At 44.1% G+C, this 72,089-nt stretch overlaps 1 protein-coding gene across 2 annotated transcripts; it reads right to left on the bottom strand.

The window, feature by feature from the left end:
- Positions 1 to 218: 218 nt before the first annotated feature.
- Positions 219 to 41,012, bottom strand: PPM1J (protein phosphatase, Mg2+/Mn2+ dependent 1J). 2 transcript variants are annotated; one of them, XM_069945296.1, is made up of 10 exons: positions 40,406 to 41,012; positions 23,194 to 23,314; positions 21,700 to 22,014; positions 17,174 to 17,286; positions 15,723 to 15,807; positions 12,058 to 12,176; positions 10,855 to 10,918; positions 8,481 to 8,588; positions 2,791 to 2,942; positions 219 to 564 (listed from the first exon to the last, which is right to left on the bottom strand). In XM_069945296.1, exons 1-10 carry the CDS (start codon positions 40,666 to 40,668, stop codon positions 423 to 425), a joined length of 1,482 nt encoding a protein of 493 aa, XP_069801397.1. In that variant the 5' UTR covers positions 40,669 to 41,012; the 3' UTR covers positions 219 to 422. The 2 variants fall into 2 exon arrangements, with proteins under 2 accessions (XP_069801397.1, XP_069801396.1); XM_069945295.1 differs by having other exon boundaries at positions 23,176 to 23,314.
- Between the last annotated feature and the right edge of the window lie 31,077 nt (positions 41,013 to 72,089).

Here is a 72,089-nt window from a genome sequence, read left to right on the forward strand (position 1 = left end):
TTTGCTGCAGTGAAGTATCTGGCTGCATGTCTTCTCTTTGTACTCCATCAGCAAATGTCACCTGTGAGGAACCTTTCTTGAAAGGTTGTGGTCTGGAGGTTCTACAGGTTCTGCTATCTGGTGCGAGGTCTTTGCTAGTTTGGTACTGGACATGATAGATGTTGCACCAGTAAATACCTTACACATAGGATTCATAAACACATATGACTGTCACGACCTTTTCTATTATAGATGCTTTTATTACAGACTGGCTTTAAGCATGGTCATACCTGTAACATATACTTAAATAAAAAATATAATTCAAAACAGTCTTTGAGGAAATTTTTCAAGTTAAAGTGCTTAGCGCTTGCTGTGCCTCCCGTAGTTGAGGTAATGTGCCAAGTTTGTGCTCTTAAACTCTATCCAGCAGTATCTTGGTATCTTCACCTGCCATGTCCAGCCAGTGGAATGACAAACACAGATATATCATCTAGGGAGGCTAGCTTTCCAGTTGGTAACCTCCAGCTGTTCTCCTTGCGAACCCCTCTAGTACGAAGAACAAGCTCTTGAGCAGCAAGGTTATACCTGCAAGAAAACACAGATGTAATTACAGACCTAAAAAAAACGTGAGCCACCCATGTAAGCTCTCCTCTGACTGTCCATTCTCTGATGGCTGTAGAGAGGCCAATGCATAGCAAGCTTGGAAATCCATTGGCAGCCAGTAATGACGACGTTGGGCTGCTGATGGGGTGACGCCTTCACATTCGCTTAGTACTGCGGTCATGATTAGACTGTGACTTATAACCTGTTAAACTGCCAGGATTGGAGGTTTCTCCGGTCCTGGCAGTTAGTACGGGAACCTGGTTGTCATACTGACAGTCGAGCTCCCTCGGTAATTCCCATTTCCAGAATTAAGATGAAATTTGCACCAAAATATTGGTTTACATGAGTTGCACCAAAATTTATTTTTTTATACGCGTTTTTAAACACTTAAAGGGCGTTGAAAAACATGACCACTTTCTTCCAGAGACCGTACAACTCTTGTCTCCAGTTTGGGTGCAGGTTTTGCTACTCGGTTCTATTAAAATGAATGGAGCTTAATCACAAACCGCACCTCATCTAGAGACAAGAGTGGTGCTGTCTCTGAAAGTGGCCATGTTTTTCAACGCTGCATAACCCCTTTAAGCTCTCTGACAAAAGGGATGTGGCTTCCCAGAAACGGATCATATTCTAAATGTACCAAGACTTTGTAAAGTAGACCAATTAATAATCACTCTAATGCTACGTTTACACGGAACGATTATCGGGCGAATTTTCGCGATAACGATCGAATTTGAACGATAATCGTACGTGTAAACGCGGCGAACGATCGAGAAATCGTTCATTTTGATCTTTTAACATGTTCTTAAATCGTCGTTCGCAAAAAATTCGCCGATTGTTCCGTGTAAACAGTCGTTCACTGATTTTACCTATGTGTGAGATAGGCTTAAGCGATGGCAAAACGAATTTTCTGTACGATATTTCGTTCCATCTAAACGCTGATCGTTATAAAAAAAAAAATCGTTACTTCAAAATCGTTAATCGTACGATCGGGCCAATAATCGCCTCGTGTACACTTAGCATAAGGGTCTATTTACACAGAAAGATTATTATCTGACAGATTATCTGCCAAAGATTTGAAGCCAAAGCCAGGAATGGATTTGAAAAGAGGAGAAATCTCAGGCTTTCCTTTATGACCTGATCTCTGTTTAAAGTCTGTTCCTGGTTTTGGCTTCAAATCTTTGGCAGATAATCTGTCAGATAATCTTTCTGTGTGAATGGACCCTAAGCTTACACCACACAGTCCACAGATATACCACATTTATTACACTACCCTATGCACTGTTATTAAATTTGGCACATCTAAAGTCTGTTTGTCTTTAGTTTTCAGTATTATACGGTATAAGAAAATAGTATGTGTGTTGTTAAAAGCGACTCTGTGCCCACAATCTGTGTCCCCCAAAACCACTTGTACCATCAGATAGCTGCTTTTAATCCAAGATCTGTCCTGGGGTCCGTTCAGCAGGTGACGCAGTTATTGTCCTAAAAAACAGCTTTTAAACTTGCAGCCTTTGTGGCCTAGATTGTGTATGCATTAGGCTGGCACAACCTCTCTGTCCCTCCTCCACACCCTCCTCATCATTAGGAATGCTCCAAGCAGATTTCCTCCTATTCCTCACCTGTGTCAGCATGGCACATGGGCTGCATCTTTAAGGCACCTGTGCAGTTTCACTGCAGTGGAATAGGAAAAATCCTGCCAGTAGCATCCCTAATGATGAAGAGGGCGGGGAAGAGGGATGAAGGGGTGGTACAAGATTAGGGCACAGATAACCTAGGCGACGGCCGTTTGGCACAGGGCTGCAAGTTTAAAAGTTGTTTTTTAGGACAATAACTACATCACCTGCTGAACGGACCCCAGGACAGATCTTGGATTAAAAGCAGCTATCCGAAGGTACAAGTGGTTTTGGGGGGCAGATTGTGGGTACAGAATCTAGTACTAGTACTAGTTCCTAGAACCAACAGTTGTAGGGCATCTAGATATCTTAAAGAGCTGAACTGCTTAACGCAACCCCACATACATGTACATGAATTAGGTAAACTGTCACCATGCAAAATTGTGCAGTGACAGCTTAACTTTAACTGCTGGCAACCAGCCTGGCACCTATTGCCGCTAGCCTTGGCTGGGATTAGATGTGATTGGTCATTACAGCAAACAATGAAGTGAACAGGTATCACTTGACATGCGCCTGCAATAACACCACCAATACCTACCTATTTGGTTGGTCAGTGCCGTGAGTTGCAAAGACTCTTTGAACGATTTCTGCCACTTCTCTGTCAGTAATAACATCCCACAGTCCATCAGTGCCCATTACCATGACATCATCCGCATTATGGTCACATCCAGCCAAATCATAAACCTTCACCTGCAGAAATAGAAAGTCCTGAATATGGTATTCCCATCTGGACAAAATATACCCCTATTCACATTATCCAAGGCTTAGGGCATAACTAAGAGATTGCAGGAGGAATGCAACTGATGGGAATGAGAACCGGGACCATGAAATCTGAGTGGTGGGCCGAGTATTTGCACCCCTGCTCCATTCATTCTCTACCAAGTCACTAGAGAGAGCCAAAATCTGCATCAGTTCCATAGTGAATGAATGGAACAGCGACCCCTAAAGGGATGAGGGCTGGAACACCTTCTCGCTTCTCCTCCCATCCCAAGTCCTGTTACCAAATCTCACACCTACATACAATGCTTGAACTGAGCAGGAACGAAATTTGGAAACAAGTCGCAGCTTCCAGCAGGGATGGAAGGGGGAAGGAGGAGGCATTACAGGTCTCAGCACTTCAGGGGAGTGGGAATGTTTCTTTGCTTAGAAAAATAACTTTTTTTTTTACATTATGGAAACACATACAGATATAGGAAAGGTACCATGTGTCTTCTTGCCTCACCAGCATCTAACAGTGTCAGCAGTTTGGAAATTGAATTGCAGCTGACAGATTTACTTCAACGTAGCCCAGGCGAATAGACTATTGTATTGTATTGTATTTGTTAAAGGGGTACTCCAGCAGGGGGAGGGGCACTTTTTTGCTGGGACCGGGGAGGAGGTGGCCGAGGGACACAACGTCCACTCAACTCCCCGGTTCCAGTGGCGGGTCCCGCATTGCGGCGCTCCGGTGCCCGGGTCCCGTCCGCTTCCGGGTGTCTGCCGCGGGCCCGAGACGTGACGTCTCAGGTCCGCTCAACTACTCAGTGAAGGAGGCGGGATCCGTTTCACGTCACGTCTCGGGACCTGGGAACCGGACCTGCCACTGGAACCGGGGAGGTGAGTGGACGTTGTTTCCCTCGGCCACCTCTTCCCCGGTCCCAGCAAAAAAAGTGCCCCCCCCGCTGGAGTACCCCTTTAAAGCTGTTAATAGAAAACTAATAAAAGATTATAATACTAAAACCAGGATTTTTGGTTGACTGATGTCATGTCACGTGTGGACTTGAGTATCAGAGACATGCTTGTGAGAGCAGTTTAATATATTAAATTTATGTTTGCCATTAGAAAGGGAAAGGTGTTGTCCAAGGGTCGGAACTGCGCGTCCTTGTTGGACAGCACTTTGCACCGCTGCACAATACTGTGTGTCTTTATAGTCTATTGTCTACAAAGTATTATATGCTGATTTCTGTCAAAGCTGCTATTCATGTTACATTTTAAGCCGGTTTGGGTGAGTGTATGCCCAACACAATAGCACTAAGCGCTCAAGCTGGTTTTATGTGAACACACTGTGTATTAATGTTTATTAATGTAAGGCGGGTGAAAAGAGAACTGTGTAAGAACCCCCTTTCTGCCTACAGTCACCCTTCTTAAAAGGAGAAGAAAAAGGAATAAAGTTGGATTCTGGTGCAGCCAAAAATGTCTCCAAGGACAAGTAGAAGTAAAAGCAATGGATGATTTATTGTATTTAAAACCAATAGAATACATAAAAATGGCGATAAATAAAACTGACAGCGCCAAAGGTTTGTACCACTAAACAACCGCCTTTCAAGTATGAGTCAGTGTAAGGTTATTGAAACAATACTCAAGAACAAGAATACCACATATATGGGTGCACCCCACAAAAAATCACAAACATATTCGTTTAAGACATATAATACACATCAATTTTATTAGTACACAAAAACAGCACAACAACAAAAATGGATTAAAAACACACACAAAAAAAATCCAAAACAGGGAATACAGAAATAACAGAGTATCCCTGAATAATCAGGGCAATAACCTAACAGGGCGCTAGTTATTGAAGCAAATAACTTCCTCTATCTGTGACTGATCCATGTATTCTAATACAGATGGCAATAAAGCATGAAACAATGGGTACTATTCGATAGGGGCCCGATAACAACTGTAAATGAGCGCCGATCTGCTACATTGGCGCTTGTTTAGTGGGCCTATTACACGGCCCGATAATCATTTAACAAGGGCTGCAAGGACATTGTTACCGATATCCTTGCAGCCCTTGCTTAAACTGTATACATTACCTATCCACGCTCCAGGGCTGCTCCTGCGGTCTGCTTCTCCGCAGGTCCCGCGCTCTAGCTTCAGAGCAGCCTGTCAGCTGACAGGCCACTCAGCCAATCACAGGCCGCGCGCGGTCCGGGAATATGATTGGATGAGCGGCCAGTCAGCTCAGACAGGACGCTCTGAAACTGCAGCGAGCGGGACCCAGGGAGAAGCGGACCGCAGGAGCAGCCCTGGAGCGTGGATAGGTAATGTATATCGTCAGTCGCCGGCCGCGCACCCCATTTTCACGTAGCGGTGTGCGGTCGGCGCCCGACATTTATAGGTTCTAACCTATATCAATGATCAGCCGATGATCATTGTCATCAGGTGATCGTTGTATTTATTACACGGAGCGATAATCAGCTGATTTGTCTGATTATCGTTCCGTTTAATAGTACCCAATGAAAAAGTGAACCACTCCAGGGCGGACTCTGTCTGGTTCATGTTTATCCATACCTTTACATTTACTTTATTGTTGGGTTACTTATTTAATTTTGGCTGGGAGATTATGTATTTATATGCTTTGTTGCACAGATATTTCCAGCACTAGTGCACCTTGATTGAACAGTGATTTGGCACTTTATTATGAAATTGTTCACTTTTGGATTGTTTCATGCTTTATCGCCATGTTTTATTGCCATCTGTATTAGAATACATGGACCAGTCACAGATAGAGGAAGTTATTTGCTTCTCTAACTAGTGCCCTGTTAGATTATTGCCCTGATTATTCTTCAGGGATACCCTGTTATTTCTGTATTCCCTGTTTTAGGGGTTTTTAGTGTTTTTAATCCATTTTTGTTGTTGTCCAGTTTTTGTGAACTAATAAAATTGATGTGTATGTCTTAAACGAATATTTTTGTGATTTTTTTTGTGGGGTGCATCTATATATGTGGTACCTTCTTGTTCTTGAGTATTGTTTCAATTTGGTGTGAAAATTGGTACCGGGCGGCACCCCCTGTTTTTGGACAGTTTAATATCCAGGTAGAGCCCCCTTTGTTTATACTTGCTATAGTCAGTGTAAGATTATGTCTGCATCTATGTGTTATGTCTCCTGCTTAGGCTGGGTTCACACTGCGTCTTCAGCATACGTTTAACGGATCAGTTTTTTTTAACGGACAAAAAAAATAGTGTCAGCAACGTTTTTGTGTCCGTCAAAAAAAATGGATCCGTTTTGATCCGTTTTTTTTTATAATGGAAGTTAATGGAAAAACGGATCAAAACGGATGCACACAAATGCATCAGTTTTTTGCAATCCGTTTTTCATCCGTTTTTTGCAAAAAACGGAGTGCAAAAACGCAGTGTGAACCCAGCCTTATTCAGCTACCTGTTAAATACTGTACATGTTTGGTTATTCGGTCCTGCATGGCCTCTTGTTTATCGTTATATACTTTTTGAAAATTCTTAAAAAACAATAACAAAAAAATTATTTAGTTAAACCGCATAAGTCACTATAATAAATCTAATCAAAAGAATGATGGTTGACCTCAGGGAGATCAACCAAAACCCCACAGAGACACATAGTTACATAGTTAAATAGTTAATAAGACAAGGGTCCATCAAGTTCAACCTACAGAAACCCTGCTGGGCTGAAGGCAAAAACCCTTATGAGGCAGATGCCAATTGCCCCATCACAGGGAGTAAAATTCCTTCACAATCCCAATGGCAATCAGAATAAATCCCTGGATCAGCGTCCTATCACATGAAATCTAGTGCCCATAATTTGTAATATATTTTTCTAGAAAAGCATCCAGGCCTTCCTTGAACTCATTTAATGAATCAGCCATAACAACATTGTGTAGCAGAGCGTTCCACAGTCTTACCGCTGTAAAGAGTCTGCATCTGAGCTGGTGGTAAAACCTTATTTCCTCTAGACCATCACATGTTTCCCAATGTCAGAGAAACACGTAATGGTGTCTCCGCGGTGTTCTAGTTGATCTCCCTGAGGTTACCCATCATTCTTTTGCATGCATTTACTAGCCTTTGCTCCCACTAGCCAGAATCCTACTCCACAATGATGAGGGGCATATACCCTGAAACAGCTGCCTGTGGATGGATACCTTGCTTGGATGGTTTCTTTAATTGGAGATCTTCCATGGCTTGGTTGTTCCCTCCCAGTGGAAGGTCTGGTTAGCTGACTGACATTGAGAAACACATGATTGTGTCTCTGCAGTATTTTTGCATATGTAATAAACCTATGTTACCCTGGTTCCGGGCTTGCCTTGCCTCATGGTGCCAGTATTCGGATAAAAAAATTTATTTTATTCCACCAGTGTTTTGTCAAAGAGCTCGCCTAAAGCATCTGTGCCCTAGTCCTCCAGCTCCTCTCTCTTCTTCCCCACCTTTCTTCTTTGTTGGCACGCCCCTGGGCTGGATATTCATCTTTGGCAGGCCTAGGGCACAGATGCTGTAGGATGCTGTAGGCCCCTCCATCTGACACCACACCACCAGAACAAGAGTTTTTTTTACTTGACAAGACAAGACAAGCCCAGGGCCAGGCATACATTGAGGAAAGCACTGAACGGTAGTGGAGGTTTGGGGGCGGTATCGGGTTGATACAGCTTTAAGGTCCCCATGCACTTTATACTAAAATTGGCCTAACCAAGTCGCCACTGTTTTTAAAGGCATTTAGGCAACTTAAAGCGACTCCGTACCCACAATCTGTCCCCCCCAAACCACTTGTACCTTCGGATAGCTGCTTACATTTGTATATGCATTAGGCTGGCACCACCTCTATGTCCTTCCTCCCCACCCTCCTCATCTTTAGGAATGATCCAGGAACATTTACTGCTGTTTGAGCTTTGCACAGGTGTATTAACGATCCAGCCCATGTGCCGGGCTGCCACAGGTAGGGAATAGGAAGCAATCTGCCTGGAGTATTCCTAATGATGAGGAGGGTGGGGAGGAAGGACAGAGAGGGTGTGCCAGCCTAATGCATGTACTAATGTAAGCCCCGGCCGTTAGACACAGCGCTGCCAGATTAAAAGTTGTTTTTATCACTATAACTACATCACCTGCCGAACTGACCCCCAGACAGATCTTGGATTAAAAGCAGCTATCCGAAGGTACAAGTGGTTTGGGGGGGTCAGATTGAGGGGACAGAGTCGCTTTAAAGGGGTATTCTGGCTAAAATGTACTATGTATGTGATGAGCTATCCACAGAATAGTTGATCGGTTACTGATCGTCAGGGTTTAGCAGGACACCAGCTACAGGTCAACAGTAAAATATAAATGTCACTATAAATAATGTCTTTTTGTTTGTGGTGTTTTTTCTCTATGACGTTCTCCCACAGGCTGCATAGAACATGGAAACAATAGAAAGAACGAAGGTTCAAAACTTTTCAGTGCAGCCGCAAGATAAATGCTTCAGGTTGTGGTTAAAACATATAAAGACACATGCGGTATACGTACCCCTGGCATACAAGACAAGAATGGTTTGATGTAGATATTTGAGTTATATACTTTAAGATCGTGGTCTCCAAATCCCCGAGTCACCCCAATGGTGGCCATAACTCGAGCCTAGTGGAACAACAATAAAACGCACAAAAACAGTTAGCATGTATAACGGATTGCTGTATAATATATTAATAGTCCTTAGTGACGGGCAGCTACAGACAAGCATTTCTTTCTAACTTATCAGTTCATGTTAAAGGGGTACTCCAGCAAAAGCATTTTTCGTTCAAACCAACTGGTTTTGAAAAGTCATATAGATTTGTAATTTACTTCTTATTTAAAATCTCCAGTCTTCCGGTACCTATTAGCTGCTGACACAGTGCTCTCTGCTGCCACCTCTGTCCATGTCAGGAACTGTCCAGAGCAGGGGATTTGCTGCTGCTCTGGACAGTTCCTGACAAGGGCAGAGGTGGCAGCAGAGAGCGCTGTGTCAGACTGGACAGAATATACCACTTCCTGTAGACATACAGCAGCTGATAAGTACTGGAAGACTTGAGATTTCTAAATAGTAAATTACAAAAGTATATTGAGTAAAGCAGTTAATGAGAATCGATCTATGTGTATGTCTAGTGTATGGATAACACCCTAATATACTTGGTCAAAACTACATTAACCCTTTGAGGACCAGGCCCAAAATGACCCAGTGGACCGCGCAAATTTTGATCTTTGCGCTTTTGTTTTTCCCTCCTCCCCCTCTAAGAGCTCTAGCACTTTCAATTTTCTATCTACAAGGCCATGTAAGTGCTTGTTTTTTACAGGAATAGTTGTACTGTGTAATGGCGTCTTTCATTTTACCATAACATGTATGACGGAATCCCAAATATATTATTTATGAAGATATAAATAGGTGAAATCGTAAAAAAGAATGCAATATGGTAACGTTTGGGGGGTTCCTGTGTCTACGTAATGCACTATATGGTAACAGCGACATGATACTATTATTCTATAGGTCAGTCTGAACACAACCATATGCAGGTTACACAGATTCTCTAATGTTAAATATATTTTTTTAATGAAATCCTTTTTTTTGGCAATTAAATATTAATAAAATGGGCCTATTGTGACGCTAATAACGGTTTTATTTTTTATATTCTTTATTTATATAATGGGAAAGGGGGGTGATTTAGACTTTTATTGGGGGAGGGGCTTTGGGGTAGTGTGTTAGTGATTTTAACTTTTTTTTTATACATTTTAAGTCCCTTTGGGGGACTTCTACATACATCACTTTCATTTTACACACTGATGATTGCTATGCCATAGGCATAGCATTGATCAGTGTTATCGGCGATCTGCTCATTGAGCCTGCCTGTGCAGGCTCAGAGAACAGATCGCCGATCGGACCGTGCGGAGGCAGGTGAGAGACCTCCGGCGGTCCGTTTTAACGATCGGAACCCTCGCAGTCACACTGCGGGGGTCCCGATCCGTAAGTGACAGGGGCCTCCCCCTGTCACTTACACCTAAACGTCGCAGGCACGCCGTGATCGCAGCGTTTAAGGAGTTAATGTCACACTGCAGCGCGATCGCTGCAGCGTGTCATTAACGGTGAGGTGCCTGCTGCTGATTGCAGCCGGCCCCCACCTGCTATGAAGCGCGCTCCGCTCCAGAGCGCACTTCATAGCTCAGGACGAATCGGTACGTCCAGGGTCGTCTGGGGACAGACTTCCAGGACGTACCGTTAAGTCTTAGGTCGTCTAGGGGTTACAGAAGAAGTCCGGTGAAAATTTCTATTAAAGTATTGTATTGCCCCCCAAAAGTTATACAAATCACCAATATACACTTATTACCGGAAATGCTGAGAGCTGTGCGGGCTGTGGCTAGTGGAGAGGATGATGGCAGAGGGATGCTCAGTGTCCCTCCAGTGCCCTGTGTCCCTCAGTGTCCCTCTGCCATCATCCTCTCCAGCAGCCACAGCCTGCATAGCTCTGGGAGTCGGGTCGTGACATCACCATTTTATCCAGGAAGTGACATCACCATGTTATCCAGGAAGTGAAATCACCATGTTATCCAGGAAGTGACATCATCATGTTATCCAGGAAGTGACTTCACCATGTTATCCAGGAAGTGACATCACCATTTTATCCAGGAAGTAACATCACCATGTTATCCAGGAAGTGACATCACCATGTTGTCCAGGAAGTGACATCACCATGTTATCCAGGAAGTGAAGCATTGATGCAGTAGTAAGTGCAGGGAAAGCACTTTGTAAGCATTTCCTGTAATAAGTGTATATTGGGGATTTGTATAACTTTTTTAACCGGACTTCTTTAACCTGCTGCATTTCTGACCCATTTTCAAGCATATGGTTTTCCTGGGGTTACTAATATATACAAACCTTTTTGCCTTCACCATAAATGAGTGGGAACTTCATATCATCTTCTTCAATCGATTTATAAGCCCTATAAATAGAGAATAAATATATGCAGTTAAAATGGACATTTCTCGCATAATTTTAAAAACATAACCCAAACTACAGACTCAGCTATGGTTTATTAAAAACAAATATATATACTTGATTGGATTGCTGTTAATTGGATGACCACGTCTTATTATGAGCAGATTACCCTACAGCCTGTCATGGCCTTTCTGAATGCTGGGATATTATTTCCTGTCAATGTATGTTCATGAGAAGAGATGAGTGCAACAAGCTGGAGTCTGATCATTGGGCATTTGAATATTGGTGACTGAAGAAGTTGGATGCAGCCCTAGGGAGTCCAAGGGAATAGGGATACAACCATAGGCCATAAGCTATATCTATATTTTTCAGGACTCCCTAGGGCTGCATCCAACGTCTCCAGTTACCGATATTCAAATGTTGAACGATCAAACTTGAGTCTTCTTTATTTCTATTCTTCAGTAATGCTTTTATTTAGTTTCCTCTTTTTTTATTTTGGCCTGGTGAAGAACACGGCTATAAGCAGTGACCCAACCTACCTTAGCTGCTTTGTCCGTTGGATGCCTGAGTGGCCTGAAATCCACCTCCTGTCTTATCACAGACTCAGACAGCTACCCTATCCCTCATGCTTACAGTTTCTATTGTCCAGAACTTGGTTGTTCTTCACATGTGCCAAAGATTTGTAATTTACTTCTATAAAAAAAAAAAAAAAAGTGCTCTCTGCTGCCACCTCTGTCCATATCAGGAACTGTCCAGAGCAGCAGCAAATCCCCATAGAAAACTTCTCCTGCTCTCCAGACTGGAAAGAATACACCACTTCCTGCAGGGCGTACAGCAACTGATAAGTACTGGAAGTCTTGAGATTTTTTTAATAGAAGTATATTACAAATTTCTGGAACTTTCTGGCACAGTTGATTTGAACGAAAACTTTTTTTTTTGCTGGAAAACCCCCTTAACTACTTGGCAGCTGAAGATTCCCCATCCTTGCTCTATTGGCTAGAAAAGCGAAGAACATTTGAATCTTTTTAGTCTCCATGTTTCTTCTCTCACATGGGACACAGTTACATACACAGTCACATGTTCATGACTAGTATAGAACTATAAAGCCCTTATCACCCTCCTATCAGACACGGGTTATATTACCAGCCTGTCATGGTGTGGTCACGATACAACATTCTTTTCTTCAGCTCTTTCTGCTGAATCCTTCTTGGAAACTCAAGGCAAGTAAATTCGTTACCCAGTAGTTCTGGCTTCAAAGAGGCCTGAAAGATAGTTCACAATTTACAAAATATGAGTTTCTTAAACATGGCCGCTTTCCTCCAAAAACAGCACCCCTCTCGTCACCAAGTCAGGGGTGGTTTTGCTATTCCCTCCCCGTCTCCAGCGCTGGTGGTTGTGTACCGTCTCTCCAGTCCCCGGCTGCTTCCTGGTTAGACATGGCGTTGCAGGCCCACTCAGCTAGTCAGCGGCCATAGCAGGGTCCCACCTCTGCCCTGGACTGGCTGATCAGGTCTGGTAGGCCACCTCCCGGGTCCTCTATCTAACCAGGAAGCGTCCGGGGATTGGGGGACTGGAGAGGCGGTATGCGACCACCAGCGCTGGAGACGAGGCGGTAACATGTTATTTGTTTCATCCTCCACGGGACATGCCTCCATGCCTGGTCTTTTCCTTTGAGCTCCACTCATTTCAAAGGAATTAGTTGCTAAACCCCACCCAATCTGGAGACAAGTGTCCTGCTGTCTCTGGAAGAATATATTACATTGTGCTAAATAATAAGCCCCAAATAATACACAACAGTCTGATCCTGAGATGATCTTTTAAAGCACTGAAGTCACTGAAAAGTAGAGCTGAGCTGGCCGAGCCATCGGCATTTGAATCCCGCTATCTGCCTCCTAAATGGGGAAGGTGGAGACGGCCCGGGACCTGCCTGGAAAACATGGATAGAACATAGATCATAGGCTGTATCCCTGATTTCCAGGTGGGACTCGGGCTTGTCTGCACCTTCCCCGCAGATCAAATCAAATCAGGGGCGGACACAGACTGCAGAGGGCCCCTGTGCAAAAAATGTGTTTGGGTCCCCATAACCTATTTGTTTCTCCACCTTTCTGCCTTAAAGGTGCACACATATTTATGCCTGGGCATCCGATACATGTGTCCTGGTTTCTCGGGAGGGCTTTACAGCACAGATGCCAGGGCCCACTAAAGGACTGTACTGCAGTCTGTGCAGGCCCCAGTGTGGTACTGGGGTACCTGTGGCCCACCAATAGAACTAACCATGGGGGGCACCCAAATAAAGGACCCGTCAGAAGCCACATGCTGACCTTGTCCCATCCTGTACTGATGTATCTGTGACCACAGCTGCCTGAATAACAATAACCACAACTCTCAGAATGCCTTACACTGATGAAGCTCTCAGAGAATGCTGGGAGTTGGAGTTTCAACCCCTTGAGTTGTCTGCTCATTTGTACTTCAAATCCTAGCACATCCTCAGGACTGCAGACTGCAGTACATGCTGGGAGTTGTATTTGCAGCTATTGTACTTGGAGCTGCCTTGGTGCATTGTACACTGGATGCTGTGTGAGGGATGAGAGTATATAGCTCAGAGTGTGGAAGAAACCCCAGAACAGCACTAATAGGGGATAGAACACATGGGCCCTTAATCACTGTTTGGGGCACAGGTGGGATACATGTACTGTGTGTGGCTGCACAGGTGGGATACATGTACTGTATGTGGCTGCACAGGTGGGATACATGTACTGTATGTGGCTGCACAGGTGGGATACATGTACTGTATGTGGCTGCACAGGTGGGATACATGTACTGTATGTGGCTGCACAGGTGGGATACATGTACTGTATGTGGCTGCACAGGTGGGATACATGTACTGTATGTGGCTGCACAGGTGGGAGACATGTACTGTATGTGGCTGCACAGGTGGGAGACATGTACTGTATGTGGCTGCACAGGTGGGGGATGTGCTTTATGTGGCTGCACAGGTGGGATACATGTACTGTATGTGGCTGCACAGGTGGGATACATGTACTGTATGTGGCTGCACAGGTGGGATACATGTACTGTATGTGGCTGCACAGGTGGGATACATGTACTGTATGTGGCTGCACAGGTGGGATACATGCACTGTATGTGGCTGCACAGGTGGGATACATGTACTGTATGTGGCTGCACAGGTGGGATACATGTACTGTATGTGGCTGCACAGGTGGGATACATGTACTGTATGTGGCTGCACACGTGGGATACATGTACTGTATGTGGCTGCACAGGTGGGATACATGTACTGTATGTGGCTGCACAGGTGGGATACATGTACTGTATGTGGCTGCACAGGTGGGATACATGTACCGGCTGTCTTCCCGTTCCAAGGAAAAGGTGGAGACAGCCCGAGTCCCACCTGAAAAAACAGGGATACAGCCTATTACGCAGACTGTAATCCTGTTTTCCAGATGGGACTTGGGCTGTCTCCAACTTCCCCACGGAACGGGAAGACAGCGGGAGTCAAATAAAGATGGTTTGGGTTAATACGAACCAGGACATTGAGCCAGTTCGCTCATCTCTAATAGCAACCCGTCCAGTCTCTGTTTTCCTTTATAAATTGAGACCTGATCGGTATCTATGGGTAACATCACAACTTTATGTTCATTCATTCATACAGCACTACCCACTGTGCTGTAAATCCTCACATGGCCTATTTTGGCCTTGAGGACAGAGCTCCAGTTTAAAAAAATCTTGACATGGTTTGGGTAGTAAACTCCCAGCATGGGCTGTAACGGACGGGGCGATGATCACTATATCGTTCTACTTTAAACGATAATTTTCCTGTGTAACTGCAGGCAACCATTAAGAAAAATAGTCTTTTGTGTCGTTGATCCTTGATTTAGACCCTAAAATCATTGTTCGCTGTAATTCCGCATTTGTTCCTTCAAGTTCCGCATTTGTTCACTAATCGTCCAGTGTAATTGCACATTGTTCATTGTCTTGCTGGGATCAGAAGGAATAAACGATCATAGTAACGATCCTAACTAACGACCATCGTTCTGTGTAATATCGTAAACGAGTTCAGGTTAATGATAAACAATCTTGTTTGCGATCGTTTATCGTTAGTCGTTAATTGTTAAAAATCGCTCCATGTAATAGGACCCTTATGGTGCGTTTACACAGACAGATTTATCTGACAGATTTTTAAAGCCAAAACCAGGAACAGACTATAAACAGAGAGCAGGCCATAAAGGAAAGACTGAGATTTCTCCTCTTTTTAAATCCATTCCTGGCTTTGGCTTCCAAAATTGGTCAGATAAATCTCTCTGTGTAAACGCACCATTACACCTCAGGTGTCAATCTGCACCCCCCTCAGCTGTCACTACGATTCCTATAATGCCTCGGCATACAAAAACAAAGCTTTAGCTGTCCAGGCATGATGGGAATTGTAGTTTTGCAACAACTGGAGGGCCGTAGTCTGACCTAACAGTCCATGTTGGGAGTTTTACTACTCAAACAATGTAAAAGTCACAAGTTTCTGAACCACAGTAACATGCAGTAGGCCCATCTGACTATTACTAGCAGCTGACTTGTCAGGGATGTTGTGGTTTTCTATTTCAGATATGCAGGAACGACGTCTGTAATAGTAAGAAGCACGTCTTGCATAACCATTTCGGGAAACGGCCTCACCATTTTAGTTAAATACATCAGAAAGTGAAATGGGGAGGAACAAAAAAATGTCCACATATTGCAAGTATTCACGTATAGGCAGAACCCTGCTAGCGAGGTAAATGGGAGTGTGGTCTGCTTACTAGCAATTGTAGCCTCTGTCTTTCTGTTTCCGGAGTAAATTCATGTGACATCTCAATGGTTTTCCCTTGTCGAATGATTATCGCTCTGTAAATAGAGGTCAGAATATAAGTAAATATAAGAGGCTCACGTGTAATCTCAATGAGTTGTTTTCACAGTGGATACTGCAGCAAATCGGATGTAAAATCTTATGTTCGGCTACAATCACACGTTCCGGACTTTTATATGGATCCGCAATTACGGACAAAAGTAAGGATCTATTCATTCCTATTGGGCTATTCACACGTCCGTAGTTTTATCAATCCGTGAATAGCTTGAAAGGCCTTATTCACACGTTCCGTAACAATGGGCAAATTTAGGGCACATTTTTTGCTGCCGTTTTCCCCCATAGACTATGTTGAGTACAAATTTCATGTCTATAATGTCTTCTAGTAAGTTACATTAAAATAAGAAGATGCCAAAGTATATACCCCCAGCCCTCAACCAAAAAAAAAACACAAAAAAAAAAACACAAAACCTCCACCAGTGGGGCCAATCGTGGCTGAGTAGCTGATGATGCGCCAGAGGGGGGCCAGCATGAGGGAGGGCTGGAGTGGTCCGGCCGGCCTCCTGAAGATTACGTCATTGTCCCAAGACGGCGGCCGGGGTCGACAGTAATTATGTGAGTATAATGCACCACACTTTCGGGGGTGGGGGGAACACGGGGAAGGGGGCCATTCACTTAAATAACACACATTACAAGGTTGTATAACTTTGTAATGTGTGTTATTTAGTGAATAAATGTGTAGCACTGCACTACCCAAATGTTACAGATAGTAAAGTAACATGTACTGTCGCTGCATTCTAAAATTCACCAACAAATTTCGATCAGTGGTACACACAGGGGCATATGTATTATTGTGTTTGCGCCAATATTTTGGCAAATTTAGCGATTTTGCTTACAACGTAAAGTTGTGCAAATTGTTTTTTAAAGGCTTTTGCGCTATTTTGAGGAGTTTGAGCGGAGACTTTTTTTTTCTATTTTTTACGCTCGGAGGGGGTCCTACAATATCTATCCCATGACTAGATGGCTACAGCACCTTTGCTCTCAGGCTAACACCAGCCTAATATGGATGCATGTTGCATATGTATTACAGACGCAGGTCCCGGACTGACTGCATGACAATTTACGTCATCAAACTGATCTGGTCGTAATACGCGTGAAAAAGCGCATCTGTATTAGACTAGCGTGAACTTTAACTCTAAAGGCGTTGGAAATCTCGTGCCTCTTTCTCCCATGAATACTACCTCTATATCTGGTATTTATCACATGCTTTCTAATGCGTATTGCTCAATAGTACTAAACCATGTGGTCTGGGAAAACTTGCTGAAATCAGGACTGTGTGCAATATGTGATCACAGTGGTGTCTACCATGTGACATACTTATTCATAATAATGCAGAGTTAGTTGTACCTGCTGTCGCCGGCATTGGCTACATACAGCTTGCCCATCAAGTATACAGTCACAAGGGCACAGCAGCCGCCATCAATGCTATGGGACGTTCGCTCTCTTTCAATTCGTTCATCCTGTAACCATACGAAAGTAATGGTGTCAACAAGCAGGAAACGAAGCTTTAATTTTTGGGGTTCTAATAGTGCAAGACTTACAACAGTAGACAAATAAACTGACACGTGCAATTGATCGGAGAAGTCAACTTGTCTACAAAGGTGCAAACATACTAAAGTGCAGCAGATCCAGGGCTATGGAGTCGGTAAGCCACAGCTCTGATTCCGAATCCAACTCCGACTCCTGAATTTTATTAGGCACTGACTCCGACTCCCAACTTCCCAGACACCAGGGGAGTTATTTATCACACTGGCTCAGCAGCTTCTCTCTAATGTCCTACATGATCCTGGGGCGATTTCTGAAGGAATAAGGCAAAGATATAAAGCAGATTCTCCTGTGTGTGCAGTGGATGCAGCCAGTCTCCAGCCTCCATGTCCTGAACAACTCAGAACTAGGCTATGTTCACACCACGTAAAAGTATGGCCGTTGTTGCCATAGGCAACAGCGGCCGTATTTTTAACGCGGTGGAACAATGCCTTATTCACAACGGAATCCTGGCCGGAGCATATACACATCATATGCGCTCCGGCTGGGATCCCGTGCGGGGCCGCAAATAACTGACATAACTGACAATGAATTGCGGCCGTAGGAAACCCTGTCAGTTCACACAGTGAAGCGAGCGGCTCCGGTCACTTGCTTCACTGTGTGCTATGGGAAGCTCTGATGCAGGTGCACGCTGATGCCCCCACATCAGAGCTCTGCGGCCGGAAACATCATCCGGCCGGTACTTAAGTACCGACTGGGATGATCCAGCCAGAGACTGGCCGTTTCGTACTCCAAGCAAAACTAGCTCCAACCCTGGCTCCACAGCCCTGAGCAGATCACCACCAAAATGAACCAAGGAGTCTACCAGTGTCTATAACAATGGTTTAGCGCACAATACTGGGTATTGGGTTCTGGGGCAGATGGTCAGTGCACCTCTACTAATGAAGTTACATTGGCAAAAAAGGCTTAAATTTTTATAGCAATATTGGAATTGAATCTACCCTGACTGGCAAAGTGTCGCCTTCTCTGATGAGTCGCATTTTCAGCTTTATCCAACAGATGGATGCTGGTGTCTCAGATGAGAAAAAGAGAACAAACACCATGCAGCTATTGCTGGCAGAACACAAACTGGTGGCAGTGGTATGGTCTAGGGAACTTTTCTGTGGCATTGTCTGGGCCCACTCATCTAGGTGGTAGGCACTCCTAAATGATTTGAGTAGAAATCCATTCTTTTCTGCTGACTGTCTTCCCTGGATCAGATGGGATCTTCCAACAAGAACAGAAGCCATTTCCCCCCGAGTTGTGATGAAAATGCTTGTCCTAACTGATGAACTGGTCGCTCAGCCAATCAGTGACTGGAGCGACATCTTGCCCCAGTCACTGATTGGCTGAGTGGCCAGTCCATCGGCCAGGTCTTGTTGTGTCAGCGCCGGGGATCCTGGAGCCTGGTGCTGGTCCTGAGGCCGGTCAATCACAGCGGGCATGGGGAGAGGTAAGTTCCTACTCCTGATCAAATTCCCCCCGCCCCTGCCGGCTGCCAGATTTGGGACCAGAATGCCATTTTGAGAGTTGAGGATTATCCTATATACTGTATACAAAGGAACAATGGGCTTAGTTCATAAAAAATACAAATAACTTTTATTATGTATAAATAGGTACCAATACATATAACATTTTATCTGAATAAAGTTAAAAAAATGACCACAGTAAAAAAAATAAAAAATGGTGTTGAAAGACATAAATCATCATGGATATTGCAGTTAGATTAATATCTTATGTCCTGACCTCAACCTTAGTATTAGGCAAGAGGGTGTACATCTACCAAGTCTTTAAGACCTCACAGTGCCCCCTATATCTTAATTTATCAGATTGATGAGAGTCTATGACTAACTGCTATCACAAATTTAGACAATATTGCACTTACCCATGCTGCCAGACACCACAAGAGCCGTCCCTACGTACGTTTCGCTATCCAAGCTTCATCGGGGAACTTCTGGTACGGCAGTCTATGTGATGACCTGGCACATGTTTTGCTGGTGCCTGACAAAAGCTGGCTTTTATGTGTTCCACTAATCTATTCCATGTAGGGTCACCATCATTTTATCTTAGCTATTCCTGGAAATCTCAGTATCCTCCTCCACTCCAAGGCGGGTAAAACAATCTCATTAGACACTTGATAAAGAGACTGGACCGGTGTCGAAACGCGTTGTGTTGCTGGCATAATTCTTTTAATAAATTTTATATTTTATATCACTATTACCCCTTGGACCTGCGCCTGTTTTACCCGCCTTGGAGTGGAGGAGGATACTGACTGTCTTTAATCCCTGTGGAGATTAGTCGGGAGTGGTTGCGGTTCATTCACATGCTATCAGTAAGAGTTGTGCCTTACATCAGCACAACCTACTCAGGTGAGAGTTCTATGTGCTTACTTTCACCACTTCAGCCCTGTCTGAATTACGCTATGGAGCGCTGTCTTATATTTTGATTCCTGGAAATTTGTCACTGGGTTTTCGATTGTCAATTTCTGGCCTTGTTACTTGTGATCCTTTCTTCATGAGACTGGTAAGGACAATGAGCAGACTGGTAAGGACAATGAGCAGACTGGTAAGGACAATGAGCAGACTGGTAAGGACAATGAGCAGACTGGTAAGGACAATGAGCAGACTGGTAAGGACAATGAGCAGACTGGTAAGGACAATGAGCACTTCACATCTTGCAGTTAGGGACTTTTCGAGAAAGTCAAGTTTCTAGGAAATGCTGCTGCTGGGGGATAAAGCGTTTCTGACAGATTGATGTTGACAGTGATTTTTGTGACTTTTTTTTTAATAAGCGTCTTTTTCTAGTCCTGTATTATTTACACTTTTTTTGATAAATTTTTCCATTTTTGCTTTTTTTTTTAAGCATAGGAGATGAAACATTTAATTTGTGCCAGATAATTAGCATATTATGGCCCCATAAGAACATTGGGGGAGCTATATCAAACATGGTGTAAAGTGAAACTGGCTCAGTTGCCCCTAGCAACCAATCAGATTCCACCTTTCATTTTCCAAAGAGTCTGTGAGGAATGAAAGGTGGAATCTGATTGGTTGCTAGGGGCAACTGAGCCAGTTTCACTTTACACCATGTTTGATAAATCTCCCCCATAGAGTAGAGGACCGCTGTAAATTGGCATTTAAAGGGGTTATCCAGCGCTACAAAAACATGGCCACTTTTCCCCTACTGTTGTCTCCAGTTTGGGTGGGGTTTTGAAACTCAGTTCCATTGAAGTAAATGGAGCTTAATTGCAAACTGCAAACAGTGCTGCCTTACCCCTCTCCAACACACACTGGCCTCCTGGATCTCCCGCTCCTGCAATGTCAAAACCCGGCTCAGGAATGTCTGTGGCCCATCCCACTGGGTCTTCATGAAAAAAGAACAAAGTGCTGTGACGCAGTGCTGTGGGGGCACGAGGACAGGTAAGTAGAGCTTCTTTATTATGTTCCTGCACCCCCTGCCTCCAGCTTATTTTTCATTTTGGCCAGAGTTCCTCTTTAATGGAACATAGCACCATTTCAAATTTAAGGAACTTAAATCCAGCTGTGTGTATGGGGCCTTAAGGTATACAGATATACCTGTCAGTGTTTGTGGCCAACACTGACAGGCAAATAACAAGAGATGACAGTCTAAAAAACATTTTAGGCTAAATATCCTTTAAATTTTAGGGTAGTTATAAAATATTTTGCCTTCCAGCTGTAAGCTTGTATTGTATATAATCAGGGATACGTGACGTAATTTCTTTTTACATTTCAACTGTATGTTTTAAACGTTGGCTCTTTGTTCATAGCCTTCTATCCTTCATTTAAAGGGAATGTGTCGTCTAAATTTTATTTTACTGATTAGAGTCAGTTACTAAAACTTGTTCTTTTATTCTAATCTGTCTGTTTTCTGATTGTAATTTTTTTCTTTTTCACTTTTTTCTACATTGTTATGGGGGCTTCCATCTTGCCTGAGCTGTTTTTAACAGCACGTATTGATGTGCTTTACAGCAAGACATCCAGTCTGACACAGTGGTCTCTGCTTCCACCTCTGTCCATGTCAGGAACTGTCTAGAGCAGTAGCAAATCCCCATAAAAAAATCTCTCATGCTCTGGACAGTTCCTGACATAGACAGAGGTGGCAGCAGAGAGCAGTGTGTCAAACTGTTAAGAATACACCACTTCCTGTAGGACATACAGCAGCTGAAAAGTACTGGAAGACTTGAGATTTTTAAATAGAAGTAAAATACAAATCTCTATACCTTTCTGACACCAGTTGATTTGAAAGAAAAAGATTCTTGCAGGAGTACCCCTTTAAAGATGTTTGGGTGTATATATTTACCTGTATATCTGTACTGTGTATAATCCACTTACCATTTCTTTGAATGCATTTTCCAGGGCACCGATGACAAGACTCTCGGGAAACACTTGTTTTTCTAGATGGAAGCGAACTGCTGCGTCCATAGGAGGATTAGATATGTCACGTGTTTCTGAAGTATTCTCAGTCCCAGTTCTAGTGTCGGGGTCCAGACACAGAGGAGCGGCCGTGGTTTGCTGCAGAATATGTACAAGGTCTCTTAGCCGATCGCGTATATGTAGATGAAGGAGCTTTGATGCGGCCTGCGCACATCCATATCCTGCATGGCCATCAAAGAGTCCCCAGTAATAGAAACTCACTCCTTCACTCACCTGAAGTATTTCAAGAAAAAAAAAAACAATAAATAATAATAATAATAATAATAATAATAAAAAATGATTCAATATTGCTGGCTAAAGAAGTTGCATGCAGTCGTAGAGAGTCCAGGAAAACATAGATACAGCCAATGGCCATGTCCACACACTGTCTGATACTCAAAATAACGGCCGTTGTTTAACATTATTCTAGTTCAGACTCATGATAGCCCTTTCGGTGGGGCTAATTTTAAAAGGTCCATTGAATTTAATTGAAAAGACAAAGAAAGGACTGTGAACAACGTAAAATAACGTCCGCTGTTCACTAAATAACATCCTGGAATTAATGACGTGAACATTAATGTGATAGCCACTGAGAACAGCGGCCGTTATTCCATCCATTGTGTGAACTGATGGCCGTTGTTTCCATAGACTTCAACGGAAATCACTAAATGCCGGAAAAAACTGCTATTATTTTGAGTATCAAGTAACGGCCGAGTGTGAACATGGCCTATGGCTGTATCCATGATGTTCCAGGAGCCTTATGTTCCGTAAGTTTGGCTGTAATCGGACAAATGTATGGCTAATTGATTTCAAATGGGCTGTTCACACTGTCCGTAGTTTTACAGATCCCTAATTAAAAATTACAGGCGCAAAAATTACTGACAAGCTCTAGTACGGACAGTAATTGCAGCACGGATTGTCTCATAGAAGTGTATGGGAGTGTGTGTAATTTTTGCAGATCTGTAATTTTTTTTTCTACGGAAGAAGCATCTGCAACTTCCGCAAAAATGATGGGTTACTTTAATTTAACTATTGCAACCTTTGCATTGTTTTGCGGATCTGCAAAAAAAAATACGGGTTATGGATGCACTACCGACAAATGTTTTTGTGGATCATGGACAAAATAAGAGGTCCTGAAAAACTACTGAACATGTGAGGGAGGCCTTAGGGCTACCTCCAACTCCTTCAGCCATCGGTTATCACATGCTTGAGCTGCGCTCATCTCTAGCACTGATGGACCCTGTCATAGTGTTATTTTTTTTTGCCTTTTTACTGAATAACATTTTAACCTGGCCACAGAGAAAACATATAAAATTGGAGCGGCTGGCATGAAGCCTATTTTATCCGAAGTAAATTTACCATTCTGGAACAGCACATAGTTAAACAATTACTTACTTTGGAAACAGTTTGTACCTGTGTGTTCAGATTCAGGTCACTGGGTAAGCTGTCCTGTTTTTGTTCCTTGTCTTCAGTAGCCACAAATTCACAACACGCATGGTCTTCATTGTGCTGACTTTTCCCAGCATTGACCACTCTGCAGTAAAAAGACGGACAATAGTCAATAACGGTTCTCCTAATAATGAAGGGATTCTTATCCCTTTTATGTTGTTTTATACATTGCAAAAATACTGCACTGTATACCAATGGTGCACCATATAGAAATCTCAACATACTGGGCTCAGGCTATAATCTTACACAAAATATTCTCTGCTCTGGTTCATGGAGGCTTCTATGATAGCCATATGCTCTATTACTACTATTAATGTTGTTGTTGTTATTATTATTATTATTATTATTATTATTATTATTCATTAAAAAAAACCTTTTCAAACTAGTTTGTCAGGAAATTTATGCAGCCCAAATCACAAAAGGCTCCCTTTCTGCTGGCAACTACTATGTTTTACTCTTAAACAACATGGGCAGAATATCTGGTGAGTGCCGGGTTCTTCTATCCACCACATGCAAAAGCCACCTTTGGATGCTGTCCATTCCATCAATATCACTCTAAAACAATGGCTGGCTACAAATTAAATCCATCAAGGAAGACTTAAAGGAGAAGTCCAGTGCAAATTTTTATTATAGTATTGTATTGCCCCCGAAAAGTTATACAAATCACCAATATACACTTATTACGGGACGTGCACATAAAGTGCTTTTTCCCTGCACTTTTCTGCATCAAGGCTTCACTTTCTGGATAAAATGGTGATGTCACTTCCTGGATAACATGGTGATGTCACAACCCGTCTCCCAAAGCTGTGCAGGCTGTGGCTGCTGGAGAGGATGATGGGAGGGGGACACGGAGGGACACTGAGCATCCCTCTGCCATCATCCTCTCCAGCAGCCACAGCCCGCACAGCTCTGGGAGTCGGGTTGTGACATCACCATGTTATCCAGGAAGTGACATCACCATTTTATCCAGGAAGTAAAGCCTTGAAGAAGAAGTTTGGGTGTGGGTTTTGCAGCTTAATTCCATTGAAGTGAATGAAATTGTAATACCATACACAACCTGAGGACAGGGGTGGTGCTGTTTTTGCAATAAATTAGCTGTGCTTTTTCTAATCCTGGGTAGCCCCTTAAAGTCTGTCCTGATACCGGCAGTAATTTCTGTCATTATTCTAATATGCATCAGTTTTAAGTTCACAGCCGGAATATGTTTTTGAGCACATAAAAACATTGCAGTGCCAAATTAAAAACTGATCATGGAGATATACTTTAACCCTTTGAGGACCAGGCCCAAAATGACCCAGTGGACCACACAAAATTTAATCTTTGCGCTTTCGTTGTTCCCTCCTCCTTTTCTAAGAGCTCTAGCACTTTCATTTTTCTATCTACAGGGCCATGTAAGTGCTTGTTTTTTACAGGAATAGTTGTACTGTGTAATGGCGTCATTCATTTTACCATAACATGTATGATGGAATTCCAAATATATTATTTATGAAGATATAAATTGGTGAAATCGTAAAAAAGAATGCAGTATGGTAACGTGTGGGGGGTTCCTGTGTCTACGTAATGCACTATATGGTAACAGCGACATGACACTATTATTCTATAGGTCAGTCTGAACACAACCATATGCAGGTTACACAGATTCTCTAATGTTATATATTTTTTTTAATGAAATACTTTTTTTCGGCAATTAAATATTAATAAAATGGGCCTATTGTGACTCATAACGGTTTAAATTTTTTACCTACGGGGCTGTATGTGGTGTCATTTTTTCCGCCATGATCTCTAGTTTTTATTAATACCATATTTGTGAAGATCGGACGTTTTGATCACTTTATTAATTTTTTTTCTATATAATGTAACATAAAATCGGTAATCCACACACTTTTTTCCCTCTTTTCATCTACGCCGTTCACCGTTCGCAATGACGCTTGCTATATTTTAATAGATCGGACAATTACGCACGCTACGGAATATGATATGTTTATTTATTTATTTTTATATGTTTTATTTATATAATAGGATTTCAGCTTTTATTGGGGGAGGGGCTTTGGGGTAGTGTAATAGTGATTTTAACTTTTTTTTTTTTTTTTTTACACATTTTAAGTCCCTTTGGGGAATTTTACATTCATTACTTTCATTTACTACACTGATCATTGCTATGCTATAGACATAGCATTGATCAGTGTGATAGGAGACCTGCTCATTGAGCCTGCCTGTGCAGGCTAAGTGAGCAGAGCGCCAATCGGACCGCACAGAGGCAGGTAAGAGACCTCAGACGGTCCCGATCGGTAAGTGACAGGGGATGTTTAAGGGGTTAATGACACGCTGCAGCGCGATCGCTGCAGCGTGTCATTAACGGTGAGGGCCGAGCTGCTCACTGCAGTCGGCCCCCGCCTGCTATAAAGCGCGCTCCGCTGCGGAGCCCGCTTCATAGCTCAGGACATACCAGTACGCCCAGGGTCGTCTAGGCACAGACTTACAGGGGTACCGGTACGTCCTAGGTCGTCTAGGGGTTAAGGACTTAAATCTGTATAGTCTGGAGGATAAAAACAAAAAAGGGGACACAATTGAAACCTTTCAATATGATAAAGGGCTAAATAAGGTTCAGGAGGGAAACGTTTTTAATAAGAAGGTGAAAACTAAAACAAGAGGACACAGAGAGAGGTTAGCTGGGGGAAAGATCAGAAGCAACAGGAGAAAATATTACTTAACTGAAAGAGTAGTAGATGCTTGGAGGAAACTTCCAGCAGATGTGGTAAATAAATCTACAATAACTGAATTTATACATGCCTAGGATTAACATATATCTATCCTACTGTATTGTATGTCTTCTCCAATAACAGATATGTAACTAAATTTGCCAACTCTACTACAGGCTTGTATGATATTATTTGGCCCTGCGTCAAAAAAATATTACAGCTAAATACTGCAGTGTATAAGCATACAGCACATATCAGGTGACCGGTATATTAGGTAGTTATGCTTTTCATCTCTGTTCATTCAGAGTCCTTAAAAAAAACAGAAGTCAGACATGAACAAACCCTTTACAGTAACTCTCTCAAATCTTTAAAAACACAAACAATTGAATATATACTATGTAAGAATAAGCAAAAGTCAAAACAACTAGAAAACAGGAAATAGCCGTGGTAACTGCACACAAAGGAAAACCACTGTAGATGTCACTAACAGTAACAGAAGACTACAGGCCGACCTCATTAATCTCCCAATAACCATACATATACTATGTGATATACACTGCTCAAAAATAAAGGGAACACTTAAACAACACAATATACGCTTCTGTGAAATCAAACTGTCCACATAGGAAGCGACACTGATTGACAATCAATTTCACGTGTTTTTATGCAAATGGAATAGACAACAGGTAGAAATTATTAGCAATTAGCAAGACACACTCAATAAGGGTGCGTTCACACATACAGGATCTGCAGCAGCAACCCACACAAGTGGCTCAGGTAGTGCAGCTCATCCAGGATGGTACATCAACGCTTTAGTCCCGGTCTGGGAGGAGATCCCTCAGGAGACTATCCGCCACCTCATCAGGAGCATGCCCAGGCATTGTAGGGAGGTCATACAGGCACGTGGAGGCCACACACAAGTCAGTACGATTACAACAATAGGCAACTTATTTAATTTCTGTTTTATTACCTTAAAAAAAATTCAAGCTAAAAAATAAATAAATAAATAAATCTGTTTGAAATTGCCCTATTCTGACTCTTATACCTTTTATCTTTGGGTCTGTAGGGCTGTGTGAGGGCTCATTTTTTCAGTGACTTTTTGGTAATTTTTTGAGATTTCCTGTGACCAGAATCGACAATTTTACTTTGATGCCTTTAATCATTTTTTGTTTATTTATTTTTACTTAAAAAATAGGAAATGGGGGTGATTTAAATGTTTACAATGGGATGGGTTTATTAATAAAAAATAAAAAAAAGTCTCACATTTCTGTAGTCTTACTTACCTGATCGCTGTCAACCACAAGTTCCTCAGCCAGCACCATCTTGTGCTGATGACGTCTTTCACAGAGGGAGGCTGGTCTTACTCCTGCCCATAAGCTAGGCTAGCCCCCCTCTGCTATGTCGCCTAATGACTCATAGCTTGCTAAGCTCAGATTGGCTAAGCAAGCTAAGACATCTGATCCAATAAATGGAGCAGTGGGAATTTTAAACAACCAAATCAGGATGAGGAGAAGAACAGAAGAGAGGATGTGGGAGGGTCCTGGGAACTGGTGGTATTTCCTGCAGTGAGGGTAAGTATGAAAGATATCTTTGGGGGGGGAGCTTTTTTGTGCTGTAGTTGTCCTTTAATTGCTTCAGTCTGCTGAAGACAAGCTGAAAAAATCTCACAGTCAGGGTACTATTGCACGGGCCGATAAAGGCCCGATAATAACTGTGAATGAGCGCCAATCTGCCTATTACACAGCCCGATTATCGTTTAACAAGGGCTATCCATGTCCTTGCCACCCTTGTTTTACCCGATTCGGCCGATTATCGATCCGTGTAATAAATACAACGATCAGCCGATGACAGCGATCATTGGCTGATCGTTGATATAGGTTTGAACCTATAATTGTTGGGCGCCGACCACGCATCGCTACGTGTAATAACTGACGATATACATTACCTATCCAGGCTGCAGGGCTCCTCTTGCGGTCTTCTTATCCCTGGGTCCCGCGCGCTCCAGCTTCAGAGCGGCCTGTCTTAGCTGACAGGCCGCTCAGCCAACGTTCACGTAGCGATGTGCAGTTCAAACCTACAGTATATTAACGATCAGTCAATGATCGTCGTCATCGGCTGATCGTTGTATTTATTACATGGAACGATAATCGGCCGAATCGGGATGATTTGGCCCATTATCGTTCCGTGTAATAGTACCCTCAGGCAGCCCTGGAAGGGCTCAGGCTGCACTGACAGGTGATCGACTCCCCAATCAGGACCACTGCACCCCCGATGATGCAGTGTCATCTAAATGGTTAAATAGCTGGCACAGTGATCATGCCAGTCACTGACTGGCTGAGAGGGTACCTAGTTTCCGGCAGAAGATGACAGTCAGCTACTGTGAATGGAAGTGGAGAGCAGTGCAATGGAGGCACGGGGATGGGTGAGTCTACTTGTTTATAATTCCCCCCCCCCCCCCCCCCGCTGATTTTAGTGTTTGTGGGATTTCCACTTTAATAATATGAAACGTTACCTGTGTTTTCTTACTATGCCATTTTTTTGCACTAGTAGTTCTGCTTAGTCTAGCATACAATGCTACATACATAGTACTACACTATACAGACATACATACATAGACAAAGCTTTTGGTTTTGTGCTTCAGAGACTTTGACCGCTGAAGCCTGACTAGAAGCCGCAAGTCAAACACACTTTCCATGAATGTGACACAAGCGAGACGTGTCCGCACATTATAGAACACCAGCTGGAAATACAGGTCTATGGGGACGAGAAGTCGCCAAACTTGTAATATCAGTATAAATATTTCAGAGCTTCAGAATCGGGGACGGGGGACTATGCTATACATGTTCTGTGTAAGTATATAGGGAAGAATGGAGTGGGCTCAAGAGCAGGGCCAGCTTCTGTAAGTAGTTGATAGCTGTCATCATCATCAGCAGGAATCGGAGTGGTTTAACCACCTAGATGCCGCGGTCAATGATAACTGCTGTATCTAGGCAGAAAGGTGCTGTGTGGCAGACCAGTCACTCATTACAGACAGCAGATAGTGAAATGTACTCTTCATACATTTATTCATTATACCAAAGAGCTCATCTTTTTCCACTACGTAGCGATCAATACTATGAATACAATGGTTGCATGCTTCTTTAAGGGCATGTTCACCCAGATTTTTAGCCACTGGAACTCTTTCTTAAAGGGGTACGCCAGCAAAAATCTTATTCTTTCAAATTAACTGTTGTCAGAAAGTTATATAGATTTGTTATTTACTTCTATTTAAAAATCTCAAGTCTTCCCATACTTATCAGCTGCTGTATGTCCTGCAAGAAATGTTGTTTTCTTTCCAGTCTGACACAGTTCTCTCTGCTGCCACCTCTGTCCATGTCAGGAACTGTCCAGAGCAGGAGAGGTTTTCTATGAGGATTTGCTACTGCCCTGGACAGTTCCTGACATGGACAGAGATGGCAGCAGAGAGCACTGTGTCAGACTGGAAAGAATACACCACTTCCTGCAGAACAAACAGCAGCTTTTATGTATTCTGTCAACTGATATGGCAGTGACTGGCTGCAGAGACTGGTAGCTCTACCCCATGAGTGATGTAATGATGGTGTGACAAGGCGTATGCGTGGACTCTGGGTGCACAATTCCTGCGCACTTGCCTTATCTTCGCGTTTACAATGCCATGGCTTATGTTTGTGATATGCTTACTTCACACTTGCATACATGCCTTATGGTCCTTTTACACGGAACGATTATTGTTCGTTTTTGCGCGATAACAATCGCATTTGAGCGATAATCATTCTGTGTAAACGATGCGAACGATCAAGAAATCGTTTCATTTTAAACTTTCAACATGTTCTCAAATCGTCGTTGATCGTTCGCAAAAAATTCGCAGATCGTTCCGTGTTAACAGTCTTTCAACGATTTCACCCACGTGTGAGATAGGCTTAAGCGATCGCAAAACGATTTTTCCGTACGATGTATCGCTCCGTCTAAATGCTGATCGTTATAGAAAAAAACATTGTTCATTCAAAATCGTTAATCGTGCAAATTATCGCTCCGTGTAAAACCACCATTTAAGTCCTATTAGACAAAGAGATTTTTTAACGATAAACGATTGCAAATGAGATTTGTTTATCGTTAACCTGAAATCGTTCACCATATTACACAGAATGATAGTCGTTAGTCACAATTGTTGCTGCGATCATTTACTCCGTCTGATCCCAGCAAATGAAGGAACAGTGTGGAATTATGGTGCGTTTACACAGAGAGATTCATCTGACAGATTTTTGAAGCCAAAGCCAGGAACAGACTATGCACAGAGAACAGGTTATAAAGGAACAACTGAGATTACTCCTTTTTTCAAATACATTCCTGGCTTTTGCTTCATAATTCTGTCAGATAAATCTGTCTGTGTAAACGCACCATAACACTGAACGATTAGTGAACGAATGCAGAATTACAGCGAACGATTAACAATGATTTTTGTGTCAGCGCCAAATGAACGCTGAACGATTTCTCGCTGGTCGTTTGATCGTTGCCTGCATTTACACAAAATGTTTATTGTTTAAATTTGGACGATATAACAATAATTTGCACGATAATCGCCCCGTGTAATGAGGCCCTAACGGTCCGTTTACATGAAGCGATAATTCGCCCAATCGATCATTTAACTATTTTGAAGCGACAATTTGGTTTTTATAACGATCAGCGTTTAGACAAACAAGTTGTTAGAAAAGTCGTTATTGTGCTCGTTTTTAAGATCGCTTAAGCCCATCTCACACATAGGGTGAATCTTTGAAAGACTGTTTACACGAAGCGATCTGCGAATTTTTTTTTTTTAAATATATTTTTATTAAATGTTTTCACAAATATTTTATACATAACAACATATATAAAGATCATCCAAAATAGAATCAGAATCTGCCATACAGAAAAAATACGCAATCATATGAACCATTCACAGAGGCGATCTGTGAATTTTTAGCGAACGACCAACGACGATTTGAGAACATGTTGAAAGATCACAATGAACGATTCCTTGTTCGTTGCTTGATCGTTCACTGTGTTTACACGAGCCGATTATCGCTCAAATGCGATTGTTATTGCAAAAATTCAAACGATAATCGTTCCGTGTAAAAGCAGCATTACTTATTCGCTGACTAACACGAGTATCACTTCTGTGCTCACTGTGAGATGGACTTCAGAAAGGCCCTGTGATTACAGGCTAAGACCCCACTTAGGACCTCCCATGTGTCATAACCAAGAGTTCCCTCCACTCCAATGAAGTCAGTGGATCCATGCATTACAATGGATCCATTGATTTGGATGACCACCATGCAAATCCTCCATTCCTGCTGCGGTGGACATGTAGGCCTAAATACGGCTTTACCTGCCTATAATAGTTGATTTTCAGGGTGCAGAGATACTGTCATCCTGTCATGATAAGTTTATTGTTGTTTCTTTTTATAAAGTAGTTGTTTTTCTGTAAATGCGACAAAAATGCGACAAATCTGGTCTGTGTGAATTCACCCTAAGGCCCATGTTCCCACGCAGCATTTCTGCAACTAAAACCAGGAGTGAATTGGAAACACAGAAAGGCTATAGTCACACACTGTTGAAATTGAGTAGATGGCCGTCATTTAATGGCAAAAATTGGACGTTAATTGATGTCCATCCACTTAATTTGAACAATGTGTTTCCAATCCACTCCTGGTTTCGGTTGCAAAACACTGACCAAAATACTGAGCAAAAATATTGTGTGGGAGCATAGCCTGAGGGTGCAGAGCCAGCGTATGGACAAAAAATGGGACACTAAACCTTGTGCATTGTATTGTGCAAGTGTTTCATTTATAATCGTCATAAACATAATACTGCATGTGAGAATCCACGGCACAATGACTGGGGGAGATTTATCACACATGGTGTAAAGTGAAACTGGCTCAGTTGCCCCTAGCAACCAATCAGATTCCACCTTTCATTTTCCAAAGAGTCTGTGAGGAATGAAAGGTGGAATCTGATTGGTTGCTAGGGGCAACTAAGACAGTCTCACTTTACACCATGTTTGATAAATTGATAAATCTCCCCCAATAACCTTTACATCAGAAAATACCCTAATATTTCATACAGTGTCTGGCATTGTAGAGTTCGCTACAGTCTATCTGCTCCTTAGGCTGTGTTCACACATGCTGTAGTATGATGGCATCACTGTCCGGGTACTGCAGCGTCTTCACAAACATGATGCAGTCTTCACAAACATGATGCACCACAATGAAACTGCAATGAAACGGCCTAAACAGCCAGGCTAATCCCTACCAGTGGCGTAGCTACCATAGAGGCAGGGTAGGCAGTTGCTATGGGGCCCATGCAGGAGGGGGGCCTGGGGGAGAAGATAAGACCGTGCGTCCTTCTGCTTAACCCCTTGTGTACTGCAGTGTGTAAGTGACCCAATGTTTACTTACATGCTGCAACAAAAAAAAAAAGGGTTAACAAGCAGAAGACAGAGATCTCTGCTTCACTGCACTGATAACCTCTAACCTCTGTTCTCCAGCTGCCAATGCCAATGTGCCAGAGGTCAAGGGTTATCAGTGCAAGAGCAGTAAAGCAGATATATATGCACAATGCTTTGTGTTGAGCGTAGGGAAGGGGGGCGCCTTAAAATTTTTTGCTATGGGGCCCCGTGAATCCTAGCTACTCCCCTGATCCCTACCAACAAGGAAACTACATTTTGCTACTCATAGTTCAATTCACTGTCCACAATCTTGAAGAACTGAAGCCCCAAATCTATTAGACTACATTACATAACGTTTCACGATATATGAACTAAACTCTGAAAGGTCGTAGCTTCTCTGCAACTCAGCCGCCATCTATCTGACTTCCTTTGTGGGTTAGTGTAATGCTTTCTGGCTGGTCTCGTGATCACAGACTCGGAGGCCCAGAATTATATTCAGCTGAGCTTCTTCCTCTATAGCTGAGACTCCTAACTACAGTAGATGAAATCAGAGGGACTCTGCTGGTTAGCTCAGAAGTCAGCTATTAATTCCTCTATGTATTAATAACCAAAACCTTAGGCCTAATGCACATAAGCATGATACATATAACACACCATTGGAATCAGGGGAACCAAGGCTACAAAGTGATTTTATGCTGTAAAAAAAACACATGGTATTCAGTCTACAATAATTTTTACTGAAGTCTACGGAAACAACGGCCGTTGGTTCACATAATATATAAAATAACGGCCGCTGTTATTATTTTAAAGCTAATGTTCCAGCGGGTAGATTGCTTTGGCTTTTTTACATGAACAGACTGGCGCTGGCGTGGGGATGCGGGGAGCGTGGTCCTTTCCTTGAACTGCCGCCCGGTGCCTGCGCACAGTGCTGGTCTATTCCCGAGCACCAGCCTGGCATGAAGCACTGGGGGCAGACCCGTCGGCTCCCAGTGTGATGTAAACCTCTCCCCTCTGTGACATGGCTCCACTAGAAATAAAGAAGCCGTGTTATTGAGGAAGGGGGTTTTACAACACTGGGGGCCAGCAGGCCGCTCGCAGTGCTTCACGCCAGGCTGGTGCTTGGGAATAGACCAGCGCTGTGTGCAGGAATCGGCGCAGCAGTTCAAGAAAAGGACCGCGCTCCCCGCATCCCCACCCCGGCGCCAGTCTGTTCATGTAAAAAAAACAAAGTGATGTACCTGATGGTACATTTACTTCAAGTTGTTCGCACAAAAAACTTTTTTCCCCGTCCTTTGCAATAAAATCAATGGACTTTTTAATTAAAGATGCACCCAAAAGGGCCATCTTTGGACTAGAACAATGTTCCAATGGCCATTACTGCAATGGTTGCCATAGTAACATGCTCAACCATGGCAGTTGTTTGGTACTCAAAACAATGGATAGCCTAAAGGGAATCCGTCACTAGGTTTATGCTGCCTTAAATGAGGGCAGTATAAACTAGTGACAGAAATGCTGAACAGATTGGTGTATTAGTCACATTGTTCTGTTTAGCCGTTCTCCTTATATGCAGGAGAATGGACTTTGTACCATACCCCTCCCTCCCGCCCTCCAGCTGCTGATCGACAGTGATATGCATATTTGATTTCCCAGGGGGCAATGTCCTAGAATACACTGACGTCAAGACAAGTGATGGTGTCACTACATTGTTTTGGTTGATCTCCCTGAGGTCAACCAGCATCCTTTTGCTGATTGACAGTTAACTGACTATACACAGCATAGATGGACAACTGGCCAGTGGGCGGAGTTTCCTGCTTCTCATGAATATCCAGGACTACTGAGCTCATGCACATAATAAAGAGGACTATTGTATCATGCAATATAATATTATATAATATTATTAGTATTAGAGTCTGTGGAAACCCATGATGACATATCATTGGCCTAAGTAGTTGTTAGATTTTGAAACATCTGTTAGACCAATAGTTTAGAACAGTCTCAATAAACTATTAAAAGACGTCAACTTGGAGACTTATATTTCCAAGTATTTTAGCTGTCCAACCACATCCTGGCCATCTTAAAGGGGTTATCCAGCGCTACAAAAACATGGCCACTTTCCCCCTACTGTTGTCTCCAGGTTGGGTGGGGTTTTGAAACTCAGTTCCATTGAAGTAAATGGAGCTTAATTGCAAACTGCACCTGAACTGGAGACAACAATAGGGGGAAAAGTGGCCATGCTTTTGTAGCGCTGCATAACCCCTTTAAACTCTTCTCTCTTGTGACTCTTCTACTATGTAGGTCACATTGACTGAATTGAGTCATTAACAGATTCTGGTAAACGGGCACTGTCTGCCTGACAGTGGAATTTTGGCTATTGTCTCAGAGATACATTGGCTCCTGATGCAATCTGCAGGATAATAGATTGTTTTGTGAGGCAGGTGCCAGCAATGCGGATATACTGCGAAATTATTGGGAATGCAGAAACCATTTGCTATTTTGAGATATTAGGCTTCGTTCCCATCTTTTCTGGCTACACTGCAGGTACAGTATATATCTGGAGGTTAGGAAATATTGGCCCAAATAGGAACTTATATTTCTAACTCGTACACAACATGGCACAGCAGTCATACCGGACAGCAGAGGACAGTGATATAGTTGGTATATATTTTTGTATATAGGGGCAGTATTATAGCAGTTTCATGTTCATATATGTGGAGGAGAGTTCTATAGTAGGAAGCAGAAAGGAGGAATTGTATGGCCTGCACAGGCTAGGTTTCTGCCGGTCACAGCCTCAGTTGGAGAGTCAGTTTGGCACTACAGAGCGGGGCCGTACCCACCATTCAATAAAAGCCACTCAAGGGCCTATTCCACGGAGCGATAATCGGCCGATTATCGCTCCGTGGAATAGAGAGAACGATCAGCCGATGATCATGTCATCGGCTGATTGTTTATTTAGGTTCACACCTAAAATCATCGGTCATCACCCGCACATTGCTACGTGGAAAAGCGGTGCGCAGCGAGCGACCGACGATCTCACAGGCACTATACATTACCTGTCCAGCCGCAGGTCTTCTCCTTCTCCCGTTCCCGCGCCGCAGCAGCTTCGAAACGGCCTGTCTGAACTGACAGACCGCTCAGCCAATCACGGGATTGGCTAGTGATTGGCTGAGCGGTCTGTCAGTTCAGACAGGCTGCTCCGAAGCTGCTGCGGCGCAGGACCGGGAGAAGGAGAAGACCTGCGGCTGGACAGGTACTGTATGCTGCAAGGGCTGCAAGGACATCGGTAACGAGGTCCCTGCAGCCCTCGCTAAACGATTGTCGGGCCGTGGAATAGGCCCAGTAAACGAGCGCCGATCTAGCAGATCGACGCTCATTTACATCGTTGATCGGGCCCTGATTGGCCTGTGGAATAGGGCCCTTACTCATTCATAGGAACACCTGAGAGGTCCCTTTGAGGACAGGCATTAAAGTGAATGAACCAATGAGTATGAGAATTTTTTTTTTTACACTACCATGTTGGGTTCTCACTGGTTCCTGTGATCGGTGCCAGTTTATTCATGTGCACTTTGGAGGCGATCGCATCACCCCCAGTGCAAAGATATCCCCTCCCTTCAGTGATACGGCCAGACTGGATTCCAATGGAGACGCTTCACCGAGGGGAGGGGATATTGTTACACTGAGGGCGCCGGGCCCTCCTCCAGTGCATAGCGCGTGCCGAAGTGCACATAAATAAACGTGCACCGATCAAAACACCAGGAAGTGTTTTGAAAAATGGTCGACGCCAGCAGAATCTCTGCGCCGGCATTGCCAAGATAATGTATAACAAAGATTCTGATGCAAATTGGTACATTCACTTTAATATTTTGTGGGGGAGATTTATCAAACATGGTGTAAAGTGAAACTGGCTCAGTCGCCCCTAGCAACCAATCAGATTCCACCTTTCATTTTCCAAAGAGTCTGTGAGGAATGAAAGGTGGAATCTGATTGGTTGCTAGGGGCAACTGAGCCTGTTTTACTTTACACCATGTTTGATAACTCTCCACCTGTATGCTCGGGTCTTGCAAAACAAACGTAACTTTTAAACAAAACTTCCCAAATGTAAACCTGATGGAAATGTGAACACCGCCGTATCAATCTGAAGACTTAAACTCTCTGATTTGCCAAAGCACTGCCATGCACATAAAATGTAGTCATCCTCAATGGGTTTCTAAAAGACCGGCTCATTCTGGGATAGGTAAAGAGCAGTACCACACACAGTCTAGTAATACAGGTGGAATGTCCATACTGGCTGGTCGGATCTTTTGGCCAATCGCATGTGTGTATAGGTTGAATGTGGTGGATTAGGAAACACAAAAACCTGAGGCCATTGTAAGGGGCCTATTCCTCAGGAGCGATAATCGGCCGAATCGGCTCCATTCAGCCCGATTTGGCCGATTATCGCTCAGTGGAATAGAGAGAACGATCAGCCGATGATTGTGTCATCGGCTGATCATTCATTTGGGTTTAAACCTAAAATCATCGTTGGCCACCCGCGCATCGCTACGGTGGAATAGCGGTGTCCGGCTGGCGACCAATGATTCAAGCAGAGCAGCATACATTACTTGCAGGGCTTCTCCAGTGATTGGCTGAGTGGTCTGACAGCTCAGTCAGGCCGCTCCGGAGCTGATGCTGCACGCGGGACCCGGGGAGGAAGAGGGAGCGGAGGAGAAGCCCTGCAGGTAATATATTGCTGCAAGGACATCTGTAACGATGTCCCTGCAGCCCTCGCTTAACGATCATCGGGGCCGTGGAATAGGCCCAGTAAACAAGCGCCAATCTAGCAGATCGGCGCTCGTTTACATTGTTGCTCGGCTTGTGGAATAGGGCCCTAACTTTAAGGACTACTAAAAATGCCTTACGTGGCCACTTTAACATATCCGAGAGATATGTCAAGTTTTGATCTGTTTGGGTATGACTGACAGATTGCTAGACTGAGTGAAGAAATGTGCATGCTAGGGCTATGTTCACACAACGTCCAAAAAAGAGAAAAGGCGTCCACTTTTTTTTTATTTAAAAAGACGTCTGTTTTTGCCATGATTTCATTGACTTTAATGCAATGCCTTGAAGTCAATGAAATGAAGGATGTCCAATGCACACAGTGTGTAAAATGACGGACGTTGTCTGCATGCACGTCAAAATAATGATCATGACAATTATTATTTTTTAGTTGTTCACACACAGTTTTTCTTCTTTCACCGTCCTTTCTCCATTTTTACTATTAAACTCAATGGACTTTTTAATTAAAGACACAACCAATTAGTCCAGCTGACCTAGAATAATGTACCAGCAGCCAACAGGCAGCCAGACAGCCAAATAACAGACATAATTTTAAATGGAGAGGAAAAAAATGTTGTGTGAACATAGCCCAAACATATTCTCTTCCCATCTCTGTGCACATGACCAAGACAGACTATGGGACGGCCTTGTGTCATGTACACAGAGGGCAGGAAGAGAAGCGCTTAGCACCGCACTTCTGCCCACTCATTCTAGTGAGACCCCAGACCCCCACCGACTAGAGATGAGCGAACCTGGAGCATGCTCGAGTCGATCCGAACCCAAACGTTCGGCATTTGATTAGCGGTGGCTGCTGAACTTGGAATACGCCCTAAGGCTATGTGGAAATCATGGATATAGTCATTGGCTGTATCCATGTTTTCCAGACAACCTTAGAGCTTTATCCAAGTTCAGCAGCCGCCGCTAATCAAATACCGAACGTTCGGGTTCGGATCGACTCGAACCAGAACCCGGTTCGCTCATCTCTACCACTGACCAAAACTTTTTATATGTCTCTATGATGTAACAAAAAACCCCCCAGAGATCCAACAGCACCTGCAAAGTCTAGTTCTAGTGCCAAATCGTTCAGGAATACATACCAGAATCTATGTATAGCTTAAAAGAAAACTGTGGGAGGTCGGGGAAACATTGCCATTTCTGCATATATGATGCAATTTTAACTTCGGTTGTACAACAATTCACACACTACTGAAAGTGGAACAAACCCGAGCTAGAATCCGTATTATTGACACCAATTTATAGAAATGAAAGTGGATTTTTCCATAGGTTCATACTTCCGCAGTTGCAGATTCTAATACAAAAAGAGCATGCATAAAGATTTAAAGGGGGTTTCCAATTGTATGAAAAGAACTCTTAAAGGGGTATTCCACGCAAACATAACTTTTGATATGTTGCTGCCTATGGTGAGACTAACAATTCCTTACATACGTGTTATTATCTATTTAGTCTCCTTCTCCTAGTTCTGCTTTCTGCTAAAGACACAAAAATCTGTGTGAGCTTTTTTCTCTGTCTCCTCCTCCCTCCCTTCTGAGATGGCTGATGTGAACAAGTCCCTGACTGGCTTAATCTGCAACATTGTGCAGTAACTTCTTTGTAATGATGGGAGGGTTAATCACAGTGAGTTCATTAGCAATGTGATCTCCGAATAACCCTCATTACCAGCATTACAAAGAAGCTACTGTACAATGTTGCAGATTAATCCAGTCAGGGACTAGTTTATATCAGCTGTCTCAGAAGGGAGGGAGGAGGTGGGGGAGACAGACAGAAAAGCTCACACACAGCTTTTTGTGTCTTTAGTAGAAAGCAGCAGCTCAGAACTGGGGGAAGGAGACTGAATAGATAAGTATTTGCTATTTTCTCTATATTCTTGTACACTGCACTTACAGAGATGGATAACTGTAGAGATATAGACCAGTTCACAGCAGAAAGGGAGATATCATTGTATCCAGTCCCATCTGCAGCGGAAATCTCTCCTGGTACTACCTTGTAGATTGGATATAGTGCAGACACTTCTCAGCTGAGAACAGGACTAGATCAGCACCAGTCAGCTGCTGCGGGAAACCAATGAATGTTTCCATCTTTCAATCATTAGTCTTTTATTTTATTCTATATAAAGTGACATCTACCAGACATATATGATAGATTGGCCTTTACCTGGGCTTGTAAACCAAGCCCACTCTATACCTACAAGGTGCCAGTTATGTTACATAGCTGATACCTGCTAACAGAGGCTGGGATCGGAGACAACTCTGATCCCTGCTGTTCAACAACATGGGATGCTGTGGTCAGCAGCTGTTTTTGGTTTCTTGCCTCCAAAAAACTCCAGAAAATAAAAAGTTATTAAAAAAATTACACAGCTGTGTCCATTTAAAATTGAAAAAAAAAAAAAAAGTACCGTAATTTCTATTAAAAAGTAGTCAGGCTCTAAAAGTTTTAAAAACCCCTTGAAGATCATTACCTCAGTTCTGTCCAGTCCTGTGACCACTGCAGTCTGCCCTCTAGGACGTACACCTCTCTGCTACTCACTTATCCCTGGTACCAGTTGTGTTACATAGCTGATACCTGCCAACAGAGGCTGGGAACGGAGGTAGCTCTGATCCCTGCTGTTCAATACCTCCAGGTGTTGTGGTCAGCAGCTGTTTTTGGTCAGCTGAATTGCTGTTTTTTTTTTCTTTCCTCCAAAAAGACCCAAGAAAATAAAATGTTATGAAAAAAATAAAAACATTACACGGCTGTGTCAATTGGAAATAGAAAAAAAATGTCAGAATATGGAGACAAAAATCAAATAAAAATAAAAAGATTCTAAAAGTTGTAGAACCCCTTGAAGCTCACAACCTCAGTCCTGTCCAGTACTGGGACCAGTGCAGTCTGCCCTCTAAGACAGGGGTAGGAAACCTTGGCTCTTCGGCTGTGGCAAAACTACAACTCCCATCATGCCTGGACAGCTAAAGCTTTGGCTGTCCAGGCATGATGGGAGTTGAAGTTCTGCCACAGCTGGAGAGCCAAGGTTCCCTACCCCTGCCCCAGCACATCCACCTCTCTGCTACTCACTTAGTTGCTCTCACACCATCTATTATTCATGGGGCAGCAGCTTCCTATCCTGCAGTTACTGTTAGTGAGATAAATAATGTAGGGCTGGGTATTAGCTGATAGTCCTGGAGCTATTATACTGTATATATACTGTATATAATCCATATATACTCACTCTGCATAGCCTGTACCCCAGTGCAGCTCCTCGGGGCTCTTCAGGGTCAGCACCATCCTTGCATTGTGATCGCCCGATTTCTGGAATTCCTCCGGCAATAACTTCAGGAAACTCGGCCGACATGGGGGCTGGGGTTTCGCAATGGGAAGGCTGGGGCTTGGGGTCTCCTTCTCAGGGGTACAGGGAGCCGGCAGTGCACTTTGTTTGCTGGACAGCGACCCTCCCCAAATCCCTGTGACAGCTGACTTCACTCTGCTGATCATCCCGGGAGCAGGAGCCGATTCTCTGCAGCTACATCCAGGTACAAACACCACTGCCCAAAGGGAAGCCACTCACTGGGGCATGGGCTTAGCAAGGGCACACAGGGGGCTGAGGCTCAGGTGCACACCGACCACATGCACTGGACTCCCGGATATGATGCTCAGGCTCTTGAGGGTGACACCCAGTGGTGTGTACAAGGCTCTGCCCACTGCTCTGCTTCCTTCTCCTCAGCCCTGTGCAGGAGCCCCACGAATGACAGGTGACATGGTCCTCAGTGACCTCCTGGTGACTGTGCTGCTGCAGCAATGTGTACTGTGCCAGTCCTAGTGCTGGACTCCTCCACCCCCTCCTCCTCCTCTGCTGCTTCCTACTACAGAAAGGCAGACAGACCATTCTTCTTATTATACATGGCTCCTCAGCAGATGTCTCTGCCCTCCTTGTATGATGTCAGCTCAATAATAGTAGTAGTGAGATTGCCTCTGTTATTGATGGATGATGATGATTGTATATACACTCTTCATATCATGGTGGGATGTTTTGTTGTCATGTTGGTAATCATTGTAGTCATTGGGAAGTGGTTCTGACCCTATGGAATCTGCTCTGCTGTGGATGTATATAGAGATCAGAGTGTAATGCTTAAAAGTAACAACTGGGAACTTTCTGGCAATTTTGCATATAAGTTGGTTTGTTGGACTGCCTATAATATATATATATATATATATATATATATATATATATATATATATATATATATATATAATTTTTGTGACACGTAGGGCGGCATTTATCATAACTATTTCACAGAAATTTTATTTATATATCAATTGTGAAAAAAATGCATATATTTGTATGACTTTTTGCACAATTGAGTTATATATTATATATATATATATATATATACACAGAGTATGTATATATATATATATATATATATATATATATATATATATATATATATAGTTGCACTATGGGCCACAAAAATTATATATGCATATTATTAATCAATTGTGCAAAAAGTCTCATATATATATATATATATATATATATATATATATATATATATATAACACTGCAACACTTTCGCTGGCAGAGCTGCACATGTAAGCTTTGTCTGGAGTCCCCCTTTAGAACCATAGATTAAACAATAACTATATGTATGAACCAAAGCATGTTTGTATCTATGTGGATATGTAAATATTGTCACAGAAACATGATAATGGTAAAAAAGCTAAAATATAAGATGTTGTAAAATAAACTAAAGAACTGTGGTTATATTCAGTGCAAATAAAGCATTGTATAGTATATAAGAAAGGTGCAGGATAAACAAACGTCATAATAGCAAAAGATGTACATAATAGTGATGGTAAGGAATACAAAAATATAAATCAATAAATGGATATGATGCTGTTAAAGTGTATGTGCATGATATTACCTGTGAAGCTACATGTTATAGCCGGGTTCACACTACGTAAAAAACATGGCCGTATTTCGTAAATCCCTCTGTAGTTGCGCAAAAAACGGCCGTTATTTCACATATAACGGCCGTTGTTTGTGCAACTATGGCCGGTTTTACGAAATACGGCCGCGTTTTTTACGTAGTGTGAACCCGGCCTATTAGTGTATAGTATAACATGCAAATATGCCAAATAGTTACTACATGTAGTTTGAAGTAGTCACCAAAACATGCGAGCTAACCACACAATGCAATATTAATCTATGAAAAATCCAATATTCACTCATAGCCCATTCACATTATGCATTTTAGCAGTGAAATAACAGCAACATATGTAAAATGTTATGTTTGAGTGGAATACCCCTTTAGGCTATGTTCCCACTACGTACTGATAAGCTGAAACAACGGACGCAATTAATGATCATGACCATTAATTCCGGCCGTTGTTGTCAATGGCTGTTGTCTGAGCTTATCAGTACGTCGCGGGGACATAGCCTAAAGGGGTATTCCACGCAAACATAACTTTTCATATGTTGCTGCCCATGGTGAGATTAACAATTCATCCATGCTTGTTATTATCTATTCAGTCTCCCTCACCCAGTTCTGAGCTGCTGCTTTCTGCTGAAGACACAAAAAACTGTTTGTGAGCTTTTCTCACTGTTCTTCCAAGACAACTGATGTAAACAAGTCCCTGGCATGCTTTATCTGCAACTTTGTAGCTTCTTTGTAATGCTGGGAGGGTTAATCAGAGGTCAAGTTGCTGATGAACTGATTATCCCTCTCGGCATTACAAAGTTGCTACAAAGTTTCAGATAGGGACTTGTTTACGTCAGCCGTCTTGGAAGGGGGAGAAGAAGAGAAAAGCTCACACACAGATTTTTGTGTCTTCAGCAGAAAACAGCAGCTCAGAACTGTGGGAAGGAGACTGAATAGATAATAACAAATATGGAAGGAATTGTTAGTCTCACCATGGGCAGCAACATATGAAAAGTTAGGTTTGAGTAGAATACCCATTTAAGATGTTACAGTGCTAATTTTAGGCCTATATACTGGGCAGGGTGCAGGATCCATCTAGTCTATGCTTAAAACACCCCCAGGAGATGGGTAGAATGCATGGCCAAATGAAGGTAGCAACATCCCCAGATGTAGCACACACAAAAAAAAGAAAGCCAGCATAGCCAATATCACTATTCACACTATGCAGGTGCACGCTGCTATGGCTAAGATAGAGACAAAAACAGGTAATTCCTAAGACCTACCATATACATTTAAAATGGCGAAAAAGTGGCTACCCCCATTTGGTTGTGCACTCCACCCATCTCCTGTGGGTGTTTTAAAAGGGTTATCCAGTGTTAGAAAAACATGGCCGCTTTCTTCTAGAGACAGCACCACTCTTCTCTCCAGTTCAGGTGCAGTTTGCAATTAAGCTCAATTCACTTCAATGGAACTGACCCCACCCAAACTGGAGACAAGAGTGGTGCTGTCTCTGGAAGAAAGCGGCCATGTTTTTGTGGCGCTGAATAACCCCTTTAAGCAGAGACTAGATGGATCCTACATGCCCAATTTCTAGTTTGTATTAGCCCCCCCAAATAATCAAACGTCAGTGTAGGACCAACTCTTTCTAGGGTCACCCAGTGGTATTGGTTGTGCTGACCAATTTTTTGTTTTGTGTATGTCAGAGACACTTGAAAAGTTTTGATCAGTCCAGGTCTGATCTTGACTAATCGTAAAAACGGACGAGCAGAGGACCAGGCTGCAGCTGGGAGTATCCTAGGTCAGTTTTAGGGATTAGCAAACCAGCCGAGGTTCGGGTTTGTATGAACCTGAACTATCGGCTTCTGATTTCCGCTGTCTGCCCGCTCCGTGGAGAGGGTGGATACAGCCTGAGGACCGCCTGAAAAACTGGGATACAGCCATAGCCATAGGCTGTATCCCAGTGTTCCAGGCGGTCCTCTGGCTGTATCCACCCTCTCCACGGAGCGGGCAGACAGCGGAAATCAGAAGCCGATAGTTCAGGTTCATACAAACCCGCCCGGTTCGCTCATCTCTAGTCAGTGTCTCTCAACCTTTTCAAGTCAAGTACACCCATGAGGTGCTCCAGCCGAGTACCCCAAGGATGGGATTGATTTAAACATTCAAATATATAGTGTAGGTAAGGTACATAACTCTGGTTAAAAAGGAAATAACCCTTGTAACTTATATAGAACAAGTAGACAGAGGAGGGATAGCTTATGTAAGAGATTTATTGTGCCAATAATGCATCAAGCATACAGAATAATATACATATATACAACAAATGGTGTCTCCAAATGAGAGTGTTAGGGACCTAAGTAAAACCCGTCTCTTAGTGTCTCATCTCTGTCTCTGCTCAGAGCCTGGTAAATCTGGTCACGACCTAGAAGTAGTCATTGAGCACACACTGCCAGATTGCCAATGTATCATACTGGTCAGAGTAAACTGTCCACCAATATAAATAACAGATAGAGGAATAGTACTGTCACCAGCTGTCTCAGTACATGTCAGTCTCTGATGGGTCATACACAGTTCCGTAAGCGTCGGCCTCACCCTACATGTTTCTGTCACCCATGTTGGTGACGTCATCAGGGGCTTACAGGCAAAAAGGTATCACAATATTGATATTACACTGAAAGCAACTCAAAGCCAGTAGTGGCTTTAGGTAGTCCAGTGTGATGTGAGAGAAAACTGAGGCAGTTTAAATAACTGATTCCAGATACCCTAAACCCCTGGATATCCCCTTTCAGCTAGTTATGCCGCTGCAGTCATATATGTCCACTGCAGCCGGTAATGTTCCTATCCAGGCACTGGCGGAACTACCGCCGTAGCAGCCGTAGCGGCTGCTACGGGGCCCCGCCGCATCAGGGGCCCGTGACGCGGGCCCCTGGAGCATACATATCCTGCAGCACCCGGCGGCTGAGCATGCCTCCCGGGTGCTGTAGCCGGGGGCCGGTCCCGTGCTCCTCCCGACCCGGAGACTCCTTTCCCCAACCATAGGGAAAAGGAGTCACTGGGCCAGGAGGAGCACGGGACCGGTCCACAGCGCTCCTGTCACCCCCTGTCTGATGCGCGGCTGTCGTCTGATGCCGCGTCCTAGCCCCGGCAGCGCGCGTATCATAGAGTTCTGTGTGGGCTTGTGCTGCGGTTCGACTTCCGGCACAGAGACGTGTGCCGGAAGTCGCGGCCACAGGCCCACACAGAACTCTATGATACGTGCGCTGCCGGGGCTAGGACGCGGCATCAGACGACAGCCGCGCATCAGACGGCAGCCGCGCATCAGACGGGGTGACAGGAAAAAGGCTCGACGGGGGAGCGTGTTGTTAGGTGAGTTTTTTTCTTTTTTTTTTAAACTTGCTTTCCTCGGAAGGGGGCATCTATAAGGAAGGGGGGGGGGGGGGAGAGAGGGGGGCATATATAAGGAAGGGGAGGGAGGAGAGAAGGGGGCATCTATAAGGAGGGGGGGGGAGAGAAGGGGGCATCTATAAGGAAGGGGGGGAAGAGGAGGGGGCATCTATAAGGAAGGGGGGGAAGAGGAGGGGGCATCTATAAGGAAGGGGGGGAGAGAAGGGGGCATCTATAAGGAAGGGGGGGAGAGAAGGGGGCATCTATAACTAAGGGGGCATCTATAAGGAAGGGGGGGAGAAGAGGAGGGGGCATCTATAAGGAAGGGGGCATCTATAAGGAAGGGGGGGAGAAGAGGAGGGGGCATCTATAAGGAAGGGGGCATCTATAAGGAAGGGGGGGGAGAAGAGGAGGGGGCATCTATAAAGAAGGGGGGGGGGAGAGAAGGGGGCATCTATAAGGAAGGGGGGGGGGGGAGAGAAGGGGGCATCTATAAGGAAGGGGGGGGAGAAGAGAAGGGGGCATCTATAAGGAAGGGGGGGGAGAGGAGGGGGCATCTATAAGGAAGGGGGGAGAAGATAAGGGGGCATCTATAAGGAAGGGGGGGAAGAGAGGGGGCATCTATAAGGAAGGGGGGGGAGAGAAGGGGGCATCTATATGGAAGGGGGGGAAGAGAAGGGGGCATCTATAAGGAAGGGGGGGAGAAGAGAAGGGGGCATCTATAAGGAAACGGGGGGAGAGAAGGGGGCATCTATAAGGAAGGGGGGGCAAGAGAAGGGGGCATCTATAAGGAAAGGGGGGAAGAGAAGGGGGCATCTATAAGGAAGGGGGGGGAGAGAAGGGGGCATCTATAAGGAAGGGGGGGAGAAGAGAAGGGGGCGTCTATAAGGAAGGGGGGAGGGGGACATCTATAAGGAAGGGGGGATAGGGGGGCATCTATAAGGGAGGGGGGAGAGGGGGACCGTCTATAAGGAAGGGGGGGAGGGGGACATCTATAAGGGGGGGGAGAGAGGGCCATCTATAAGGGGGGGGACACCATAGGGGGAGAGCAGGCCATCTATAAGGGGAGAACATAGGGGGAGAGGGGGACAACATAGGGGGAGAGGGGGATATAAACGTACAACATTGGGGGAGAGGGGAACATCTATAAGGGGACAATAAAGGGGGAAGATGGACAGATGGAAAAGAAAATGAAAAGGGAAGAACTCCGATCAGAGAAGACGTCTCCTGTAAGTCACCTGATGTAACTGTACTGTAATTTTTATGGTGTACAGAACCTGTGTAGAGCTGAGTGTGTTGATGGCATAGTGGTCGGTCAGAGGAGGGGGGCCCCAATCAAAAGTTTGCTATGGGGCCCAGCCATTTCTAGTTACGCCCCTGTATCCAGGTATTCCCCCTTGAACCAAATAAGTCCTCTGCAGCCACATTTCCCCCTTTCTGCTAGGTATGCCCCCTAGCCAGGTATGCCCCCTGCAGCCTAATGTGCCCCTAGCCAGGGACGCCCCCCTGGAGCCTAATGTGCCCCTAGCCAGGGACGCCCCCCTGGAGCCTAATGTGCCCCTAGCCAGGGATGACCCCTGCAGCCTAATGTGCCCCTAGCCAGGGACGCCCCCCTGGAGCCTAATGTGCCCCTAGCCAGGGATGCCCCCCTGCAGCCTAATGTGCCCCTAGCCAGGGATGCCCCCCTGCAGCTGAATATGCCTCTTTCAAACAGGTATTCCTAATGGAGCTGGATATGCCTCTAGCCAGGGATGCCCCCATGCATTCTTACTTAAGTTATATTCACACATGCAGGTTTTGTTCAGTCATTTTCTAATCACATTTTGATAAACCTGGTTGTCAACCACAACACTATAAAAACATCATGACAGTGTAAATGTTGTTATAGAGCCCTCTAGTGGGAGAACATGAAAACTACAGCAAAGTAAACTACATAACCAGTGCTCCCTGTGGTAAGGAGTTCAAGGGGCCACATGTTGCAGAAATGCTGCAGATTTAAGACCCCGTTCCTGCACAGATCAAGCAGATTTGTGCAGCAGATTATTTTCAAAATCTCGTCTAGTTTGCTGTTAAGGTGCAGATTTTCTACACAGAAAATAGGCATCAAAATACACAAACATTAGGGGATAAACTGCATATGCCTCCCTCCCTTTTTTGAAAGACTTATATTATATAAAATTATACTGTGCTGCACATTGGCACTGCACCTTGTGGCCAGGTGACTGGTCTGCCAACCACAGGATGCAAATGTAGTGTTGTGCAATACAACGCTGTTAGGCGAAGGGTTTTCCTCAACGAGCAGTGCAGGGTCACATGTGGTTATTCGGCTCCCTGCATGGGGCTCTGCAGCTTTTGATAGATATAGAAACTTTAGTGCACTGCCAACATTAGGAATACAATAGGGTTACAAGATATGTACCTGTACAGACTGAGCAGACGTTTTACGGTCCAGGACCCGAATCCACACCAAGGCGTACAGCTGCATTCTGGCAGCAAAGTAGTTATTGCTCAAAAGCCGAGCCCATTCGACTGGCCGTGTGCAACTACCGAGACCGGCAGAAGCCATTTACCCACTTGCCATACTCAGTCTCTTACAGAGTTGATGGGGGAGGGGGCTCCTGTAGCCCATCAGCAACCTTGCAATGCTTGCCATGACAGCTGGAATCATGGCCTCCCAGCCCTCACACAGCTCCATTGGCCGAAAAAAATAAATGGCTTTCAGAATATATCAATGCAAAAAAAGTTTGCTTTATTAGTAAATCATAAAAATACTATATTGATTGAGCATTGCCAATTATAATGACCTGCAGAATAAAGATAACTGGTCGTTTGTGAAAAAAATTATCTTGATTTCATCTTGTCTTATGGTGCGTTTACACAGGCAGATTTATCTGACAGATTTTGGAAGCCAAAACCAGGAGTGGATTTGAAAAGAGGAGAAATCTCAGTCTTTCCTTTATGACCTGTTTCCTGTTTATGGTCTGTTCCTGGCTTTGGCTTAAAAAAATCTGTCAGATAAATCTGCCTGTGTAAACGCACCATTACATAGCCCAAAAAGTTACCAATAAAAACTACAGCTTTCATTTAAAAAAAAAAAATTAACACAACTCTATTAACAAAAAAAAGTTAGAGCAAAAGAGCACATCTTCCCTTCTGAGCTTGGTTGTGCGCTCAGACAGTTTATGCCCCAATGTGCTAGATAAAAATGAGAAATTTTAAGCCAAAAATTTATTTTACTGGAAAAAAATATACCTTTTCATTTTTCTGGCCCTAGAAGGTACGAATGCTAACTACACCTCTAGATGAATTCTTTGGTGTTTTTTTCTCTTCTCTTTAAATGCGGTCACTTCTGGGGTCACCATTGTGTGTGTGTGTGTGTTTGTGGAGGGGGAGTGGGGGGGAGGGGACACAGATGCACGAGTTGCCCAAAAATGGTTCTAGAATCAATGCTAAAAATCCTGCCATATGCCTAAACTACATATCATTGGAAGAAAAAGGTCATTTTCCTTCTTTACATCTTAATTCTAGTTAATTCTGTGAAACATCTGTGGGAGTAAAAAGCTCACTACTCCTCCAGGGCGTTTTGACATTTTTTCTTAAATTAAAAGTTTTTAAATTCTTTTTTTTTTATTTGAGTTACAGAAAAATAGATTTTTTTTTTATTTTGCTAATTTTCTTATGAACCACTTAAAGCGTTGACAAAGTTCCTAAACCTTGTAAAGTTTTTGAGACGTGCAGTTTTTAAAATCGGGAGACTTATGGGCTCCTCCATATGGGGGCATACAGGCCTCTATCAATTGCTTAAAAAATTAATTGGTCCCTTAAAAAAAAAAAAAAAAAGTAACAGTGCCGGCACTACAGGTGCATAAAAAGAGTGGAACTGTGTGAGGTTAAACAGGTGTGTGAATGTGGGTATCTTGGTGCTGCTCCCTTTAGATATAGAGAATAACTTAACAATGCAGCTACCTATCCAAGTGATTCTGAGAGCGTTGTTTTGTGGCACATTGTATATTCTGTTAGTTCTTTACACTTGCCTGTCCGACCTCTTCTGTATCATTTTCCTATCTTGTTTCTGACCCGGACTGTCTGACCTGTAGCCACCTGCCTTGATCCTCCTTCTGACTCACACATGTTCTGCCTGTTTCTCCAGTGCTTCACATCGGTACTGATGTAGTTCTGCTTCTCGGGAGCAGCCTCAACCCATACTGTGACTACGCTTATGGAGCAACCTGGGGTATTATAGCAGCAGAAGTCCAGCTTCCACATCCTGGAGTAGGATAGAGGTTGGAGATCTCCTGAGCCCTTACACTTCGCTCCCTGGCATGGCCCAGCGTCAAACCAGTTCTCTAGCACCACAGGTCCACATCCACTGCCATATTTTAGAAACTAAACCCCTTAAAGTGTCACTGTTGTATTTAAAGAAACTGTTAGAGTTCGTTCCCTGTGTGTGAATTTGACTGGAAGAACCAGCCAACGCCCTATCTCTCTGGCCTGATTCACACACTTCATACTATGCTGCCAGGGGGCCGACTCCCGGCTTCATCCTTCTCCTGACTCCTCTCTGGTGCTCGTGGGGTTAAGCCTTCGGGTGTTGCATTGCTCCTGAGGCTTTCTCCTTTCTGACTACAGGGGAGGGCTCCCTGGCTGCTATTGGTCTCCATCACTGCTGTCAGACTCCTTGCTCCTATCAGGGGCTGGGGCGGGAGCTCTGGTAGCATTTAAGCTGGTGATTTACACCTTGTAGTTGCCAGTGTATGTTTGGTCTCCAGCTACACCAGCATTTCTTATTGTTGTGCTTGCTATTTGACTCTTGGACTCTGTACTGTGTTACCTCTTGTGCTTGACCTTGGACACGACTCTGTTTACCCTTTTTTGCTGATTAGGATTTTGACGTTACCTCCTGTTGTTGACTCGGACTGCCTGACCTGTTTGTATATACATGTCTGTGTATTCTGCCTTCCACCCAGTGTCCCTAGTTGGGCTAGGGACTGTCGTCCAGTTGTTGCCCTAGGGGTTAGCTTAGGGGGGCAAGTAGGCAGGGACAGGGGTTGCGGGTCAAGAGAAGGGACTGCCATCTTCCCGGACCCCAGGACTCCCTGACAGAAACTATTTGGCAAATATGCCATTAACTGCATTTAAAAAGCCTTTTCCCAGGTCCCCCCTCCCTCCTCTCTCTCATCCACTGCTCATTATCAGGAAATCTTGACCCTTTTATATTAGTCAAACCCTGTCTTTTCTATGGAGAGGGGAGGAGGGAGATTAGTCAGCAGCAGAGAACAAAGGATTACACAGCGGGACCTGTGTGAAAGCCAGTATTCAGAGGTCAGAGAGAGCCTGGTGATGTAGCTGTAAATTAACTCTTTGTTGTCCTATTTTGGTGCCTCATCTTCCTCCACCCTCTTCCCTATCCATAAGAGAACCATGAAGACAGGGGGGAGAGCTTCACACTGCCTTTTCATGATAAAAGTGCATTTTCTTAAAATTGCCTGTACTATTGATTTCTGCAAAAAAAAAATTTAAACAGTGACACTTTATTTTCATGGAGTATAGAAAGCACTTTTACCCCACAGGTGTTTCATAGAATTTATCACCATTAGTCCATTAAAACATTTCTTCAACCCCAAATTGTTTAAATGTGAATGTAAACTTCTGCAAAAATGAGGTCATAGCACCAAGTCTCAGACTAGTTTTCCAGTAACTCTAAGGAAGGTCATCTTGGGGTGGACACTGTGCATGGTCTGTATACTTATGGCCATGTGAAACATTGGGGTGTTACATAGAATATCCATGTTCCAATAGTGCTTTATTCTTATTTTTTTCACCCATACAGATTTGCCAAAGGGTCTCTTAGGCAGGAGTACTGTGAAAAAACTGGAGAGGAGAGGTAAGTATTTTATTTATTTATCTTTTTTTTTTTTTTTTTTTTCCTTTTAGTCTTAGACCCGGACTTCTTTGGATCAAGAAATGAAGAAGAAGAAGAAGAAAAATGTCTTGTTTTCATTAATAAAAGGGGTTAACAAGGGGCCTTGGAGGAGGCATCTTGTATCCAGCCCAGACTCTATAGGAGAGATTTATCAAACATGGTGTAAAGTGAAACTGGCTCAGTTGCCCCTAGCAACCAATCAGATTCCACCTTTCATTCCTCACAGACTGTTTGAAAGTTGGAATCTGATTGGTTGCTAGGGGCAACTGAGCCAGTTTCACTTTACGCCATGTTTGATAAATCTCCCCCTTTGTGCTTGAGCATAAGTCCTAATAACTATACAAGTAAGTTTGGCAGATTAACTTGTACTTTTCTATTCTAACCACAGTGTGGCAGCACAGCTCTGCTTTGGAATAATTTGTTTAACTGTAGTGTAAAGGATTAATATAAAAAAGACAGATGATTTTACTTAGTTCTTTTACTAAAGATAATAATTCCATTTTAATCTAATTACAGTAAAAATTAGATTTTTAAACGTAAATCGCATCTGCAGAAGCATTAACAAACTGCCAACAGTGTCACACAAGTCTTGATAACATGATAGTACTAATCTCTTCTGCTGTCTGTACCTTTAGTTACTTTTATCCTACAGTGAAGTATCAAAGAGGTGTGGCCTACTTGACAGACCCCAGGCAACACCTCTCTGACTCTTAAAGGGTTATTCCACTCAAACATAACTTTTCATATGTTGGTGCCCTTCAATTCATACTATTATCTATTCAGTCTCCTTCCTCCCCGCTCTGAGCAGCTCCTCTCTGCTGAAGACACAAAAAACTGTATGTGAGCTGCTCTCTTGGTCTCCCCCCTCCTTCCTTTGGAGATGGCTGATGTTAACAAGCCCCTATCTGCAAATTTGTATATTCTTTGTAATGCCTGGAGAGTTATTCTGAGGTCAAGTTGCTGATGAACTTATTGTGATTAAACCTCAGCGTTACATAGTTGCAACAAAATTGTTTATATAAAGCCGTCTGAGAAGGGAGGGTGGAGGAGAAAGGGGAGGGAGAGAAAAGCTCACACACAGTTTGTGTGTCTTCAGCAGAAGGCGCCAGCTGAGAACTGGGGGAAGGAGACTGAATAGATAATGACAAATATTGAAGGAATTGTTTGTCTCACCATGGGCAGCAACATATGAAAAGTTATGATTGAGCGGAGTACCCCTTTAAATGCAGAATGAAAAGAGTGTTAATAATAAGATTAGAGGCATGGATAGCAAATGGAGGTAATAATAGCATTCTTCTATCAATATCTCTGTGACACTGTTGGTGGTTTGGTAACGCTTTTCTAAGTAACAGATGCAATGTAGACAGTACAGTGAACACATAATCTGAAGTGAACATCCAGCCAAAAATGAATATGTGACCATGTTCCTGAATCTTCAAGCTAGTGTAACACAATTATAATACCAGCTCATTTCTGCATCCTATTATGACAGCAAACACTGCCCTGACCGCAGGTCTAATGAATCAAACTGACGGCATCATAGCCCCCTGTGATACTGTAAGCTCATGCCATTAGATCGAAAGTTAGGGCTGGGCCTTGTAGTTGTATTATGGACAGAGAACTGTGCCTGTTTAATGTTCATGTGAATCTGACCTGATAGGTGGGGGGCTAGGAGCAGACATTAGCATGATCGCTGGTGTCCATCACCCAAGTCCCCTTCACACCATCACCTTATATATACATTTCAACCCTATGGTGTGGTGGCAGTTGGAATGTATATAGCTGTATGTTTGGTTGGAAGGGGTTAATATATATTATCTTTTAGAGGGACAAAACAGTAAAGTATACATTTTTTCAGATGATCCCAAATAAGAGGACATGCACTGTTACAGATGGTGTTAGATAACTTGGAGGCTTGACCCCTCGACCTGCCGGATAAGGTTTAGCACTGATGAATGTTATGTACATCGGAAGGGAGAATCCATGCCAAATGCTGAATGACAAAGGATATCAAAACAAAGCAGGCACACGGGGGATTAGCAAGTCTATATACCATTTAAAACATGGGTCATTTGATATGAACCACAATGATCCTTCAAAAGAGGCATGGATACTAGTGACAAGAACATAGTTTAGCCTTTGTACAAATCACTAGTCAGACCCCATATATTGTGTGAACGTTTGGTCACCTGTATATAGGAAGCATGTGGATGGAGTGGGTGCTGCAGTACTGGCCGGGATGATCTTTTCAGAGGATGGTCACGGAACAGCCAGTCTCTTACAGCATGTGAACATAGCCTTATACTAAAAAAAGCCTTACAGTAAAGCTGTTATATTTTTATACTACCAGCACCTATTCACACACAACCACACACCTTCTGTAGGTGGCTGTACCGACAGTCCAGGTGGGTCAGTTGCCACTCAGGACGGCTGTGACGAGCCCAATCGACCCACAACAACCCGACCGTTGGGGAACACTACTGGCCATATACAAAACAGGTACCAACATCACACCTGTGTGCTGGACCAGCACTGGCTTCACGACAATTACCATCACTGGCCGAGTAGTACAGTACTGTACCACACCTACACCTCTAATAATGTGACTGCAGCCTGTGAGACAGACCCTGCACCTCCAATAATGTGACTGCAGCCTGTGAGAGACTCTGCACCTCTAATCATGTGACTGCATCCTGTGAGACAGACCCTGCACCTCTAATAATGTGACTGCAGCCTGTGAGACAGACACTGCACCTCCAATAATGTGACTGCAGCCTGTGAGACAGACCCTGCACCTCCAATAATGTGACTGCATCCTGTGAGACAGACCCTGCACCTCTAATAATGTGACTGCAGCCTGTGAGACAGACACTGCACCTCCAATAATGTGACTGCAGCCTGTGAGACAGACACTGCACCTCTAATAATGTGACTGCATCCTGTGAGACAGACCCTGCACCTCTAATAATGTGACTGCAGCCTGTGAGACAGACCCTGCACCTCCAATAATGTGACTGCAGCCTGTGAGACAGACACTGCACCTCCAATAATGTGACTGCAGCCTGTGACACAGACACTGCACCTCTAATAATGTGACTGCAGCCTGTGAGACAGACCCAGCACCTCTAATAATGTGACTGTAGCCTGTGAGACAGACCCTGCACCTCCAATAATGTGACTGCAGCCTGTGAGACAAACACTGCACCTCCAATAATGTGACTGCAGCCTGTGAGACAAACACTGCACCTCTGATAATGTGACTGCAGCCTGTGAAACAAACACTGCACCTCCAATAATGTGACTGTAGCCTGTGAGACAGACCCTGCACCTCTAATAATGTGACTGTAGCCTGTGAGACAGACCCTGCACCTCTAATAATGTGACTGCAGCCTGTGAAACAGACACTGCACCTCCAATAATGTGACTGTAGCCTGTGAGACAGACCCTGCACCTCTAATAATGTGACTGTAGCCTGTGAGACAAACACTGCACCTCTAATAATGTGACTGTAGCCTGTGAGACAGACCCTGCACCTCTAATAATGTGACTGTAGCCTGTGAGACAGACACTGCACCTCCAATAATGTGACTGTAGCCTGTGAGACAGACCCTGAACCTCTAATAATGTGACTGTAGCCTGTGAGACAGACCCAGCACCTCCAATAATGTATCTGCATCCTTTGGGACAGAGACACTTCAGGTTATACATGGGTTTTTTTTTAACCCCTTCAAGACTAAGCCTATTTGGGCCTTAATGACCAGGCTCATTTTTCAAAATCTGACCTGTCTCACTTTATGCTCTTATAGCTCAGTGATGCTTTAACATATGCTAGCGATTCTGAGATTATTTTTTTGTCACATAGGGCACTTTATATTAGTGGCAAAATTTGGTCACTACTTTGTGTGTTTTTTGTGAAAAACATCAAAATATCATGAAAAATTAAAAAAATTTGCATTTTATGAACTTTGAAATTCTCTGCTTCTAAAAAAAGAAAGTCGTAGCACATAAATTAGTTACTAAGTCACATTACCGATATGTCCTCTTTATTCTGGCTTCATTTCATAAACATATTTTAATTTTTTAGGGCGTTACGGGGCTTAGAAATTTATCAGCAAATTACCACATTTTCGTGAAAGTTTCCAAAACTGATTTTTTTAGGGACCAGTTCTTTTCTTAAGTTGATTTAGGAGGCTTGTATACTGGAAACCCCAATAAGTGACCCCATTTTGGAAACTTCACACCTTAAAGAATTAATCTAGGGGTATAATGAGCATTTTAACCCTACAGGGGCTGGAGCAAAGTATTCACTATTAGGCCGTAAAAAAATGGAAAATTAAAATTTTCCAATAATATATACGTTTAGAGTAAAGTTTCTAATTTTCAAAAGGAACATGAGAGAAAAAGCACCCCAAAATTTGTAACACAGGTTCTCATGAGTACAACGGTACCCCATATGTGGGCGTAAACCACTGTATGGGCACACAGCGGGGCTCAGAAGGAAGGGAGCGCCAATTAGCTTTTCCAATGCAGATTTTGCTGAAGAAGTTTCTGAGCACCAGGTGCGTTTGCAGCGCCCCTGTAGTGTCAGCAGAATAGAACCCCCCCAAAAGTCACCCCATTTTGGAAAATACACCCCTCAAAGAATTCATCTTGGGGTAGGATGAGCATTTTGACCCCACAGGTGTTAGAGGAAAGTATTCAAAATTAGACCGTAAAAATGAAAAACTCGAATTTTTCCAATAATATGTTCGTTTAGTTTGAAATTTCTCAATTTCACGAGGAACAAGAGAAAAAAATTACCCCAAAATTTATAAAGCAGATTCTCTTGAGTACAACGGTACCCCATATGTGGGCGTAAACCACTGTATGGGCACACAGCGAGGATCAGAAGGAAGGGAGCGCCAATTAGCATTTTCAATGCAGATTTTGCTGAAAAAGTTTCTGAGCGCCAGGTGCATTTGCAGTTCCCCTGTAGTGCCAGCGAAGTAAAATCTCCCCATAAGTCACCCCATTTTAGAAAGTGCACCCCTTAGAGAATTCATCTTGGGGTGTGGTGACCATTTTGACCCCACAGGTATTAGAGGAAAGTATTCAAAAGTAGACAGTAAAAATGAAAAACGCGAATTTTTCCAATAATGTGTTCCTTTAGTTTGAAATTTCTAAATTTCTTGAGGAACAGGAGAGAAAGTTCACCGCAAAATCTGTAACGCAGGTTCTCCTGAGTAGAACGGTACCCCATATGTGGGTATAAACCACTGTATGGGCACACAGCAGGGCTCAGAACGGAAGGAGCGCCAATTAGCATTTTCAGTGCAGATTTTTCTGAAGAAGTTTCTGAGCACCAGGTGCGTTTGCAGAGCCCCTGTAGTGCCAGTGGAGTGAACCCACCCCATAAGTCACCCCATTTTGGAAAGTGCACCCCTTAAAGAATTCATCTTGGTGTGTGGTGAGCATTTTGACCCAACAGGTATTGGAGGAAAGTATTCAAAATTGGCTAGTAAAAATGAAAAACTCGAATTTTTCCAATAATATGTTCATATGTTCAAAACGTACCATAAAATCTGTAAAGCAGGTTCTCCTGAGTACAACGATACCCCATATGTGGGCGTAAACCACTGTATGGGCACACAGCAGGGCTCAGAAGGGAAGGAGCGCCAATTTGCTGGAGCAAAACCGCAGCTAGTATCGGTTATTAGAATAGCGCAGTTACTAAAATACAATAAAAAAAATGAGATTACAGGTAACGTGGGGTGGTTACGGACAGTCTGGGGTGGTTCCAGGTAATCTGGGGGTGGTTACGGGCAACCTGGGGTTTCTTATGGGTAATCTGGGGTGGATACGGACAACCTGGGGTGGTTACTGGTAGTCTGGGGTGGATACGGACAACCTGGGGTGGATACGGTGAACATGGGGTGGTCACAGGCAACCTGGGGTGGTTACAAGCAACCTGGAGTGGTTACGCGTAATCTGGGGTGGATACGGTGAACATGGGGTGGTCACAGGCAACCTGGGGTGGTTACAGGCAACGTAGGGTGGATACGGACAACCTGCTGTGGTTACAGACAACCTGGGGTGGTTATGGGTAATCTGGGGTGGATACGGTCAACATGGGGTGGTCACGGGCAACCTGGGGTGGTTACAGGCAATGTGGGGTGGATACGGACAACCTGCTGTGGTTACAGACAACCTGGGGTGGTAACGGGTAATCTGGGGTGGATACAGTCAACATGAGGTGGATACGGTCAACATGGGGTGGTCGCGGCAACCTGGGGTGGTTACAGGCAACCTGGGGTTGTTACGGGCAACCTGGGGTGGTTACGGGCAACCTGGGGTGGTTACGGGCAACGTGACATGGATACGGACAACCTGCTGTGGTTACAGACAACCTGGGGTGGTTACGGGTAATCTAGGGTGGTTACAGGCAACCTGCTGTGGTTACGGGCAACGTGGGGTGGTTACGGGCAACGTGGGGTGGTTACGGACAATCTGGGGTGGTTACGGGCAATCTGGGGTGGTTACGGATAAACTGAAGTGCTCATAGGTAATCTGAGGTGGGTACCTGTAATCTGGCGTGGTTACGGGCAATCTGGAGGCGGTCATTGGCAATTTGGGGTGGTTAGAGGCAAGGTGAAGTGGTTAGTGGCAATGTGCGGTGGTCAGAGGCAATGTACGGTGGTCAGAGGCAACGTGCGGTGGTCAGAGGCATCCTGCGGTGTTCAGAGGCAACCTGCTGTGGTTGCGTGCAATCTGGGGGGGTTACATGTAATCTGGCATGATTACGGCAACCTGGGGTGGTCACGGCAAACCTGGGGGGGGGGGGTTACAGGCAATCTGGCATTGTTATGGATAAACTGAAGTGTTTATAGGTAATCTGGGGTGGGTACATGTAATTTGGGGTGATTATGGACAATCTGGAGGGGGTCACTGGCAACGTGCGGTAGTTACGGGCAACGTGCGGTGGTTACGGGCAACATGCGGTGGTTACGTGTAAGCTGGGGGGTTACGTGCAATCTGGCGTGATTAGGGACAACCTGGGGCGTTTACGGGTAATCTGGGGGGGTTAAGGGTAATTTGGGAGTAAACTGCAATTATTACTATAATAAAAAGTGTGTGTTTTATTTTTTTGTATGTTTGTCACTTTTTGTACTTTACATATTCATTTTCACTGTATTACTATGATTACTGTGATATTTTCTATCACAGTAATCATAGTTCAGTGACAGAGACCAAATTGGTCTCTGTCACTTTAAATTTTCAGAGTTGGCTGGTTATGGAGCGCATGCGCACTTCATAACCAGCCTGGTCGTCGAGGAGGAAGGAGCTCCAGGAGCAGGTGAGTATATGGGGAAGGGGGGGGTGACTGGGGGACGAGAGAGAAGAGGGTGACAGGGGGGGTGGGGGGCGACTTGGGGGGGGGGCACGGTGACACTTTTTATCCCCTGTCACCAATCATTGATGGTGACAGGGGATAAAAAGTGCCGGGTTCCACATGGCACAAGCGATCAGCGGTATATAGTATATACCGCTGATCGCTTGTACCGGGACCCCACAGGGGGGGTCCCGATGACTGCCCCATGCTCTCCGCTACCTCCGGTGGCGGAGAGCATGGGGCTTTCATTCATTTTTATTTTCTGATCACTGTGAACAGACATTAGTCCGTTCACAGTGATTGCGGCGGCCATCTTGGATCTGATGGCCGCCGCGTGGAGGGAGAGGGTTAGTGACCAGCCCACTAGGGGGTCTGATCTGGGGTCTGATTGACTTATTTCATCTCCCCCCGCCGTGGATTCACGGTGGGGGGAGATGAAATGCAGTACAGCGCCGGCCCGTTAGTGACCGCCGTATCGGCGGCCACTAAGGGGTTAACTGCCGGGATCCGGGCACGGCACGGATCTCGGCAGTTGCGGCGGGTGCCCGGCTATCACTGACAGCCGGGCCCCGCCGAGGATGACAGGAGTGCAGCTCCTGCGCCCCTGTCATCCCGTGGACGTACCGGCACGTCCATCTGCAGGAACTGTATGCAGATTTGGACGTGCCGGTACGTCCATATGCGGGAAAGGGTTAAACATAATGATGGCTTTCCACAAGGCATCAAACAACAATGTAAACAGGATCCTATTCTACACCTGGGTCCACACATGTGTTCATTAAGGCCATTTCTCAGCCCATATCTCAGTCCAAATTCAACAAAAAGAACACACACACCAACGCTTTCTCTTAAACTGCTCAAAACTTTCTTTTTTCTTTTTCTCATAGAAACATATACATCTTCATAATTGAGCTTAAATGCATATATCACCCGGTGTGTTGTAGCGGCAACGTTTTTTTTCAAAACGTCTTATTCCAGCTTGTAGCTATCCGGACGCGCAATCTCCTTCATGGACTTGTTGGATTTTTCTCCCCTGCCGTGAGCCGAGTCCGGATAGCTACAAGCTGGAATAAGACGTTTTGAAAAAAAACTTTGCCGCTACAACACACTGGGTGATATATGCATTTAAGCTCTATTATGAAGACGTACACTCACCGGCCACTTTATTAGGTACACCATGCTAGTAACGGGTTGGACCCCCTTTTGCCTTCAGAACTGCCTCAATTCTTCGTGGCATAGATACAACAAGGTGCTGGAAGCATTCCTCAGAGATTTTGGTCCATATTGACATGATGGCATCAAACAGTTGCCGCAGATTTGTCGGCTGCACATCCATGATGCGAATCTCCCGTTCCACCACATCCCAAAGATGCTCTATTGGATTGAGATCTGGTGACTGTGGAGGCCATTTGAGTACAGTGAACTCATTGTCATGTTCAAGCAGAAATCGAGACTCATCAGACCAGGCAACGGTTTTCCAATCTTCTACTGTCCAATTTCGATGAGCTTGTGCAAATTGTAGCCTCAGTTTCCTGTTCTTAGCTGAGCGGAGTGGCACCCGGTGTGGTCTTCTGCTGCTGTAGCCCATCTGCCTCAAAGTTCGACGTACTGTGCGTTCAGAGATGCTCTTCTGCCTACCTTGGTTGTAACGGTTGGCTATTTGAGTCACTGTTGCCTTTCTATCAGCTGGAACCAGTCTGCCCATTCTCCTCTGACCTCTGGCATCAACAAGGCATTTCCGCCCACAGAACTGCCGCTCACTGTATGTTTTTTCTTTTTCGGACCATTCTCTGTAAACCCTAGAGATGGTTTTGTGTGAAAATCCCAGTAGATCAGCAGTTTCTGAAATACTCAGACCAGCCCTTCTGGCACCAACAACCATGCCACGTTCAAAGGCACTCAAATCACCTTTCTTCCCCATACTGATGCTCGGTTTGAACTGCAGGAGATTGTCTTGACCATGTCTACATGCCTAAATGCACTGAGTTGCCGCCATGTGATTGGCTGATTAGAAATTAAGTGGTAACGTGCAGTTGGGCAGGTGTACCTAATAAAGTGGCCGGTGAGTGTATATGTTTCTATGAGAAAAAGAAAAAAGAAAGTTTTGAGCAGTTTAAAAGAAAGCGTTGGTGTGTGTGTTCTTTTTGTTGAATTTGGCTTTCCACCAGGCTCCATTGTGTGAATTTCTTCCACTCCTGGTTCACAACATAAAAAACACTTCAGAATCTCGGTTGAGCTCAACTTTGTCATCTTTGAGACAAATGAAGGGATTGCTTTGTGGGGCTATTTTCATGCTTCTTTTACTTTCAATAATTTCTGTAAGGCTGTATCCATGTTTTCCTGGCAACCCTATAGGGTGATCTCCTATTTCTCCAGATGCCGTGAGTTGAATGCCGAGCCATGTGGCCAAACCTGGGACTTTTCTGAAGTTCACTTATCACCAGTCATGATGATTCACTGGTCCTGTAAATACAGCCAGACCCATGGCATTATTGTGAACACAGCACAGTTCTGAATTCTGCCAATCACTGGCATATAATATCTGCAGCTATAAACACAGTGTATTAGGGCCAGTAGCACTGTTTGCTAAGATATAAGTATTTGGTATCTGCGTTACACAAGGTAACTTTCTCCTGCATCCTATGAAAATCATTACTAACTAGGCATCTGGGTGGTCCTCAATGGCAAAGTAGTCAACGCTGGTAGGAAAGGTCCTCTGTAATCACTCATCTCTGTACAGACTTTATTTTTAGGTAATATGTGTAATGCGGATACCGAATACCTAAAGGGAACCAATCAGGAAGGACAATTGTGCTGATATGGTTTCCTGCTGCACAGTATAGTGTGCCAGCCGTGTCTGCAGCAGTAACTTTATAAGGTTATGTTCAGACTAGAGAACTACGGCCGTAGTTTTGCGGGGTGGAACATAGCCTTATGTTCAATGGTATCCCGGCCGGAGCGTACACACATTGTATGCGCTCCAGCCAGGATCTCGTGCGGCGCCGGATAAAACTGACATGTCAGTTTTCTGTGGCCGGAATTCAGTGAATTACGGCCGTAGAAAGCCCTGTCAGTTCACACAGTGAAGCAAGCAGCTCCGGCCGCTTGCTTCACTGTGGGCTATGGGAAGCTCTGATGCGAGCGCACGCTAAGGCGCCCGCATCAGAGCTGCGCAGCCGGAAAGATCACCCGGGGTCATGGAACGGCCGGATGTTCACGCAATGTGAACATAGCCTAAAGGTGAAAAAGAAGTTTTATTACGCCATGCAAGGCGAGGAGAGGGGCAGCAACTAGTCATCTGGCTGGGGACTAGTCACGGCTCTCTGCCACATTCCTGATCTCACACAGTAAACGGCGCAAGCCCCCCCCCAAAAATGCAGAAGTGCAAAATTGCAGATTTTTGGTCACATAAAATCCAGAAAAATTGTAATAAAAAATTATCAAAGAGTTGCGTATATATAAAAGCAACCGATAGAAAGTGCAGATCATGACGCAAAAAAATGACACCTCATGCAACCCCATAGACCAAAAAATAAAAGCATTTTATTTCTGTTTAGGATGGTAATAGATTAGTTTTAAGAAAATTTAGTTTTTAAAAACTAAAAAGGTTTTAATTTTTTAAAAGCTATAAAATAAAATAAAAGGGATGTAAGTTGCCTATCGTTGTAATCGTACCGACTTGAGGAACATAGATCACATGTCAGTGTTACTATAGGGCGAAAGGCAAAAACACGAAATGTGGTGGGGTAGTTTACACCATTTTCAATTGGCAACTAAGAGCCCCATTATTTTTGTGGAATTTTTTTTGGGCAGTTGGGGGGGGGGGGCTGCTTTTAACTATTTTCATGTCTGTAGTGGGTCTGTATCTTGCCATTGCAGTGAGCTGTTGCATTTTTCTGTGTTTTTGTGTGTAAACACGAAACCCCCTCGAAATGAAAAAAAATCACAAGTACGATTGGTGTCGCAAAAAATAAGGGCTCACATGGGTCCGTAGGTGGAAACATGCAAGCACCATGGCCTTTTAAACACATGGAGGGAAAAACAAAAGTGCAAAAACGAAAAAATTGTCTCAGACCACAAGGGGTTAATAAATATAGAGCAGATGTAATGAAATGACTGAGTACTTTTTATATAGCTCCAAATTAACCTGCCTGTCATCTATATGATATGAGACTGGTGATGTAGCCTTATTGGGGAATAAGATCTTTTTTTTTCATGAAACTATCCAGTACATGTACTAACCCATCTTGAGTTTGATGCTTGTAGGGATCAGTAGGGATCAGCATTGATACCCCCCTTACATACTATCTGCATGTAGAACATGTTGTGCCATGAATAAACTGGCAAATGCTGAGTAATAGAGTGCTGCTGTCTGGACGGCTGCCACGTCACTTCGCCCTGGTGCATGGCTTCATTGGAACTGACAGAAATGAGGATTTATTTCCCTAACAAGGAGCCTCTGTGAATCTACGTGTTCCTAGTCAGGACTCTCAAAATCTCCGCCTGGCTCCAGGCTTAATAGGCATATGCTCTGCTCAATCCCCCCAAGCTCCCCAGATCCTGACATTTTATTACTGAAAGGGAAAAAAAAAACCTTGAAGTCTTATTCTTTGCTTTAACAAGTCTTGTAGGTTGACGGAGAATCAGGGGCATAAAGTATATACAGTGGTGCCTCGGATTAGGAGCATAATTCGTTCCGGGACCATGCTTGTAATCCGAATCCACTCTTATACCAAAGCAAATTTTCCCATAAGAAATCATGTAAATGCAAACAGTTGGTTCCACACCCCAAAAATAGTGATTTATTATTCTGAATAACATGTAGAACAGATGAAACAAACATTCAGAAACAGCAGAATATGTCATATTATAAGTAACTGTACAGTATAGCAATCAGCATGTGGTGTATAATGTATAGTAACTGCATAAACCTGATAACACAGCAGCAGTTTGTAGATACAGGATGGAACAGCAGATCCCCATAATGCAGTAGGGTAGTACAACAGGCTTGAATTACCTCCACAGTCCTGTCCCCTGATGTAAGCCCCAGCCTGAAGTGGATCTGCTATGATTTGGAAGGTGAGGGAGACATCCTGGGTCCGAGTACAGGGCTGTAGACCCCGCTATGCAGACCATGCCCCTCCCGACTTTCCCTCCCATCCAGTACAGGGAGCTCTTAAACCAAAGCAATGCTCTTAAACCAAGTCACAATTCTGAAAACTGTGAGCCATTCTAGCAAAACGCTCTTAATCCAAGTTACTCTTAAAGGGGTAGTGCGGCACTAAACAATTATTCACTAAATAACACACATTACAAAGTTATACAACTTTGTAATGTATGTTATGTTAGTGAATGGCCCCCTTCCCCGTGTTTCCCCCCACCCACGCCACCCCCTGGAAGTGTAGTGCTCTATACTCATATGATGCATGTCGACCCCCGTCCGCCATCTTGCGACAATGATGTAATCTTCGGGCAGCCGGCCGAACCGCTCCAACCGTCACAGTTATGCTCAGCCAATCGCGGCTGAGCTGCGGGACGGTCGGAGCGGTTCGGTCAGCCGCCCGAAGATTACATCATTGTCGCAAGATGGCGGATGGGGGTCGACACTCATCAGGTGAGTATAGAGCACTACAGGGACTTTAGTATTTTTGATGAAGTCAAAGGCTCCTTTCTACGTTGTCCACTTTTATGTAACGACTGGAGTCGTAGATCCGCCGTATCACCACTTGCAATAGCGTAAGCTGCGTCAGGGAGCAGAGTCTAAGGGGCTGCTGGTCATTACCAGTGACCATGGCAAAGCAAGGCAGGATGGACGTGCTGCGGCAGGTAACCCCCAGGTCGCTACTCCTGGCTTGTGGCAGGCGAGATGCAGCTGGAGACACGTAGGCAGGCAGGAACACAGCAGGACTCACGGCTGGAACCACAGGCAGCAGGTACCAAGGGCGGGAACCACGGGAGAGCTGGGACCACACACTAATGGAAAGCATCCACAGGCTCCCACTAATATGGCGGGACAGGGCTGCAATTTATAGGGAAAGACTGCGGGGCAGCAGCTAATTAAAACCCTTTAAATTTAGGAAATGGGAACGCGTGTGCCAGGCCGACAGGGAGCAAGAAGAGGCGGCACTGTGGCACAAGCCAGAAGATGGGGCAGCAGCAGAGAACAAGTGGGAATGCAGCTGGGGATGACAGTGTGGCCACCGAGAGAGTTACGTGCTGCGGTTGTAACATTTAATGGATTTTCCACAAAAAGATGTGTTTTTTTGTGTTTTTTTTTTTACACAAACCAACAAAAAGCTGAACGACCACACAGACTGATCTCATTATACTATATTGTATCTGCTGCCGCATGCCTGATATCTCCTACATGATAGAAGGTAAGCTAAATATATTTCCATTTTTCTGTATAATTTACTGCACCATTATATTTTTAATCCTTCAACACATGATGCACACTTATGTCATGGCAGCATTAAGCTTGGGAGCTAAGCTCTCTCCATACCTGGCAGCTGCTGGCTACTTTCACCATATTCTGTGTCTATTACTGTAAATATATATGGTAGACATTGGGAAGGGGTTAAAGGGGATCAGGCTTTCTGCTTGAAATGTAAATCCACCATTAGAGGGAGGTTTGACATTTTTAGCAATTTGTTATACTCTTATATTTTAAATCTGTCTGGGAAATCTGGATGACTGTAACAGTAACAAAGTTCTTACTGGTATAAAGTAAGTGATGCACGGGCAGACCTAGAAATGGCTGGGCACCATGGCAAACTTTTGATTGGGCCCCCACCCTTGACTGTAGTCCTAACTGCATAACTGCAAGTACTTGTCAAGAGTGCTTGCAGTTAAAGGGACATTTTCAGAACCCAGGAGGCCTGGGAGGCTAGTTCGGCCACTAGGTGCTGCAAATGATGACAGCTCAAGGGGCCCAGTATATTGCAGGAGCAGGCCACAGGGCCCCCTTATGTAGCAGGCCTCATAGCAGCCGTGATGTATGTGCAGAATTGATTTAGAATCCTGATTAGAGATGAGCAAACCAAACTTTGCAAACAGATTCATTCCAAACTTTTTGTCACCCGCCGCCTCCAGCTCATTCAACCAATCACTGACTGAGACAGGACATCGTCGCGGACAGTGATTGGCTGAGCAGGCTGTCTCGTATTGAGAGTGACAGACCATTCAGCCAATCATCAACCGCAAGACACTGTACTGTCTCAGTCAGTCAGTGATTGGCTGAACTGGATTTTTGCAGCTGTAGGGGAGACTGGACAGATGAGCAAATTTTTTGGAACTGCAATAAAACAGCTAAATGCCTGCAATCGTTTCAATTCAGTGTGGTTCGTTTAAGGTTTGGGCGAACTTGCACTTTAAGTTAAACTTTGGCGAACATAGTAACATAGTAACATAGTAAATAAGGTTGAAAGAAGACTAGAGTCCATCAGGTTCAACCTAGGAGAATCCTACTGTGTTGATCTAGGAAGGCGAAAAACCCCTATGGGGCAGAAGACAACCGCCCCACCACCTGGAGAATCTCCCCCCCCCCCCCCTCCCGACTGCAATGGCAACCAGAACAATCCCCGGACCAACGTATCACCAGAAATCTAATGCCCATAACTAGTAATATTATATTGTTCAAGAAAAGTATCAAGGCCTCCCTTGAACTTATTTAATGAATCGGCCATGACAACCTCATGTGGCAGAGAGTTCCACAGTCTTACCGCTCGTACAGTAAAGAACCCGCGTCGATGCTGATGATGAAATCTTCTTTCCTCTAGACGTAGAGGATGCCCCCTTGTCATTGTTACAGACCTAGGAGTAAAAAGACCACTACAAAGATCTCTGTACTGTCCATTCATATATTTGTACATTGTGATCAGATCGCCCCTAAGACGTCTTTTTTCTAGCGTAAATAACCCCAAGCTTGATAACCTGTCTTGGTACTGTAACCCACCCATTCCCTTAATGACCTTTGTTGCCCTCCTCTGCACCCGCTCCAGTTCACCTATGTCCTTCTTATATACCGGTGCCCAAAACTGTACACAGTATTCCATGTGTGGTCTGACTAGTGATTTATAAAGAGGCAAAACTATGTTCTCATCTTTAGCATCTATACCTCTTTTGATGCACCCCATTATTTTATTAGCCTTGGCAGCTGCTGCCTGGCACTGATCACTAAAGTTGAGTTTACTGTCCACCAATACCCCCAGCTCCTTTTCGGAAGTAGTTTTACCCAGTGTTTTATTATTTAGCACATAACTGTACTTATTATTTCTATGGCCCAAATGCATAACCTTACATTTATCCACATTAAACTTCATTTGCCATTTCTCCGCCCAAGCCTCTAGCTTCTCCAAATCCCTCTGTAATATGATATTATCCTCCTCTGTGCTGATTACTTTACCCAGTTTAGTATCATCTGCAAAAATGGAGATTCTACTCTGTAGCCCCTCTACAAGATCATTAATAAAAATATTAAAAAGAAGTGGACACAACACTGACCCCTGTGGTACCCCACTAGTAACTAAAACCCAATCTGAATATTTTCCATCAATGACCACCCTCTGTTTTCTATCACACAACCAGTTACTTACCCATTTGCATACATTTTCCCCCAGTCCCAGCATCCTCATTTTGTAGACCAACCTTTCATGCGGCACAGTATCAAATGCCTTTGAAAAGTCCAGATACACAACATCCACAGCCTCCCCCAGGTCCAGTCTATAACTTACCTCTTCATAGAAGCCGATCAGATTAGTCTGACAGGACCGATCCCTCATAAATCCATGCTGGTGCTGCGTCATAAGATTATTTTCATTAAGATACTCCAGTATAGCATCTCTTACAATCCCCTCAAATACTTTACCTACTATAGATGTTAGACTTACGGGCCTGTAGTTTCCAGGATCACTCCTTGACCCCTTCTTGAATATTGGTACCACATTAGCTATGCGCTAGTCCTGTGGAACAATCCCTGTCGTAATAGAATCTTTAAATATAAGAAATAACGGTCTGTCCAACACAGTATTTAATTCTTGCAAAACTCTAGGATGGATACCTTCTGGGCCCGGTGACTTATGGATTTTAATGTTTTTAAGGCGTATCCCCACTTCTTGTTGTGTTAGGCAGGTGAGATTTATGGGAGGATTAACATTATCCCTAGTCATGTCGTCTGTTATGGGATTCTCCTCTGTGAATACAGTAGAGAAGAATGTATTTAGTAGATTGGCCTTTTCCTCTTCCCCCTCAACCATTACACCCAGATTATTTTTGAGGGGACCAACATTTTCAGTTTTAAGTCTTTTGTTGTTTATATAGGTGAAGAACATTTTGAGATTCGTTTTACTTTCTGTGGCTATCCTTCTTTCTGTTGCTATTTTTGCTTCTTTTATTTGCTTTTTACACATTCTATTCTTCTGTCTATAGTTGCTCAATGCTTCCCCATTACCTTCTTGTTTTAGTAATCTGAATGCTTGTTTCTTATCATTTATTGCCCTTACAGCTGAAGTTAACCACATTGGATTTCTCTTATTTCTACTACTTTTATTCCCATATTGTATGTGTCGTTCACACGATTTACCCAGGATGCTCTTAAATATGTCCCATTTCTCTTGTGTACTTTTATTTCTGAAGGCATTGTCCCAGTCTATGTTCCCAAGGTCCTCTCTTAGTTTTTGGAAAGTAGCCTTCCTGAAATATAATGTTTTTGTAGCCCCTCTGCTAATCATTTTATTGAAGGATAATTGAAAACTTACTATGTTATGGTCACTATTACCTAGGTGACCCCCCACCTCTATTTTTGATATTCTGTCGGGCCTATTGGTTAAGATCAGGTCCAGAAGGGCCCCCCCTCTTGTTGGTTCCTCTACTAGTTGGGAAAGGTAATTATCTTTTACTATTTCCAAAAACCTGCTTCCCTTCCTGGAGCTGCAGGTTTCTGCTTTCCAGTTTATATTTGGGTAGTTAAAGTCCCCCATAATAATGACTTCCCCCTGCTTTGCTGCCGCATCTATTTGTCTTATAAGAAGATTTTCTGATTCTTCCACTATACTTGGAGGTTTATAACTCACTCCTATAAGAATTTTATTATTCTTCGTCCCTCCCCTTATTTCTACCCAAAGAGACTCCACATTATCATCACATATATCCTCCCGCAGAATAGGCTTAAGGCATGATTTAACATATAGACAGACCCCTCCCCCTTTCTTATTTTTACGGTAATTTCTGAATAGACTATAACCCTGGATATTAACGGCCCAGTCATAGGTCTCGTCCAGCCATGTCTCGCTTATACCCACTATATCATATTTCTCTTCAACCATTATGAGTTCTAATTCCTCAGCTTTATTAGTGAGGCTTCGAGCATTAGTATACATACATTTAATATATTTGTCCATATTCCCTTTCCTTTTATCACTAGTGACTATTCTAACCCCTCCCGCCGCTCCACCCCCAGTTCCATAATCTAGGCCCAGCTCTCCATCTACTCTGTCTTCACTTACTATATTGTAGTTGCCCTCCCCCCCGGTCCCTAGTTTAAACACTCCTCCAACCTCTTAGCCATCTTCTTCCCCAGCACGGCTGCACCCTCCCCATTGAGATGCAGCCCGTCCCTACCGTAGAGCCTGTAACCGACCGAGAAGTCGGCCCAGTTTTCCATGAACCCAAACCCCTCTATCCTACACCAGCTCTTGAGCCACTTATTTACCTCCCTAATCTCCCGCTGTCTCTCAGGTGTGGCTCGTGGTACAGGTAAACGTGCTGCTCATCTCTAATCCTGATCCATGTTTTACTAGGTTGTCATCAGTTATCCCCTCTTCTGCTCCATCATTTTGAGTAAAGCAGTTAATGAGACTCAATCTATGTGTATGTCTAGTGTATGGAAAACACCATAATATACTTGGTCAAAAGCACTACATTTAAGAAGTCCAGTGAAAATTTTTATTAAAGTATTGTATTGCCCTCCAAAAGTTATACAAATCACCAATATACACCTATTACGGGAAATGCTTATAAAGTGCTTTTTTCCCTGCACTTACTACTGCATCAAGGCTTCACTTCCTGGATAAAATGGTGATGTCACTTCCTGGATAACATGGTGATGTCTAGAGATGAGCGAACCGGTTCGGCCGGCATGGGATCCGGTTCGGATTTTCCCAAAAGTCAGAGTCCGGTTGGATTCGGATTTTTGGAAGTCCGCTACGAATTTATTTATTTTTCTTGCTTTCTAAAATGGCAGCCGCCATTTTAGAAAGCAGGAAGTGTTCTGGGCGGGAAAAGCGCTTTCCCATGATGCCCGGAACACATCCAATCAGCAGGGATGTTGCACTAGCCCACCCCCTGTGTGACGTTGGTATTGCTTTAAGAGGAGCGGTCACATGACCGCACGACGCAGTCTGCAGAGAGAGGAAGGAGACTGCTAGCAGTGCACAGAGATCGTCAGTGACAAAACGCTGCTGCTGAACTGAGAAGATATTGTACAAGAGCAAAGACAAAAAGATTATTAGGAAAGCGGAGAGGAGAAACATATAGTGAGAGAGAGAAAAATAGGGCGAAAGATAGATAGGTAGATAGATTAGGCATAGGAGAGCAAAGGGTGCACAGAACAAAAACATGCTATACACATATACAAGTACTATAGTTGGACCCTTGGAAGAGTGTATATGACATAGGTGTTTTCCTCAGGCACAAATATATACCTTGTGCATGTGTGTAGAATAAAACTCTAAAAAAAAAGTGCTATACAGATATACAAGTACTATAGTTGGACCCTTGCGAGAGTGTATATGACATAGGTGTTTTCCTAAGGCAGACTGCTCCTTCGCTGCATTTGTGACCTTTTTCCTGCATAGACCCAGTAATGGTGAATTTCCTGCATAGACCCTGTAAAGGTGAATATTGAAGTCTGAGAAAAAAAATTGACTTTGAGATATTGAAAAGATAATGATGTTACTGACATGTAGAGCCCTAAATTCAACCAAATGCACTACCCCCGTATCATATAGATGCTTTAAACTATGAAATCTGAAGAAATCCGAAATTCGATCGAACCAAACTTTTCAAAAGAATCCGGAAGTCCAGTCGGAACGAACTTTTGAAAAGTTCACTCATCTCTAGTGATGTCACAACCCGATTCCCAGAGCTGTGCGGGCTGGGGATGCTAGAGAGGATGATGGCAGGGGGACACTGAGGGACACAGGGCACTGGAGGGACACTGAGCATCCCTCTGCCATCATCCTCTCCAGCAGCCACAGCCCGCACAGCTCTGGGAGTCAGGACGTGACATCACCATTTTATCCAGGAAGGGACATCACCATGTTATCCAGGAAGTGACATCACCATGTTATCCAGGAAGTGACATCACCATGTTATCCAGGAAGTGAAGCCTTGATGCAGTAGTAAGTGCAGGGAAAAAAATCACTTTATAAGCATTTCCTGTAATAAGTGTATATTGGTGATTTGTATAACTTTTGGGGGCCAATACAATACTTCACTGGACTTCTCCTTAAAGGTGCCCTCACATGTACAGTGCAGCAGATTTGATAAAATCCACTGCGATACTCTGTAGTGTCCCTCCCTATGACTCCACATTCTCGCATTCTCATTGCCCCTGCCCACTTAGCCCAGCAGCTGACGACTCCCTGGCATCCTGCTAAGGCAATCAATGGCTGTGGCGGGACAGGGCACTGAGTGGCTGAGTGGGAAGCTAGGGAGTCAGGAGCCAGAGAAGCAGGTGGGAGCACGGACAGGTAATTTATTAGCCCGGCAGCTGGTGGGTTAAGTGGGCAGGGGCTACATTCTGGCAGAGTAATGAAAATCCACTGCAAGAATGTAGAGCAATAGGGAATGACACTACAAAGTACTGCAGCGGATTTCACTGTGGAACTGGCATTGTAAAATCCGATGTGATACGGTCAGGGCCGGACTGGGACTAATAATCGGCCCTGGCATTTCAACGCATACAGGCCCGCTTACCGTACAGGGAAAATTTTATGATAAAATGTCACAGCAGCATACACTTTATACCATATAATCTTGTTGGACAATTCTCAGCAGTTCCTGAAGGTCTTGTAATGACTGGAGTAGTGGATTAACTGGACCGTCACCAGCGATGGCGTGAACCGCACCAGGGAGCGGAGTCTAAGGGGCCGCTGGTCTTCACCAGAGCCCACCGCAAGGCGGGATGGACTTGCTGCGGCAGGCGACCCCCAGGTCGCTACCCCTGGATTGGCTTGCCAGTAACGGGGGACGAGGTGTAGCAGGAACAGTGGGGCAACAGGCAGGCAGCGGCACACACTGGCATAGTCACGAGCAGGGACCG

Source organism: Dendropsophus ebraccatus, chromosome 11, assembly GCF_027789765.1.
Source record: "Dendropsophus ebraccatus isolate aDenEbr1 chromosome 11, aDenEbr1.pat, whole genome shotgun sequence".
Lineage (NCBI taxonomy): Eukaryota > Metazoa > Chordata > Amphibia > Anura > Hylidae > Dendropsophus > Dendropsophus ebraccatus.

Coding starts and splice junctions, on each gene's coding strand:
- PPM1J (XM_069945295.1), bottom strand. CDS start 40,668: ATGATCAGCAGAGTGAAGTCAGCTGTCACAGGGATTTGGGGAGGGTCG. Junction 10,919..12,057: donor GACCACACCATGACAGGCTG/GTAATATAACCC, acceptor CTCTATTTATAG/GGCTTATAAATCGATTGAAG. Junction 8,589..10,854: donor TTTATGGTGAAGGCAAAAAG/GTTTGTATATAT, acceptor TTGTTCCACTAG/GCTCGAGTTATGGCCACCAT.